General features: G+C 53.0%; 2 protein-coding genes across 3 annotated transcripts in view; one reads left to right on the top strand and one right to left on the bottom strand.

The window, feature by feature from the left end:
* LOC144674971 (uncharacterized) overlaps positions 1–12,619 on the top strand; it is a 12,703-nt gene extending 84 nt beyond the window's left edge. The window contains exons 2-5 of one of the 2 annotated variants that reach the window (XM_078536061.1): positions 6,545–7,110; positions 10,195–10,290; positions 11,579–11,689; positions 12,581–12,615. In XM_078536061.1, the coding sequence (XP_078392187.1) occupies positions 6,545–7,110; positions 10,195–10,290; positions 11,579–11,689; positions 12,581–12,592 (785 nt within the window). In that variant the 3' untranslated portion in view covers positions 12,593–12,615. Of the gene's footprint in view, positions 1–6,544; positions 7,111–10,194; positions 10,291–11,578; positions 11,690–12,580 lie in introns of both variants that reach the window. The other variant, XM_078536062.1, reaches the window with a different exon arrangement.
* An 11,783-nt stretch (positions 12,620–24,402) lies between these two features.
* On the bottom strand, positions 24,403–39,015 carry LOC144674972 (phospholipid scramblase 1-like). Its single transcript, XM_078536063.1, has 6 exons — positions 38,827–39,015; positions 37,245–37,287; positions 35,544–35,764; positions 32,781–32,942; positions 28,071–28,232; positions 24,403–24,889 (listed from the first exon to the last, which is right to left on the bottom strand). The coding sequence occupies exons 1-6, from the start codon at positions 38,869–38,871 to the stop codon at positions 24,830–24,832; spliced, it is 693 nt and encodes a 230-aa protein (XP_078392189.1). The 5' UTR covers positions 38,872–39,015; the 3' UTR covers positions 24,403–24,829.
* Positions 39,016–72,089: the final 33,074 nt, after the last annotated feature.

The following is a 72,089-nucleotide window of genomic DNA, read 5'->3' as shown; positions in this document are numbered from 1 at the left end:
GGACTGGCGTGACGCGGGCTGGCATGACGCGGACTGGCGTGACGCAGGCTGGCATGACGCGGACTGGCGTGACGCAGGCTGGCATGACACGGACTGGCGTGACGCAGGCTGGCATGACGCGGGCTGGCGTGACACGGACTGGCGTGACGCGGGCTGGCGTGACAGGGCAGGCGTGACAGGGCAGGCGTGACGCGGACTGGCGTGACGCGGACTGGCATGACGCGGACTGGCGTGACGCAGACTGGCGTGACACGGGCTGGCGTGACGCGGACTGGCGTGACACGGACTGGCATGACGCGGACTGGCGTGACGCGGGCTGGCATGACACGGGCTGGCGTGACGCGGACTGGCGTGACGCGGACTGGCATGACACGGACTGGCGTGACGCGGGCTGGCATGACACGGGCTGGCATGACGCGGACTGGCATGACGCGGGCTGGCGTGACGCGGACTGGCGTGACGCGGGCTGGCGTGACGCGGGCTGGCGTGACGCGGGCTGGCGTGACACGGACTGGCGTGACACGGACTGGCGTGACGCGTGCTGGCGTGACGCGGACTGGCGTGACGCGGGCTGGCGTGACGCGGGCTGGCGTGACACGGGCTGGCGTGACGCGGGCTGGCGTGACGCGGACTGGCGTGACGCGGGCTGGCGTGACGCGGGCTGGCGTGACACGGGCTGGCGTGACGCGGGCTGGCGTGACGCGGGCTGGCGTGACGCGGACTGGCGTGACGCGGGCTGGCGTGACGCGGGCTGGCGTGACGCGGGCTGGCGTGACGCGGGCTGGCGTGACGCGGGCTGGCGTGACGCGGGCTGGCGTGACGCGGGCTGGCGTGACGCGGGCTGGCGTGACGCGGGCTGGCGTGACGCGTGCTGGCATGACGCGGACTGGCGTGACAGGGCAGGCGTGACGCGGGCTGGCGTGACGCGGGCTGGCGTGACACGGACTGGCGTGACGCGGGCTGGCGTGACGCGGGCTGGCGTGACAGGGCAGGCGTGACCAGACCTAGATTGACAAGGCTGAATAAAGGCACCAGTGTTACAGGGGCCTGGTGAATAATCAAACCGGTGAGAATGTTGCACAATCCCCCAAACTGCAGAGTCACCGAGTCATAGAGTCTACAGCACAGGAAAAGGCCCTTCGGCCCATCGAGTCTGCGCCGGTCAAACAAGTTCCTAATGATTCTAATCCCATTTTCCAGCACTGGGCCCATAGCCCTGTAAACCCCAACATCGCAAGCGCACATCCAAGACAGAGAATAACTTAGCCTTGAATATATTCAGCGACCCGGCTTCAACTCCAACAGGTTCAGGCCTCAACTGCTCAACCTTCATTTTGAACAACTTTAAAAACAATTGACGATGTTTGAATTCAAACTCCACCATGGTGGGATTCGAACCCAGGTTCAACCAGGTTCTTACCCGGGGTCTCAGTGGATTACCGGTCCAGCGCCTATACCACTGCGCCATCGCCTCCCCCCGTTGCCGCGGGACTGGAGTCACATATGGGCCCGGGCTGGGTAAAGACGCCAGGTTCCAATCCCCGAGAGGACAAATGAGCCTTTTGTCGTGGCTCGGCCATCGGACACAGCCCCCTTTTCACCGCTCCCAACTCTTTTAAACCAGACTCGGCTGCTCTCCGGGCGCTTGACCAGAGAAGCAATGGAGAGACGAGCGGAAAATTTTTCACGCAGCGAGCGGTTAGGATGTGGAATGCGCCGCCTGAGAGAGTGGAGAGGGGGAGGTGGGGGGGTGTGGGTGCGGGTAGGGGGGAGCGGGGTGGGGAGGCAGGGTCGATCGAGGCATTCAAGAGGGAGTCGGGTTGTTATCGGGAAAGGCAGAATGTGCAGGGAGATGAGGGGGAGTGGGGTGGGTGGCGGGTAGTGGCCCATTCAGAGAGCCAGCAGAGACGCGATGGGCCGATTGGCCTCCTCCCGCGCCGCGAACGGTCGGTGATTCTACCAACGACGGCGTTGGCCTTAAGGTCCGAATGGGAAGGAGACCTGCTGGAGTCGCCCAGCAGGGTCAGGTGGCACCCGCGGAGAGGAGGAGCAGAGTGAACCTTCCGGGTCAACCTCCCATTGGGAACTGGGGAACGCCGGAGGTTTCGAGCAAGCGGAGGAGGGGAGGGTGGAAAAAGAGCCTGAGGAATAGGAGCAGGAGTAGGCCATTCGGCCCCTCGAGCCCGCACCGCCAGTCCACGCGATCACGGCTGATCTGCCCCAGGCCTCGACTCCCTCTTTCGTGCCAGCTCCTCACGGCCCCTCAACGAAGGGAGTCAGGCAGAAGACGGGAGGGGTTCAATGAGGAGAGAGTTGTTCGGGTGCGGACCCGAAGGAGGGGTAACACGGCAAGGCAAGGAAACACGGGGTGAGTCTGGAGGAGGTGTGATTGACAGATTTATGAGCAGCAGGTAACTGGGACAAAAGGGACACTTGCCTTTATCAATCGAGGCGTAGATTACAAGAGTAGGGAGGTCATGATGGAGTTGTATAGAACCTCGGTGAGGCCACAGCTGGAGTACTGTGTGCAGTTCTGGTCGCCACATTATAGGAAGGATGTGATTGCGCTGGAGGGGGTGCAGAGGAGATTCACCAGGATGTTGCCTGGGATGAAACATTTAAGTTGTGAAGAGAGGTTGGATAGACTTGGGTTGTTTTGGTTGGAACAGAGAAGACTGAGGGGCGACCTGATCGAGGTGTCCAAGATTATGAGGGGCATGGACAGGGTGGATAGGGAGCAGCTGTTCCCCTTTAGTTGAAGGGTCACATGGGGGCATAAGTTCAAGGTGAGGGGCAGGAGGTTTAGTGGGGGGATGTGAGGAAAAGCTTTTTTACCCAGAGGGTGGTGAGGGTCTGGAATGCGCTGCCTGGGAGGGTGGTGGAGGCGGGTTAGCCTCACATCCTTTAAAAAGTACCTGGATGAGCACTTGGCACGTCATAACATTCAAGGCTATGGGGCCAAGTGCTGGTCAATGGGGTTAGGTAGGTAGGTCAGGTGTTTCTCACGTGTGGGTGCAGACTCGATGGGCCGAAGGGCCTCTTCTGCACTGTGAGATTCTGTGACTGTATGAAGAAGAAAAGAAAAGCAACAGTGAGGTCCAAACCTGCGAAGAGAAGGAAACGAGCTATGGTTGTCCACGTTTCCTTTTGTCATTTCATTTCCCCCTTTTACATCTCTAACTTTCCCCAGTTCTGATGAAGGTCACACAGAGCTGAAGCGTTTAAACACACCCCACCCCCGTCTCTCTCTCTCCACAAAGGTAGGGCACTGAGGAGTGCGGAGGAACAAAGGGATCTGGGAGTTCAGATACATAATTCCCTGAAAGTGACGTCACAGGTAGACAAGAAAGCTTTTGGCAAACTGGCCTTCATAAATCAAAGTATTGAGTATAGGAGCTGGGATGTTATGGTGAGGTTGTATAAGACATTGGTGAGGCCAACTTTGGAGTATTGTGTGCAGTTCTGGTCGCCTAACTACAGGAAGGATATCAGTAAGATTGAGAGAGCGCAGAGAAGATTTACTAGGAGGTTGCCGGGTCTTCAGGAGTTGAGTTACAGGCAAAGATTAAACAGGTTAGGACTTTATTCCTTGGAGCATAGAAGAATGAGGGGAGATTTGATAGAAGTTTACAAGATTGCGAGGGGTATAGACAGAGTAAATGCGAGTAGGCTCTTTCCACTTAGATTAGGAGAGATAAACACGAGAGGACATGGCTTTAGGGTGAAAGGGGAAAGGTTTAGGGGGAACTTCTTCACTCAGAGAGTGGTGAGAGTGTGGAACGAGCTACCATCTGACGTGGTAAATGCGGGCTCACTCTTAAGTTTTAAGAATAAATTGGATAGATACATGGATGGGAGAAGTCTGGAGGGCTATGGACTGGGTGCAGGTCAATGGGACTAGCCGAATAATATTTCGGCACAGACTAGAAGGGCCAAATGGCCTGTTTTTCTGTGCTGTAGTGTTCTATGGTTCCAGCCGTGGGTGCCCCTACGCCGCGGGGACTACAGCGGTTTCAAGAGGACGGCTCACCCCCCACCTTCCTCGAGGGGCAATTAGGGACGGGGGGGCGACAAACACTGGGCCCGGCCAGCGACGCCCACATCCCCGTGAAAGAATCAAAATAAAACCCTAAACGGTTCCACTCAACGCCCTTGAGGAAAGTGAGCTTCACGACACAAGACGGGTCCTCAATACCCGCCCCCCCACCGCCAACCAAGGGCAACTAGGGATGGGCAATAAATGCTGTCCCTCCTATCCCAAGATGTGAAAGGGGCAATCGTTTGGATGCCAGTGGATGACGCTCTTGCCTTCTGAGCCAGGAGGTGGAGTGTTCAAGTCTCCAGGGACTTGGTCATAAGGTCCATGTCAATGCTCCCACCGAGGGAGTGCTGCACTGTCACAGGAGATGTTAAGCTGAGGCTGGCGTAGCGGACCCCACCACTGTCTCAAAGCAGAGCCCCCTCAGCTGGGGCTGGTGGATTTACCCCTTGACGGGTATCACGGAAGACAGATGAACGTGGCCATTGTGGGGTTAAGAGGGGCAGGAGCGATGGGCATGTGGGATTGGCTGAGTGACAGGAAACAGGGGTGGGGCGGAGAGAACTTTGTCCCTGTCGGGCGGACCGGGCGCGGAGCCAATCGGCTGCACGCCGCCATCTTGTGTGGGTGGGCCAATGAAGGCCGGCTCAGCGCTACCTGTGCGGGCGGGAGGGGGTGGGGGAGGTGGGGGAGGAGGGAGAGTCGGGACTTGCTTATCGGGCGCAGGCGTGTGACAGAGCGCAGAGACCTCCGCGTGAGGGAGATTCATTTAAGAATCGAGCATTGTAAAGAAAAAAATTATTCAGACACGTCCCCGTCGTGTGACAGTGTCACACGGGCTGGGACAGGTTGGTGTATTTTAATAAAACAGTTTGATTTCATTTATAAACCCTCCGCGAAACCTCGTCCCGCCCGTGGGTGAGGTTTAATGAGAAATGCGAAGGCCGCCTGGGCTCTTCGCCTGGCCGCCCTGCCGACCTTAAGGTTGGACGGACATCCCAGACAATCAGTTTAACGAGGTGGTTATTGGCCTGGACAGGCCTTTGACAGTCCGGTAAGAGCGTGGCCGACTCTGGCGCACGCCCGCTGAACTGAAGGCCGGAATGACGCACGCACGATTTCCCCGCCCATCCTTTTACGCGTCAGGGTGCGTCCCCGCTCGCCGACCAGAACGTTCAGGCCCTAGAGCAGGGGCTAACGGACGGTATTCAGGCTGGAGGAGGTTTGTCGTGGAGTTCCCCCAGAGGGGTCAGCTCTGGGACCCCCTGCTCTTCCTGACATAGATCAATGACCTGGGGTGCAGGGGACGAATTTCAAAGTTTGCGGACGGTACGAAACTTGGGAGTGTTGCGAACTGTGAGGAGGACAGTGCAGAACTTCAGAAGGACGTGGACAAGTTGGTGGAGTGGGCAGAGAGGTGGCAGATGAAGTCTAATGCAGAGAAGTGTGAGGTGATGCATTTTGGCAGGAAGACCATGAAGAGACAATGTAAAATAAAGAGCTGCAACTTTAAAGAGGGTGCGGGAGTAGAGGGACCAGGGGGATGCACAATTCATTGAAGGTGGTGGGACAGGTTGAGACAGTGGTTAATAAAGTATACAGCAAACTAGGCTTTATTAATAGGGGCATGGAGTACAAGAGCAAATGGGGTTATGTTGAACTTTGTATAAAACACCAGTTCATCCTCAACTAAAGGATTGTGCCCAGTCCTGGGCGCGGTGCTTTAGGGAGGGTATGAAGACGTTAGAGAGGGTGCAGAAAAGATTCACGAGAATGGCTGAGGAACTTCGGTTACAAAGACAGGTTGGAGAAGTTGGGGCTGTTTTCTTTGGAGAAGAGAAGGCCGAGAGGAGATTCGATCGAGGCGTTCAAAACCACGAGGGGTCTGGACAGAGCGGACGGGGAGAAACTGTTCCCCGTTGGCGGAAGGATCGAGGAACCGGAGGGCACAGGTTTTAGGGTGATTGGCAAAAGAGGCAACGGAGACGCGAGGAGAAACTTTTTCACGCAGCGAGCGGTTAGGGTCTGGGATGCGCTGCCTGAGGGTGTGAGGGGGGCGGGGGTGGGGGTGGAGGCAGAGTCAATCGAGGGATTCGGGAGAGAATTGGATTATTACCTGAAAAGGAAGAATAGGCAGGGGGAGTGGCACTAGGCGCATTGCTCATTCGGAGAGCTGGCAGAGACTCGATGGGCCGAATGGCCTCCTTCTGTGCTGTAACAACCCTGTGATTATACGTCCTTGCAGTTTGTGGGGGAGCTTGCTGTGGGCAAATTGGCTGTCGCCATTCCTAAATTGCACTTATAGTGGCTACACTTCAAAAGCCCTTCCATTGGCCATAAAGCGCCTCGGGACATTTTAAGTACCGTGAACGGCGCTATAGAAATGCAAGTCTGTCTTAATACCGACCTAAGGGGCTAGTGGTGTCACCGACAAGTTCTCTTCGCTGTAGGCTACAATGTTCTGACTAGGCCCCGGCCTGTGTGTGTGTGTGTTTGGATCCTCAGGCCTGTCCCGAAGTCTGGACTCGAACGTTGACAACGAGGAGGTGTTGGCTGAGAGCGCCCAAGGCCCGGAGCCTACCTCGAAGGCCGCCTCCAAGGAGCGCTCCCGTCAGATCAGCGAGGAGGCCATGGCTTTCCGGAACGCCAGGGGGCGGGGGAAAGGGAGGCCGGGGAAGGAGCCCAGGGAGGGGCGGCGCTGGGCCGCCGAGGCCGAAGACGCCGTGGGCAAGCTGCGGCTGAGGCCATCCCAGCCCAGGCCCAACTGCTGGTCCGTGGACTGGCCCCAGCCGCCGGACTTCCAGGCGCCTGGCGGCACCCGGCAGGAGCAGGAGGCTGCCGGGCGGCTGGGGCTGGAGGCCCAGCCCAGGCCGGCCGCCCCTCAGCAGAGCCACGCCGAGCAGAAGAAGGACTCCAGGGCCCCGAGGCCCAGCCAGCCGCAAGGTAGGCCCCGAGGGGCCAGGGGCAATTACCTCCACAAGAGCACGCCTGAGGAGACACGAGCAGCTCGGCCGGAGGCAGGGGTCAACCGGCAGGGCAGCGGCCCTAGCCTACAGGACAAAATTAACCGTGTACGTTTTCACTGAGAGAACCTAGCTGATCTCCATGGCAACCCTCACATCTGTAGCCTCGGGGACAACAGGCGTGGTCCCTTTAAGGCAACTCTGAGGCGCTAATGATGAGCGGACGGGAGTCGGTTGGTGTGGGGTGGCGGATGGGGGCTAGTGGTCTTTCAAAGGGCTGGCACAGGCACCCGGGGGCCGAATTGCCTCCTCCCCGCTGGATTGTTCTACGCTCAAGGCCCAGCGGCTACTTTGGCCAGGGGGATTTTTGGAAAATTAGTGGCTGCTGGTGGAAAGTTCGGCCTTTGGAAATAGGCCGTGGTCCTGAAGGACAGCAGAGGCCGGACGTCCAGATATGGGGGCGAAGGAAGGGGGGAGGTTTTTATTCTCAGTCCGGCCTACCCAGGCCTCCGGCTGGCCTGAGGCCTCATCGTCCAGTTCTAGCCCTTATGGTACCCAGAATGCCGGTGGAGCAGGGAAAGGGGCTGGAGATTGGGGGAGTGGGGGAGGGGCTGGAGAGTGGGGGAGTGGGGGAGGGGCTGGAGAGTGGGGGAGTGGGGGAGGGGCTGGATGGGGAGAGTGGGGGAGGGGCTGGATGGGGAGAGTGGGGGAGGGGCTGGATGGGGAGAGTGGGGGAGGGGCTGGATGTTGGGAGAGTGGGGGAGGGGCTGGATGTTGGGAGAGTGGGGGAGGGGCTGGATGTTGGGAGAGTGGGGGAGGGGCTGGATGTTGGGAGAGTGGGGGAGGGGCTGGATGTTGGGAGGTTGGGGGTGGGTCTATATGTGGGAGAGTGGATGGGGCATGGACTGGGGAGAGCTCTGGAGGGGCTGAATGGCGGCAGATATCCCCCCCAGCAGTCAACACAAAACAACTTCCATTCCCTCAGTACCCCACCTCCTCTCAGTACCCCACCTCCTCTCAGTACTCCCCCTTCCCTCAGTACCCCACCTCCTCTCAGTACCCCACCTCCTCTCAGTACTCCCCCTTCCCTCAGTACCCCACCTCCTCTCAGTACCCCACCTCCTCTCAGTACTCCCCCTTCCCTCAGTACCCCACCTCCTCTCAGTACTCCCCCTTCCCTCAGTACTACCCCTTCCCTCAGTACTACCCCTTCCCTCAGTACTACCCCTTCCCTCAGTTCTCCCCTTCCCTCAGTACTACCCCTTCCCTCAGTACTACCCCTTCCCTCAGTACTCCCCCTTCCCTCAGTACTACACCTTCCCTCAGTCACCCACCTCCTCTCAACTCCCCCTTCCCTCAGTTCTCCCCCTTCCCTCAATTCTCCCCTTCCCTCAGTTCTCCCCTTCCCTCAGTTCTCCCCTTCCCTCAGTTCTCCCCTTCCCTCAGTTCTCCCCTTCCCTCAGTTCTCCCCTTCCCTCAGTTCTCCCATTCCCTCAGTTCTCCCATTCCCTCTGTAGTCCACCTTCCCTCAGTGCTGCTGTGCTGTTTGCTAATGGTGAGGGTTTTATGTGGTAAATAATGTGGTCAATATTCCCACCCCTGATAAACACACACAAACTGAGTCTGTGAAACTCACACTCATACTCACATACATACACTCCCACATGCTCGCACTCCCACTCAGAGTGTTACACACACACTCTCACACACACTCATACTCACACACATACACAGTCACACATCCTCATACTCACACACATACACAGTCACACATCCTCATACTCACACACACACAGTCATACACACTCATACTCACATACACACACTCCCACATGCTCGTACTCCCACTCGTACTGTCACACACACACACTCTCACACACACCTATACTCACACACACACCAGTCACACACACACACAAACACACACACAGTCACACACTTATGCTCACAAACACACAGTCATACACACTCATACTCACACACTCTCTCACAGACTCTCACACGCTCACTCTCAAACACACATGCACGCTCAATCTCACTCTCACACTCACTCACACTCATTCACACTCATACACATTCTCATTCTCACGCTCAGACAGTCACAAATTCTAACACACTCATACTCTCTCACACAACTCACTCTCAGACTCGCACTCTCACTCACTCACGCTCTGACACTCAATCACACACTTTCATTCACACTCTCGCTCATACACACTCTCACACGCAATCTCTCACACACTATCTCACACACTCTCCCTCTCCCTAACACACACACTCTCTCTCTGTCACACACTCTCTCCCTCACACACTCTCTCTCCCTCACATACTCTCCCTCACACGCACTCTCTCTCTCTCACACACACACTCTCTCTCTCTCACACACACACTCTCTCTCTGTCACACACACTCTCTCTCTGTCACACACGCTCTCCCTCACACACTCTCCCTCACACACACTCTCTCTCTCTTACACACACGCTCACTCTCTCTCACACACACACACTCTCTCTCTCACACACACACTCTCTCTCTGTCACACACACACTCTCTCTGTCACACTCTCTCCCTCACACACTCTCCCTCACACTCTCTCCCTCACATGCACTCTCTCTTACACACACACTCTCTCCCTCACACACACTCTCTCTCTCACACTCACTCTCTCTCTCTCACACGCACTCTCTCTCACACACACACTCTCTCTCACACACACACTCTCTCACACACACACTATCTCCCTCACACACTCTCTCTCCCTCACACACTCTCCCTCACATGCACTCTCTCTCTCTTACACACACTCTCCCTCCCTCACACACACTCTTTCTCTCACACACACACTCTCTCTCTCACATACAGACTCTATCTCTCTCACACACACACTCTCACACACGCACGCACTCTCTCTCTCACAATCTCTCCCACACTCTCTCTCTCACACTCTCTCTCTCACACACTCTCTCACACAAACTCTCTCTCACATACACACACTCTCTCTCCCACACTCTCTCTCTCACACTCTCTCTCTCACACTCTCTCTCACGCACTCTCTCTCTCTCACACACACACGCCACCTACTCACACTCTGTCACTCACACACACACACACACACACAGACACACACAGTCTCACCCTCACACACACACGCTCATAGTAAATAACTCTGGAAATGTTAATGCTGCTTGTTAGGTACAAGAGGCTGTACATGGAGTTACCACAGAGGAATGTCGAGGAGCCTTAGAAATCACCAACTTTGACATACAGAAGGCGATCCAACATTTAAAGGTAGGAGCTGGAGAGGGGCCTTGGGTAGTTGAGGGGAATATCAGGCTGGTGAGGGGGGCATTGGCATGGGCATGGGTGTAGTAAGATAGGTAAGAGAGTAGGCAGACAGGCGAGAGGGTGTCAGGCGTTTGAGGGAGTACAGGCTAGATGTGGGCGTACTTAGGAGAGTGAGGGGATAGTGGGGAGCGGGAGAGGTGGTGGTGCGGGCGGGTGGGGTTAATAGGGTGGGCGAGGGTGGCACAATGCAGGCAGGGAGGGTATGAGGCGAGTTTAGAGGCAGCAGGGCAGGCGAGGGGGTATTGGAGGGAGTGCTAGAAGTCGCAGAGCAGAGATTAGTGTACAGAGGGAGCTGCTGTCTGGTACAAGGCTGGGCAGAGAGGAGGTGAAGTTTTTGACTGTGTTAAAACGACCAATAAGAGCAACTCTGAGGATGAACAGATTTGGTCCCCTTATCTAAGGAAAGATATCCAGGCATTGGAGGCCAGTCCAGAGAAGGTTCACTAGGTTGATCCTGGGGATGGAGGGATTTTCTTATGAGGAGAGGTTGAGTGGGTTGGGCCTGTACTCATTGGAGTTGAGAAGAATGAGAGGCGACCTTATTGAAACATTAAAGATTCATAGGGGGCTTGACAGGGTAGATGCTGAGAGGTTGTTTCCCCTTGTGGGAGAGTCTAGGACCAGAGGGCATAACCTCAGAGTAAGGGGGCGTTCATTTAAAACAGAGTTGAGGAGGAGTTTCTTCTCTCAGAGGGTAGTGAATCTGTGGAATTCTTTACCGCAGAGGCTGGGTCACTAAGTATATTCAAGGCTGAGATACATTTTTAATCTTTAAGGGAATCAAGGGTTATGGGGGAAAAGGCAGGAAAGTGGAGTTGAGGATTATCAGGTCAGCCATGATCTCATTGAATGGCGGAGCAGACTCGATGGGCCGAATGGCCTACTCCTGCCCCTATGTCTTATAGGGGAGAGATTGATGGCGGCGAGAACCTTGAGGTACAGGACGTGAGAAGGTTGGAGACGTGACTTGTGGTGAGGGCGCTTGCCCGGGCTGAACGTCTCCCACTGGGGCCTCCAGTTGACAAAGGCCTCCATCACTGGGGTCTTGCCTCTCCTCCCGTTTGGCTCTTGCTGGACCTGTCCACACGGACCAACCACCCCAGGACCATCGGGCCTGGAGGGGGGTGTGCGCGAGACGGACCGAGGTCTTTACTACTGCCTCACAACTCCGATCCCCCCCACCACTCCAGCCACCGCTGACGCTACACTCCTTTCACTTCCCTGCCATTAGGTCCAACTACTTTACAACATGAGTCAGAAATCCCAAGAGGAATGCCAACATATCCTGCAGGATTTCAACTGGAGCCTGGAGAATGCCAGTCAGTACGTGCTGAGGAAGAAGGTGGGTACAGTGGTGGGAATAAGTCAGCAACTCCCACCCCGCCCCCCCCTCACCAATGTGGGATTGAGCCACACACGATGTCCCACGGTTAGCTCTTGGGATGCCCGACGTTACCTCATCTACAGGGGGGCGCCGGAGGTGGGTATTCGGGTAGGGCTGTTTCTCAGGATCACCCGCTCCCAATCGCCATCCGGTAACCCCTGAGGCCAAGAGCGAGGGTCAGGAGGTCGAGGGTCAGGAGCAGCAGGGTGGAATGGCTGGGATTGGCAGACATGCCCTCATCAAGAGGGGTCACGTGACGTGCCAGGGTGCAGATGAATGCCCCTTCCTGACACCATCGGGAGGACAGGACGTCACCAGGGTGAGAGGGAGCTTTAATTTACAGCTGAATATAATCCTGTGCTGTACCTGTCCTGGGAGTGTTTGATGGGGACGGTGTAGAGGGAGCTTTACTCTGTATCTAACCCCGTGCTGTCCCTGCCCTGGGAGTGTTTGATGGGGACGGTGTAGAGGGAGCTTTACTCTGTATCTAACCCCGTGCTGTACCTGCCCTGGGAGTGTTTGATGGGGACGGTGTAGAGGGAGCTTTACTCTGTATCTAACCCCGTGCTGTACCTGTCCTGGGAGTGTTTGATGGGGACGGTGTAGAGGGAGCTTTACTCTGTATCTAACCCCGTGCTGTACCTGTCCTGGGAGTGTTTGATGGGGACGGTGTAGAGGGAGCTTTACTCTGTATCTAACCCCGTGCTGTACCTGTCCTGGGAGTGTTTGATGGGGACAGTGTAGAGGAAGCTTAACTCTGTATCTAACCCCGTGCTGGATCTGGGACTAATGCAGTCATACAAACCAAACCTGTTTCTGTGAATAAAAGCCATTGTTTTCTCCTTTCAGTTGAAACCCTGACCATCCCGTGCGGAATCGAAGGAACTTTGCAGGAATCCTGATTCAATGGGTGCAACGGAGACCAGAATTTTGAGGACATTTTTTGGGGTGGATGGTTGTCCAAGTTTGAGCAGCGATTGTAGAGTTGTGCGGGGGGAGCTGAGAGACGCTGTTTTCTTGTAGAAACCTACGTGCTGGTTGGTTGGATCCTATGCAATGACCTTCAGTGTTTGGTAGCGGACTCACACCAGCTGTGTCGGGGGGTAAATGACCCCCCTCATCCCCTTTTACCCCAACTCCACCAAACTGTTGGAATTCAGCCTCAACCATGCGAAGATTTTGGACTCAGTTCCTGCGATGTGATCAGTCTGGACTTATTCGGGGTCAGAGGAGGCGGGAATGTGATTGCTACCTGTTCGTCTGACCCAGTCACATGATCTAGGAAGTCACCTGATTCGAAGGGGAAAGGCCATGAACAGAACAGCTTCACTTCCCCATGGATTGGAGCATCTGGATGCAGTGGGATGGGGAATATGAATTGGGATCGCCCTCTGTCTGGGCCATGTGCCAAGAACCCTCATACCCATCCCTCAATAAAATCTTCCTCCAACCAAATCCCCAACTTTGACTCGAATTTACAGCACTGAACCAGACCACTCGGCCCATCCGCTCCATGCTCATGTTTATGCTCAATACCAGACCCCTCCTCTTCATCTCACCTCATCACCATATCCCTCTATTCCCTTCTCCCTCATGTGTTTATCCAGCTTCCCCTTAAATGTATCTACCAGGGTCAAAATCTTGGAACTCCCTCCCTAACAGCACTGTGGGTGTACCTACACCACGTGGACTGCAGTGATTCAAGAAGGCAGCTCACCCACCACCTTCTCAAGGGGCAATTAGGGATGGGCAACAAATGCTGGCCAACCCACATCCATAAATTAATTTTAAAAAACTATTGACCTTGTCCACTAGCAAGTTCCACATTCTCCCCACTCTCTGGATAAAGAAGCTTCTCCTGAATTCCCCATTGAATTTTTCATTGACTGCCTCAGAGAACCTTATTCCTCGACTAATACCTGGAACGGGTGGGTTGTCTTATGAGGAAAGGTTGGACAGACTGGACTTGTATCCGCTGGAGTTTAGAAGAGTGAGAGGCGACTTGATTGAAACACATAAGATCCTGAGGGGCCTGGACAGGGTGGGATGTGGAGAGGATGTTTGTGGGAGAATCTAGAACGAGGGGGGGGTCACTGTTTAAAAATAAGGGGTCGCCCATTTAGGACAGAGATGAGGAGGAATTTTTTCTCCCAGTGAATCTTCAGAACTCTCTTCCTCAAAAGGCAGTGGAAGCAGAGTCTTCGAATGTTTTTAAGGCCGAGATATATAGAGTCTTGATTAACAAGGGGGGTGAAAGGTTATCGGGGGTGGGCAGGAATGTGGGGTTGAAGTTACAATCAGATCGGCCTTGTTCTTATTGAATGGCGGAGCAGGCTCGAGGGGCCGAGTGGCCTCACTCCTGCTCCTAATTCATATGTTGGTATCAGGCCTAGTCCTGCTCTTAGTTCATGTGTTCGAATTTATGGCTCCGAAGGTTTAACCTCTCTCCACAAATGGACAAAAGGAACCTCTCTACGTCTACCCTACCCAACCCCCTTTCATAACCTTAAAGACCCCCATCCGGTCACCCCTCAGTCTTCTCTTCTCTAGAGATAAAGAGTCCCAGCCGGATCAGCCTTACCTGGTGGAACCTCTCAGTTCCGGCCTCTTCCTTGTCAATCTATGTCGGAGCTTCTCCAAGTATCTCCGGTTTGCTGATTGGCCCCCGGGGATTTCGCCAGTTCATCCCTGACATTCTCGCACTTTGCGTAAATCAGTTAAATTCAAACCGAGCGTCTGAAGTTTGAAGCATCACCAACCCCCCAACTTCTGTGAAAAACAGGGCTTGCATTCCTATAGCCCCTTTCGTGGCTACGGGGTGTCCCAGAGTGCTTCGCAGCCAATGCAGTCCTTTGTTGAAGTGTTGTCACCGCTGGAAGGTAGGAAACACAGCAGTCAATTTGCACACAGCAAGATCCCGCAATTTTTTTTGCTTCCTTTCGTGGGACGTGGGCGTCGCTGGCCAGGCCAGCGTTTGTTGCCCGTCCCTAATTGCCCTCGAACTAGTGTTATCGTTACTGGACTGCTAATCCCGAGGGCCAGGAGTGTTGCCGAGGGGACCCAGGTTTGAATCCCATCATGTTTCGGTGGTGAAATTAGAATCCAACAGAAACCTGGGGTTAAAAGCCTGATGAAACCATTGCCAATTGTGGTTCAAAACCCACCTGGTTCACTAATGCCCCTTTCGGGAAGGAAGCCTGGCCTACGTGTGACTCCAGACCCACAGCAGGGGTGGTTCCTTAAATGCCCTCTGAGCAAGGGCAATTAGGGATGGGCAATAAATGCTGGCCCAGGCAGCAGTGCCCACACGAATGAATAAAAATAATGTAGGCCGGACCAGGTAAGGTTGGCAGATTTCCAGTCCAGTGGCATTACTAGGCCACCATCTCCCCATATAATCTTGTGTTATTAAGCATTGGATGAAGTATTGGCTCAGAGCACGAGGGAGAGCTCCCCCTGCCGTCCGTCCAATAGTGCCTGTGGATCTTTTCCACGCAATAGGCCTCAGGTTAGAAAGACAGCACCTACGGCAGCTCAGCACTCCCTCAGTATTGCACTGGGAGAGGCAGCCTGGATTAGGATTACCATCAAAAGGTTTAGCATTGGGTCTTTAACTCACGACCAATGCAAGATGGTCACAGTGACCCACAGCCACAACTATAAAAGGACCTGTTACCCTGTTAACACCATTTCAGATCTCGGGTTCTTACACAATCGCAACTCAAGCCTTCCCTTTCTCATTATCCTGCCCGCCCTCATAATAGGGTGTGGGCATCGCTGGCATCCCCTTTGAGAAGGTGGTGGTGAGCTGCCTTCTTGAGCCGCTGCAGTCCCTGTGGTGTAGGTACACCCACAGCGCTGTTAGGGAGGGAGTTCCAGGGTTTTGACCCAGCGACAGTGAAGGAACGGCCGATATATTTCCAAGTCAGGATGGTGAGTGGCTTGGAGAGGGATTTCCAGGTGGTGGTGTTCCCCATCTATCTGCTGCTCTTGTCCTTCTAGATGGTAGTGGTCGTGGGTTTGGAAGGTGCTGTCTAAGGAGCCTTGGTGAGTTGCTGCAGTGCATCTTGTAGATGGTACACACACTGCTGCTACTGTGCGTCGGTGGTGGAGGGAGTGAATGTTGGTGGATGGGGTGCCAATCAAGCGGGGCTGCTTTGTCCTGGACGGTGTCGAGCTTCTCGAGTGGTTGTGGGAGCTGCGCTCGTCCAGGCAAGCGGTGGTGCTCCCATACGCCCGCCGCCCTTGTCATTCCAGCTGGTAGAGGCTGCCGGCCTCTGGGTCACCCTCCTGAGGTTTGCGTTCTATCCCTCTGACAGTATAACCTCTCTCTCTCTCTCTCCGACCTGCCACCATTGGGTTTATCCTGCCATTGTTTTATTATGCTCTTCTTCAGTGTCCCCTGATCGCGGGCAGGTCCCACCCGCGGCGCCAGGACCTCCCCCACGAGGGGGCGGGCGCTGAATCTGCCCCCAGCCGGAACAAGGATCAATGGCGCTAACCTGATTGATCAATCAGGCGGTCCAGGTTGCCGTGGTAACGTGCGTTTTTACATGCATGTTGCAGCCTGGGCCGTGAAGGCAGAGGCTCCGACTTTCTTTCCCTGGGGCGAGCGCCGGAAGGATTTGCAAGTCGATACTCGACCTGTCTGGGCCGCTTTAAGAACGCGCCCCCTCCCCAGGCCGAAGAGCCCTGGAGCGGGACTCGAACCCTGGCTCAGAGGCAGGGAGACTGCCCCAGTGCCTCAAAAGCACCCCCCGTCCGTTATATCCTTATTTCTTTCCCCACCGGGAACAAACAGAACTCCGTAATCGTTTGGCTGGAATTCTCTGTGTTCGGCGCCTCACCGTCCGCCATGTTTGGCGGCCATCTTCTTGTGCCACCTCCTCTTTGCCTGGTGGGTCCGAAGCCTGCGCCAGGATTCGGCGCTGGTTCTTCATCAGGCTCGGAGGGGCTGCCGGCAATAAAAGGGGTGGCGTAGGCCACGGCCAAAAGGGGACCAAAGGGAACAAGAGGAGGCCATTCAGCCCCCTCGGGCCTGCTCCGTCACTCAACGAGATCGTGGCTGACCTGTATCTTTAAATTCCATTCACCCGCCTTGGTGTCCTAACCCTTATCGGTCGGGGTGGGGGCCAGTTAGCTCAGCTGGCTAACGTGCGATGCCAAAAGTACGGGTTCAATCCCTCTACCAGCTATGGTGATTCACGGAGGACTTGCCCCCAACGCTAGCAGAGCGGGTGACCCTCAATCGACGAGTAGCCACAAATGCCTCTCTCTAAGGGAGAGAGACGCCAATGGTCCTTTTGGACGATGACTAGATGACAACCCTATTCCAATCTATTAAATCCCTGCTTTGAAATGCCCAATTGACCCCCAACCTCAGCGGCTTTTTGCAGGGGGGCGGGGGTGAGAGAGGGGGTAGAGTTCCAGATTACCCCTCCCCTGCATGTGATGAAGTTCTTCCTGACATCACCCCTGAACCTCCCGGCTCCAATCTGAAAGGATTTGCCCCCTTGTCCCCTTGTCCTGGCTCCTCCCCCAACCTCTATCGATCAATTGGATCACCCCCCCACCCCTCCCCAATTTACTTTGTAACGTGTTGTGACTCTTAATCTTCTATACTGGAGGGCCTAAGCCACCTCTTCCTCATGGTTTAACCCCTCTCCTGAGCTCCCCCTTTGGCTCCACAACGCCCATCAGTTGGCCGCCCCCCTCTGAGGACCCTTTGGGTTGGGCCTGCCTAGCGCCCGAAGGAACTGACCAGCAGCGAGGTGGGTGGGGTGGGGTGGGCCACTTGCCCAGGCTTCAGGCCTCACCCAGGCCTTGCACACGGAGCAGGCCCCTGTAGCGCCCCCCCCCAGGGAGCCAAGAGCAGCGTCGCTGACGTTCCTGTGCCGGCTGCCATTTTGGATCCCTTCCAGGCGCCCTGAGGAAACGGGCGGCCACCAGATTCCCGATTTGAGGGGCGGCTGGGGGGCACGGGCGGTAGGGGAGCTGGGGCCCCTGTGACGCCCCCGACGGAAACGTCTCCCACAGTCGGGGCCTTCGTTAACTTACACAGAAACTAAAGCAGAAAGAAAGTGGCTTCACTGACCCCAGGCAGGAAACTCGGGGGTTTCCCCTCCCCCCCCCCCCTCAACCTTCGCCCTCCTCCAATCAGGTCAGATTGCGGGACAGGGAGAAGTAAAACTTTGAAGCCCGTGGACGTGAAGGGCGCTAGACCAACGCAAGTCTTTCTTTTCTCTTCCGAAGTCCGCTGTTGTCGTCGGATGCGTGGCGGCCAACGCGCGCACAGCAAGATCCCACGAGCAGCAGGGAAGACGATGATCGATCTGTTTTTGCGATGCTGATTCAGGGGGTAAATATGGGTCCCGGGGACGGGTAGGGAGGGCCAGTCGAGGGGGGTAGGGGGGGCCAGTCCGGCGGGGTGGGTAGGGAGGGCCAGTCGAGGGGGGGTAGGGAGGGCCAGTCGAGGGGGGGTAGGGAGGGCCAGTCAGTGGGGGGTAGGGAGGGCCAGTCGTGGGGGGGTAGGGAGGGCCAGTCGGGGGGGTGGTAGGGAGGATGTGCAGGGCCTCAGTTCAACCTCTCGCCCGAGAGGTGGCACCTCCGGCAGTGCAGCACCCCCCCACCCCCTCAGTGCTGCTCTCAAGAGTGTCGGGTGCATTTTTGGGGCTCAGGCCTCCGGCGTGTTGACTCAAACCCCTCGGCTTTCGGCCTCGAGGGAGGCGAGGGCGTTGCCCACCTGAGCCACGACTGGCCGAGAGGGCGGCGCCCCTGAATCGGTCAGTTGCTGAAGTGGTGCCAGGCTCCAGGACTCGCCGAGATGACCAGAGTGGCAGGATCATTACAGCGGAGAGGGGAGGAGGCCATTCAGCCCATCACGTCTGCACCCGCTCTCCGAACGAGCAATTCACTTCGTGCCATCTCCCCCTAACCCCGCACGTTCTTCCCTTTCAGATAATGGTCCAACTCCCTCTCGGACGCCTCGATCGAATCTGCCTCCCCCACACTCTCAGGCGGCGCATCCCAGACCCTAACCACTCGCCGCGTGAAAAAGTTTCTCCTCCTGTCTCCCGATTTGCCAATCACCTTAAACCTGTGCCCTCTGGTTCCTCGATCCTTCCACCGACGGGAACGGTCTCTCCCTCCCTACTCCCTCCAGGCCCCCTCACGGTTTTGAACACCTCGATCAAATCTCCTCTCGACCTTCTCTTCTCCGAGGAGAACGGTCCCAGCTCCTCCAACCTGTCTACCTCACTGAAGTCCCTCATCCCCTGGGGACCATTCTCGTGAATCTTTTCCGCTCTCCCTCCGAAGCCATCCAGAAAAAAAAAACCAGCTCTCGAAGCTTTTCGATCAAAGGGTCGCTTTTCAAAATAGGCCCACAGCCTCGTTTAAAGTCATCGTTTTATTTATTGGATTTGAACGTGGCTGGTAAGACTGGTATTTTTACCTCACCCCTAGCTACCCTTGAGAAGACAATTGAGTGCCTTACTTGGCCACCTCAGAGCCAACCACATACCCATAGGCTCAGGAGTCACATGTAGGCCAGACCAGGTAAGGTTGGCAGATTCCCATCTCTGAAGGGGCCACACTGAACCAGATGGGTGTTTTATAACAACGCACTCACTATTGATTTAGATTTACCTTAATTAGGTTTAAATTTCCCTCAGCGGCGATGGTGGTATTTGAATTCATGCTGTTGGGTCATGGGTCGAGGCCTACAGGGTTACTTGTCCAGTTGCCTAACCGCTACGCTACCATAGCGCATGGAACCCTGCTCGCGTGAATGTGCTCCATGTAAAGGGTGTTTTAGTAATGCTTTTAGGACATTTTTAAATTGTGTGTGCGTCTCTAAGAGGGCGCCGGCAGTCAGAGGGCTGCCGGAGACCAGGACGATGCTCAGTCGAAGGCAGATGATGGGCCTCTGGATTCGTCCATTAGGCGGCAGGTGCTGGATGTCCAGCGGGATGTGCGGGAGGATCTGGCGGAGATCCATGAGGGTCTGCGTGCCGTGGTCTCCATTATGGAGGAGTCCATGTGGAGCGTGAGCACTGCGTTGACCCTCATGGCCGAGCGCACTGTCTCCTCCATTGAGAGAGTGGCGTCTCTCATGGAGAGGCAGCTCCAGGGACAGAATCAGGGGCTCCTGGGGTTGCGCTGGGACCTGCAAACCCTCACACAGGCACTGAACTCCGGTGGTCAGTGTCCATGTGGGAGATGGAGGCACCCAGTATCCCAACTAGGTGCCCATCCGTCAATGGTGAGCAGGGAGGCCCAGAGTGACCTCACGTTGGCACACGAGCTGCCTGTCGTCTCTGCGGGCACCTCTCAGGGCACTCCGGATGAGGGCAGCAGCTCCTGCGCCCCTCTGCCAGTGACCGTGGCATCCAATGAGGCTGCGATGACTGGGGAGGTGCCGGGCATTGCATTGCACCTCTTCCTCCGATATAGTAGGTGGCAGTAATCCACCAAAGAGGTGTGGATTGGCCAGGAACCATTAAAAAAAAGGAGTTTACAGGTTTTCAAGATGGCGTAGCTGTTGCCTCCGAGACAAAGGGTTTTGGCGGGCTCCACAAAATGGCGATGGTGCCGTTCTCTGCCTCAGAAAGGGTAAACTCGCCATCGAGGGAGTGCAGCGAAGGTTCACCAGGCTGATATCGGGGGTGGCAGGTGTCGTATGTGGAGAGATTGGTTCGGACTAGGCCTGGATTCACTAGAGTTTAGAAGAATGAGAGGGGATCTGATTGAAACATATAAAATTCTAACAGGGCCGGACAGACTGGATGCAGGGAGGATGTTTCCCCTGGTTGGGGGGAGTCTAGAACCAGGGGCCACAGTCTCAGGATACGGGGTAGGCCATTCAGGACTGAGATGAGGAAAAATCTCTTCACCCGGAGGGTGGTCAACCTGTGGAATTCTCTACCACAGAGACTGCGGGGGCTAAGTCACTGGGTATAGTCGAGAAAGGAATTGATAAATTTTTGGACGTTAGGGGCATGGAGGGGTATGGGGAGAGGGCGGGAGTACGGCGTTGAGATAGAGGATCAGCCATGATCATATTGAATGGTGGAGCAGGCTCGAAGGGCCGAATGGACTACTCCTGCTCCTAGTTTCTCTGTTCCTCTGCCATTTTTCTGAATTCATTCACGGGACCCCAGGTCTATACTCGATGGAGTTTAGAAGGATGAGGGGGGATCTGATTGAAACTTACAGAATACTGAAAGGCCTGGACAGAGTGGACGTGGGGAAGATGTTTCCATTAGTAGGAGAGACTAGGACCCGAGGGCACAGCCTCAGAGTCAAGGGAAGACCTTTTAGAACAGAGATGAGGAGAAACTTCTTCAGCCAGAGAGTGGTGAATCTATGGAATTCATTGCCACAGAAGGCTGTGGAGGCCAGGTCATTGAGTGTATTTAAGACCGAGATAGATAGGTTCTTGATTGGTAAGGGGATCAAAGGTTACGGGGAGAAGGCGGGAGAATGGGATTGAGAAACTTATCAGCCATGATTGAATGGCGGAGCAGACTCGATGGGCCGAATGGCCTAATTTCTGCTCCTATGTCTTATGTGGGTGTCGTGGGCCGGGCCGGCATTTATTGCCCCCCGAGGAGGTGGTGGCGAGATGCCTTCTCGAGCCGCTGCAGTCCGTGCGGCGTGGGTACACCCACCGTGCCATGAGTCTGGAAGAAGTGCCCTTTCCTCGCCACGGGTTGGGAGACGTTGCACTGACAGAACCTTCCCGCTGCTCCCCGGCACCCCCGGACCCCGGTTTGAGAAGGGTCACCGAGGCCAAGAACGAAACCCTCATCCCCAGGCCACCGGCGCCGAGCGCAAGAAACCACAAAAGAGGCACTCAGACGAGGTCGTGCGTAAATATTGCTCTTTGAACTCTTCGGTTTTATTAGTCGCAAAGGTATCGAAAAACAGGGTTAGAAAAGGCTGTTTAAACGCGCGGTGAGTCAGGCAGTGCAGAGTCCAGTTACCCGTGTTGGGGGGAGATGGGCCTCCGTTAGGCTGGGGGCGGGGGGGGTGACCGATGGCCGGAGTTTGTGGTGCGGACACGGGCGGGCGTTTGAGGTGGGTAGTCGTGGTGGGCAAAACCTCCAGGAACGCGCTGAGCCAGAGTTGGCAAAACCCACCCCCAAATCACGCTGGCCCCTTCATGAAGCCTCTCCCAAGCCTTCCGGCCCACTGGGTTCGGACAGACGCCTGGCTGCAGGTCAAAGTTCATTGCAATCCCGCTTATTGTCCCATGTAGCATTTGGGGCCATATTCCAGAGGGTGTAGCGCCCAAGATATTCCAGCAAAAGAACAATATATGCAAGCGAAAAATTAAAAAAAAAGGCCTCCTAAGCTTTGGTGTCCAATATGTTTTGGCTGATCGAGCGCAGTCACACGAGTGATTCCACAATGACATTTCCCCACCCCCACCCCCTCCCCCTCCCCGGAGTTTGACCGAACCCAATTTTATCATCTCCAGGCCTCACTCCCAGCGCAGGCCAAGCCAGAGAGGGTGTTGGAACATCGGAATTCCCAGCCCCTGGCTCTTGCGAATCAGAATCGGGCCTTTCTCAGGAGATGATTGGCTGGGAGGTCGATCCGATCCGTTGGGAAATGCAGCGCCCGTCGCCTCTCGAGCACACTCCAGAGTCACACAACAACGTCCCAGCTGGTTGATAAAATCTCCTTTTCTCTTGATTCTCTTTGTCCCTAAACTTCCCCCCTTCCCCTCGCTCTCTTCTCTTCTCATGCTTTTTCCTTCCCTCTCTCTCTCCACCAACTTTCTCTCCCTCTCCCCCACTCTCCTGCCTCCCTTTCATTCTCTCCCTGTCCCTCACATAGTCTCCCTCTCCCCGCTTTCCCCCCTCCCCTCACTCGCTCTCTCTCCCTCCCTCCACCCCACACTCTCTCCCTCCCTCTCCCCACTCTCCTCCCTCCCTTCGCTCGCTCTCTCTCCCTCCCTCCACCCCACACTCTCTCCCTCTCCCCGCTCTCCCCCCCTCCCTTCACTCTCTCTCTCTCCCTCCCTCCACCCCACACTCTCTCCCTCCCCGCTCTCCCCCCTCCCTTCGCTCGCTCTCTCTCTCTCCCTCCCTCCACCCCACACTCACTCCCTCTCCCCGCTCTCCCCCCCTCCCTTCACTCTCTCTCTCTCCCTCCCTCCACCCCACATTCTCTCCCTCTCCCCGCTCTCCCACATTAGAGGAGGTGTTGGCATAGTGGTATTGTCAGTTAACCAATAATTCAGAGACCCCCAGGGCAGTGGTCTGGGGACCTGGGTTCAAATCCCACCACAGCAGATGTGAATTCAATAAAAACCAGGAATTGGAAATCTGATGGTGACCTCGAAACCATTGCCGACTTTCATAAAAACCCACCTGGTTCACTAATGCCCCTTTAGGGAGGGAAATCTGCTGTCCTTACCTGGTCTGGCCTATATGTGACTCCAGACCCACACAGTAATGTGGTTGGCTCTTAAATGCTCTAGGAACAAGGGCAATTAGGGATGGGCAATAAATGCTGGCTTAGCCCACATCCCAGGAAAGAAAAAAAAACTCCCCCTGTCCCTTTGCTCTGTCTCTCCCTGTCCCCCACCCTACCACCTTTCCCTCACTCTCTCCCCTTCTCCCCTATTTTAACCCCTTCCCCTTCCACCTCTCTCTCTCTCTCCAGCAGTAATCCATTTCTCCTGCATCTCCCTCCTACCCTGTCTTGCATCATCACTTTCATCCTATAGCCTGGTTTTGTTAAACCTTATTGGGGACACTGTAATAGGCAATTCTTCAAACTCAACCTGCTAAATAAACAGTGACTCTGTACAGTTCCACAGAGTAATCCTTACCCTACTGAATAAAGTGACTCTGTACAGTTACACAGTGAGTAACCCTTACCCTGCTGAATAAACAGTGACTCTGTACAGTTCCACAGAGTAATCCTTACCCTACTGAATAAAGTGACTCTGTACAGTTCCACAGAGTAATCCTTACCCTGCTGAATAAACAGTGACTCTGTACAGTTCCACAGTGAGTAACCCTTACCCTGCTGAATAAACAGTGACTCTGTACAGTTCCACAGTGAGTAACCCTTACCCTGCTGAATAAACAGTGACTCTGTACAGTTCCACAGTGAGTAACCCTTACCCTGCTGAATAAACAGTGACTCTGTACAGTTCCACAGTGAGTAACCCTTACCCTGCTGAATAAACAGTGACTCTGTACAGTTCCACAGAGTAATCCTTACCCTGCTGAATAAACAGTGACTCTGTACATGCCCACAGCAATTATCCCCTCACAGATTCTGGTCCAAGCAACTGATTTTTTACTCTCCAATCGGAAGTTGCCTTTTCCCCAAAATCATTGATTGGATCATGCAGATTAAGGGAGCGGGTCCATGGATCATGTCGGTTGGACGTTGGTTGCTCAATCCTTAAAGTTTGTTCCCCGGTGGGGGGTCTCAGTTTTAATAAAGAACCAAAGCATTGGAGTGGGTGGGGAAGGGGGAAGGGGGGGTGGGGTGGATGGGGGTCAACGGTGGGTGAAAGTGTGGGGGTGAAGAGAATACATCTTTGGTTTACGGTTTTCCGCAAGGGTACATTTTGTTCCCCATTTGCACCCTTCCACGTCCAGTTCAGCTCATGGACACTCGGGAGAGAAGCTGTTGGAGTTACTGATGGTCTTCAGGGCAGTCTTCTGCTCCAATGGACGCGAGGAAATATTGTACCTTCTGGTGACGGCTGCAGACAGAGGTCAGGATACTGGATGTGTCGGGGGCTTGGTTTTAAAAAACGGAAGGGGATCTGTGCCACTCACGAGCACGTTGGGTATGCCCGAGAGGGGCTACTTCTGTTTCTGATCCCCCAGTAACAGCCCCTCCCACCCAAACTGCCTCATCCCTCCCAGTGAGGGCGACGTCGGTCCAAGATGGGAGGAACCTCAGGTCTCGTGTAAACTGGCCTCGGCCATAGGGTGATGATAATCTGCTCCTTTTCCCGTGTCTCCAAGTCTTTAGCGATGGGGCGTCAGAATCTCTTTTGAAGGCTGCAAAATTTGGTCACCTGCTCTTCACCTCGTTGGCCAATGGTTGGCGGCGCCAGCCCTATTGCCACACTCCATCTCGCTGCTGGTGGCTTTTCCCTCTTTCGAAGAACATGAAATCCTGAGGAAAGATCGAACAGAATTAGTCGGGGAATACCAACTCTGCAGGGAACAACAATTCGTACTGCATGGGAAGAGAGTGCTGTTTGGTAGGCTGGTTGGTAGAAACGTGGTCACGGAGAATGCACCAGGGAACGTTTAACTGCCAGGGCTTTGTTTAAATTCAAACTCCTCTGATTGGTCAAGGCATTGCCATGGGGAATGAACCAGGGAATGGCTGTGCCCCCAAGATTTTGTTCAGTTGAAAAAGGTGCAACGCGTGGACGTGCTCTTTCTGTCAGCAGAGGACAGTGTGTGTGAATATATGTAGCTTCTAGCATGTGTAAGTGAGCCACACTGCGAGTTTGACTGGTAATCTTAAATAGGTTATTAGTGTCATTCTTAGCGCAATCAGGATTGTTCAGTAAGTGCTGTCCAATCGCGGAATCACGTCTAATGTTGGACACTAGTTTTGCAAGCACGGGCTGGTTGGGGGCAGTCGGTATTTTGAATTTGCCACGGGGGTAGACTGAAGTAGCCCAGGTTCTGCTTAGAGCAGAGAAGGCTAAGAGGAGGTTCAATAGAGGCATTCAAGGGGGTTTTGATGGGGTAAGTGAGGATGGACTGTTTCCAATGGCTGAAGGATTGATAAAAAGGAAGCAGATTGAAGGTGATTGGCTAACGAACCAGAGGCAATAGGAGGAAAAAGTGGTTTGCGCAGTGAGTGGTTAGGGTCTGGACTGTGCTGCCTGAAGGGGTGGTGGAGACAGAGTCAATCGGGGCTCCATGTGTCGAATAGACTCTTCCGGCCATGAATTCCTCTAATTCCAGGATTGGCGCGCTGTTTTTACTCCTGGTCCCAGAGACCAGAGGAACATACAGCAGGGCAGGAGGCCCATCAGGTCTCCGGCAGCGGATGGATGTGTGTGTGTTTGGGACCAGGAACACTGTGCCAGGTCTAGATGGGCCTCAGTGCATCTCAGAATGGACGGTGGGCTAAGGAAGATGAAACAGCTGCTCCTTGTATTCCCGTTGGGTATGGATGGTATACATGTCCTGTATTTTCTGTAATACATTCACGGGATGTGGGCGTCTCAGGCTGGGCCAGCATTTATTGTCCATTTGTAATTGCCCCTTGAGAAGGTGGTGGTGAGCTGTCTTCTTGAACCGCTGTAGTCCGTGTGGTGTAGGTACAGCCATAGTGCTGTTAGAGAGAGAGTTCCAGGATTTTGACCCAGCAACAGTGAAGGAACGGCCGATATATTTCCAAGTCAGGATGGTGAGTGACTTGGAGGGGAACTTCCAGGTGGTGGTGTCCCCATGTGTCTGCTGCCCTTGTCCTTCTAGATGGTAGTGGTCGTGGAAGGTGCTGTCTAAGGAGCCTTGGTGAGTGTCTGCAGTGCATCTTGTAGATGGTACACACACTGCTGCTACTGTGCGTCGGTGGTGGAGGGAGTGAATGTTTGTGGATGGCCCATCAAGCGGGGCTGCTTTGTCCTGGATGGTGTCAAGCTTCTTGAGTGTTGTGGGAGCTGCACTCATCCAGGCAAGTGGAGAGTATTCCATCACACTCCTGACTTGTGCCTTGTAGATGGTGGACAGGCTTTGGGGAGTCAGGAAGTGAGTTACTCGCTGCAGGATTCCCAGCCTCTGACCTGCTCTTGTAGCCACAGGATTTATATGGCTGGTCCCAGTTCAGTTGATGGTGGGAGGTTCAGTGATAAGAACATAAGAACTAGGAGCAGGAGTAAGAGATTCAGTCCCTCGAGCCTGCCCGGCCATTCAATACGATCATGGCTGATCCCATTTTGGCCTCAACTCCAATTTCCCGCCCTCTCCCCATAACCTTTCAACCCGTTACTCATTAAAAATCTGTCTATCTCCTCCTTAAATTTATTCAGCGTCCCGGCATCCACTGCACTCTGAGGTAGTGAATTCCACAGATTCACGACCCTTTGAGAAAAGTAATTCCTCCTCATCTCTGATTTAAATCTACCGCCCCTTAGCCTAAAACTATGGCCTCTCGTTCTAGAATGCCCCACAAGGGGAAACATCCGCTCCACGTCTACTTTGTCTATTCCCTTTAGCATCTTATATACCTCAATTAGATCTCCTCTCATCCTTCTAAACTCTAGTGAGTATAGGCCTAAACTGCTCAATCTCTCCTCATAAGACAAGCCCCGCATCTCTGGAATCAATCTAGTGAACCTCCTCTGAACCGCCTCCAGTGTAACTACATCCTTCCTCAAGTAAGGAGACCAAAACTGTGCACAGTACTCCAGGTGCAGTCTCACCAATACCTTGTACAGTTGCAACAACACTTCCCTATTTTTATACTCTATTCCTTTAGCAAAAAATGCCAAAATTCCATTTGCCTTCCTTATTACCTGCTGTACCTGCATACTAGCTTTCAGCAATTCATGCACGAGGACACCCAGATCCCTCTGCACTGAAGCATTCTGAAGTTTCTCTCCATTTAAATAATAAGTCACCTTTTTATTCTTCCGACCAAAATGGATAATCTCACACTTATTCACGTTACACTCCATCTGCCCATTCACCTAACCTGTCCATGTCCATTTGTACATTTCTTATTTCTTTATTGCAACTTACTTTCCCGCCTGTTTTGGTGTCATCTGCAAATTTAGCTATAGTACCTTCTATCCCTGAATCCAAGTCATTAATATAGATTGTAAATAGTTGGGACCCCAAGGACCAAACCCTGTGGCACCCCGCTAGTTACAGCTTGCCATTCAGAAAAGGACCCATTTATCCCGACTCTGCTTTCTGTTGGTTAGCCAATCCTCTATCCACATTAATATATTACCACTAACTCCGTATGATCTTATCGTGTGTATTAATCTTTGGTGATGTTAATGCCATTGAATGTCATGGGGCGATGGTTGGATTCCCTCTTGCTGGAGATGGTCATTTCCTGGCACTTGTGTGGCGCGAATGTTACTGGCCACTTGTCAGCCCAAGCCTGGATATTGTCCAGGTCTTGCTGCATTTGGACATGGGCTGCTTCAGTATCTGAGGAGTCGCGAATGGTGCTGAACATTGTGCAATCGTCAGCGGAGTCAGGTTAAGTTACGTGACGAGGCTTTAGATGAAATGTGGTTGTGGGGGAACATTAAATTGCCCATGACATTGCCAGTGTGGCAGTGGACAGGCTGAGCGGTCACTGGGCGTCTGGTACTTACGATGAGAAAACAGGCTCCGATCAGAATCGCCTTGACCTTCACATCGAGGTCCATGGGGAATTGTACTCCGAAATTATCAGCGTCCGTCAGCACCTCCTTCAGTAAACCACTCCACTGCTTACTGATCCGGCCAATACTCCTCGACTCATTTGGAGGCTTCACCTGCAACAGACACACACACTGATATAATCCGCACCCCTCACTGTAAAACCCTGATATAATCCGCACCCCTCACTGTAAAACCCAGATATAACCCACACCCCTCACTATAAAACCCAGTATAACACACACCCCTCACTGTAAAACCCAGATATAATCCGCACCCCTCACTGTAAAACCCAGATATAATCCACACCCCTCACTGTAAAACCCAGATATAATCCACACCCCTCACTGTAAACCCTGATATAATCCGCACCCCTCACTGTAAAACCCCGATATAAACCACACCCCTCACTGTAAAACCCAGATATAATCCACACCCCTCACTGTAAAAACCCGATATAATCTACACACCTCACTGTAAAACCCAGATATAATCCACACCCCTCACTGTAAAAACCCGATATAAACCACACCCCTCACTGTAAAACCCAGTATAACACACACCCCTCACTGTAAAACCCAGATATAATCCGCACCCCTCACTGTAAAACCCAGATATAATCCACACCCCTCACTGTAAAACCCAGATATAATCCACACCCCTCACTGTAAACCCTGATATAATCCGCACCCCTCACTGTAAAACCCCGATATAAACCACACCCCTCACTGTAAAACCCAGATATAATCCACACCCCTCACTGTAAAAACCCGATATAATCTACACACCTCACTGTAAAACCCAGATATAATCCACACCCCTCACTGTAAAAACCCGATATAAACCACACCCCTCACTGTAAAACCCAGATATAAACCACACCCCTCACTGTAAAACCCAGATATAATCCACACCCCTCACTGTAAACCCTGATATAATCCACACCCCTCACTGTAAACACTGATATAATCCGCACCCCTCACTGTAAACCCTGATATAATCCACACCCCTCACTGTAACACCCCGATATAATCCACACCCCTCGCAGTGAAACCCCGATATAATCCGCACCCCTCACTGTGAAACCCGATATAATCCACACCCCTCACTGTAAAACCCTGATATAATCCGCACCCCTCACTGTGAAACCCGATATAATCCACACCCCTCACTGTAAAACCCTGATATAATCCGCACCCCTCACTGTAAACCCTGATATAATTCACACCCCTCACTGTAAAACCCTGATATAATCCGCACCCCTCACTGTAAAACCCTGATATAATCCACACCCCTCACTGTAAAACCCTGATATAATCCGCACCCCTCACTGTAAAACGCTGATATAAACCACACCCCTCACTGTAAAACGCTGATATAATCCACACCCCTCACTGTAAAACGTTGATATAAACCACACCCTTCACTGTAAAACGCTGATATAATCCACACCCCTCACTGTAAAACGCTGATATAATCCACACCCCTCACTGTAAAACGCTGATATAATCCACACCCCTCACTGTAAACCCTGATATAAACCACACCCCTCACTGTAAAACGCTGATATAATCCACACCCCTCACTGTAAACCCTGATATAAACCACACCCCTCACTGTAAAACGCTGATATAATCCACACCCCTCAATGTAAAACCCTGATATAAACCACACCCCTCACTGTAAAACGCTGATATAATCCACACCCCTCACTGTAAAACCCTGATATATTCCGCACCCCTCACTGTAAAACCTTGATATAATCCGCACCCCTCACAGTAAAACCCCGATATAATCCACATCCCACACTGTAAATCCCTGATATAATCCGCACCCCTCACTGTAACACTCTCTGATATACCCCACACGCCTCACTGTAACACTGATATACCCCACACCCCTCACTGTAACACTCTCTGATATACCCCACACCCCTCACTGTAACACTCTCTGATATACCCCACACCCCTCACTGTAACACTCTCTGATATACCCCACACCCCTCACTGTAACACTCTCTGATATACCCCACACCCCTCACTGTAACACTCTCTGATATACCCCACACCCCTCACTGTAACACTCGCTGATATACCCCACACCCCTCACTGTAACACTCTCTGATATACCCCACACCCCTCACTGTAACACTCTCTGATATACCCCACACCCCTCACTTTAACACTCTCCGATATACCCCACACCCCTCACTGTAACACTCTCTGATATACCCCACACCCCTCACTGTAACACTCTGATATACCCCACACCCCTCACTTTAACACTCTGATATACCCCACACCCTTCACTGTAACACTCTGATATACCCCACACCCCTCACTGTAACACTCTCCGAAATACCCGACACCCCTCACTGTAACACTCTCTGATATACCCCACACCCCTCACTGTAACACTCTGATATACCCCACACCCCTCACTGTAACACTCTCTGATATACCCCACACCCCTCACTGTAACATTCTCTGATATACCCTACACTCCTCACTGTAACACCCTCTGATATACCCCACACCCCTCACTGTAACTCTTTCCCTCAGCGTCACTGTGCTGCTTGGTCTGGGATGGCTGAGTTTTTGACCAAGCCTGAATTCTTCACTACCAGCCTTGGCAGTCACAGACACTGGAAGATATTCCTTATCCTGTCTCATGTGGAGAGGAAAGATTGGGACAGAATTGAGTGCGTGTCCGTAGCTAGAGGGGGCGAAATCAGTAAGGGGAAGCCCTATTGGTCTAGAGTTGTCCAAAGTCTGTAAAGCTCTTTGTATCAAGGATGGAGGCATAGAACAGATGGTTCCCAGGCTCATCATGAGGCAATAAGTTAATGTTTTATCCAGACCTTGTCTGGCCCCTCGGGTTGACCTAGGTAGAAGATCCATTGGGATAGAATGGCAGGTGTCCTTTTCCTAGTGTCCTTGACGAAATATTTATCACTCATCCCACAGCTCACACAAACAGATCACCTGGGACATGGTCACTTTGCTCCGACGATCGACCCCACTGACACCCACGATGGTGACCGCTGAGGAAGGCCACTTCCCTTCAGACAGTCCCATGGGCCACGTAGCGTCCACTCGAACAGGCCCTTGACCCAATCATAACCAGATCCCAATGGCACCGATTTGAAGGATTGCAGCGGCTGGTGTGCTCATTGGCTGAAAGGATCATACAGCACAAAATGGGGCCATGTGACCCCCTCGGACCTCTCTTGCCTCAGAGCTATCCACTTAAATTCCACCACCAGCCAGCCCCCGCCAACCTCCCCAGTGTGGGAACGGGAATTCAGCCATCGCTGAGCGCCTAGCCCCCTTGCCTCTGCGTTGAGTGGGTTCTGGGCTCAAGTTCCCCCTCCAGCGCTTGACGTTCCAGTGCAAGTGCTGAGGGAGTTCTGCAGCGTCAGCGGCACTGTTGTTTGGATCATGAGATGTCTGTGGGATCTTGCTGTGCTTAAACTGGTGTTTCCTGCTTTACAGCAGTGACGAGGCTTCAAAACAGGCCCCGCAGCATATTCTCAGCTCATGGAAATGCAGTGTTAAAACCCGATGCTCATTCTGTCTGCCCACAACCCCCCTTCACCTTCCCCTGCCCCCCATCGCCCCTCCTCCCACCAACCCCTCTCCTGCCAACTCTCACCTCTACCCTCTGACCTCCCACCCCCCCACTGTCAACCCTCACCTCTACCCTCTGACCTCCCACCTCACCCCCACTGTCAACCCTCACCTCTACCCTCTGACCTCCCACCTCACCCCCACTGCCAACCCTCACCTCTACCCTCTGACCTCCCACCCCCCCACTGTCAACCCTCACCTCTACCCTCTGACCTCCCACCGCCCCCACTGTCAACCCTCACCTCTACCCTCTGACCTCCCACCCCCCCACTGTCAACCCTCACCTCTACCCTCTGACCTCCCACCTCACCCCCACTGTCAACCCTCACCTCTACCCTCTGACCTCCCACCTCACCCCCACTGCCAACCCTCACCTCTACCCTCTGACCTCCCATCTCACACCCACTGCCAACCCTCACCTCTACCCTCTGACCTCCCACCGCCCCCACTGTCAACCCTCACCTCTACCCTCTGACCTCCCATCTCACACCCACTGCCAACCCTCACCTCTACCCTCTGACCTCCCACCGCCCCCACTGTCAACCCTCACCTCTACCCTCTGACCTCCCACCCCCCCCCACTGTCAACCCTCACCTCTACCCTCTGCCCTCTCACCCCCCCACTGCCAACCCTCACCTCTACACTCCCACCACCCCACTACCAACCCTCACCTCTACCCTCTGACCTCCCACCTCACCCCCACTGCCAACCCTCACGTCTACCCTCTGCCCTCTCGCCACCCCCCCACTGTCAACCTTCACCTCTACCCTCTGCCCTCTCACCCCCCACTGCCAACCCTCACCTCTACCCTCTGCCCTCTCACCACCCCACTGCCAACCCTCACCTCTACCCTCTGCCCTAACCCCCTCCACTGCCAACCCTCATCTCTACCCTCTTCCCTCCCACACTTTTGTTCCACCACCCCCTCTCCTCCAACAACCCCCACCTCCACTACCACACCAGACCCCTCCACCTCCCTCCCCCTCCCCCGCCGCCCCCCCTCACCCCAGCCCCCACCCCCCTGCCCGGACTTACTTCGAAATTGATGTCACCGCAGCAGTTGCAGGCAAAGCAGGGCCCCACGATCCTCAGGACCGTCTCCCTCTCCACGTTTTGGACGGAGAACTTGGGCAGGCAGGGGTGCCAAGTCTGCTTCACGTAGCCGATGGTGGTCCCGGGCGGTGACTGCACCTCCAGCTGCGGGGACGAGAACGGGGCAGTTACCAACGCGCCGTGGCCGAGGGCGGCTTTGCTGGCGTCCAGTGCGGCACACCACCCTCCCTCCCTCATTGGCCTCAGGACCACAGGTCACCCTGTCTGGGTGGCACGCACCTGTTGGGGGGTCAAACCCTGTTGTGATGCCAAACCCTGTTGTGACACCCCACCCAGTCAAATGGCCCCACTGACACCGGCGATGGTGGCCGCTGAGGGAGGCCACTTTTCTTCAAAGAGCCCCACTGGGTACGTCAGGCCCTCGACTCAACCCTAAAAAGCTCCCTGGGCATTAATTTGAAGGATTGCAGGGGCTGGTGTGGTCATTGGATGATAGAATCACAGAAGGAGGCCAGGTGGCCCATCTAACCCTTCCTAGCTCAGAGCTATCCAATTAAGTTCTTCCCCGTTACCCGCGCTACCCCACCACCACCTCGACGCGGGGAGCAGGGAGTCGGCCATGGCTCTCTTGCCTCTGCGTCAGAAGGCTCCCAGTTCAAGTCCCACTCCGGGGGGGGGCCTTGGGCGCGAAAATCAAGGCTGTCCCTCGCAGTGACCGGCGCCGAGGGAGTGCCGCACTGTCAGCGGCACTGCTGTTTGGATCGTGGGCCGTTAAAACGCAGTCTGCTCCCTTCAGGTTGACGTGAAAGTGCCACAGTCGCTCTTTTGAAGAAGCCGTGGGCAACATTGATCCCCCACAACCAACGTCAGACGATTGCCTCACGATTCACATTGCGAGTGGCGGGATCGTGCTGTGCATAAATTGGCTGGCCCGGTTTCCCACCTCACGACACATCAAAAAAAAAGCGCATCATTGGCTGTTAAGTGCTTAATTGGGGTGGGGTAAGGTGCTATATCAATGCAAGCCTGTTTTCTTTATTCTGCTCTCTCTTCCCCCTTGCCTGGCCTCTGGAAAATTTCCCTCCCTCCCCCTTCAAATATTTATCCCCCTTTGGAAAGTTCCTGTTGAATCCGCTTCCTCCACCCTCTCAGGCAGCGCCCTCCAACTCGCTGTGTGTGTATAAAAAAATAAATAAATCTCCTCACCTTCCCCTGTGGCTCTTTTTACCAAATGATCTTAAATCTCTGCCCCGCTCATCAACCCCCTTTCTAGAAACCACGTTCGAATCAGTTTCCCCCCCGCCCCACCCAGCCCTCACCTACCCCATCAAAAGCCCCTCATGGTTTTCCAAGGCCTGGATTAAACCTTCTCCGCACTTAGGAGAACCCAAGGCCTGGGCCTCATCTCTCCAAGCCGCATCTGCACGACAGGTTTACTGGGCCGACTACCTGGGGAGCCGTACACCCCCCCCGCCCCCCCCACCGCAGTGAGTCAGGACCAGGCCCCAAACAAGCTACTCCCGGCCGGCCTACCTCCGAGGAAACCAGGGCTCCCCTCGGTGGTCGGGGGGCTGAGGAGTGCGTCTCAGCAGTCTCGGGCCTACATCAGGGTCGGGGGGAGGGTCTCACCCCTGCCCCCCACCCCTCTCCCCATGCTCAGTTCCAAGGCAGAGGAGAGAGGAGGGGGTTAGTCGGGGGGTTTACTGACACACTAAGGGAGGAGCTGGGATCGAGAGGATGAGTCACTCCGCGTAGGCCTCGCCTAGTAACCGGTTTGGAAACGGTGGGCTTGAAGAGGGGGTGGGGGCGGTGGGGGAGGTTTTGACCGCCCGGAATCTCAATTCCGCTCGCCTGTGGCTATGCGGCGATCGGATGGGAGAGGATCCACGTTGGAGGGTGTTCACCGCAGCTCAGTGGTGGGGAGCGCTCGCGCCACCCAAGGCCGTGGGTTCAAGCCCCACTCCGGGCCGCAGAATCTACTCCGACGCCTCCGGTGCAGACTCGAGGGAGTGCACGGCGCAGTCGGGAGTCTTTGTCAGGAGGCGTTAGGGTGAGGCCCCCTGCTCAAGCCTGTTCCCCAGGCGCCCCTTATAACCGATCTCTCACGGGACCGAGCTCTCGGTTCCCCTGCCCTCCTGACGTGGTTCGGTGTCAAATTTCGTCTGATAAATCCCACTGCGAGGTCATTTGTCCCACGTCAAAGGCGCTACGTGAATGCAAGTTCGCTGTTGGTGTTCGCAACTGCCTATGTAAACATGTCACGCTGTAATTACATCCTCCCCAGCAGTGGTGGCGCCGCAAGTGCTCGGGAGTTCAGGCGAATGGGTGGATCCTTTGCCACTGACCCGAGTCCGAGGCCTGGCAGCGAGACCCGCCCGGAGGTGGTGGTGTTGTCGCTGGACGAATGATCCAGAGACCCGGGGTAATTCTCTGGGGGGAACCAGGGTTCAAATCCCACCACGGCAGATGGTGAACTTTGAATCCAATAAAACAAAATATGGAATTAAAAGTCTAAGGATGACCGTGAAACCGCTGCCTGGCTCACTATTGCCCCCTTTAGGGAAGGAAATCTGCCCGTCCTTACCCGGTCTGGCCTACATGTGATTCCAGGCCCACAGCAAATGTGGGTTGACTCTCAAACGCCCTTTGAACTGGCGTGAGTTCAAGGGGAAACTAGGGAATGGGGAACAAATGCGGGCCTAGCCAGCGACGCCCCCAGCCCACGAACAAATAAAAGCAACACACCTCCTGGAGGCAGCAAGGGAACCAGCAACTGACACACTTGAAGGGCCGCACCAGGTGGATGACCTCTCTGTCCATGTTGTCCATCAGCTTCATGTCGAAATAGCGCAGGGAACCACAGCAATTCCTGGTGCAGCAGTCACTCTTCTCCTTGGCAGTGTAGATCTTCTGGCCCAGGCTGTTCTTGATCACATATTTGTTCTTGGTCTCAAAACTGAAGATAGCTGGAAAAGTACAGGTCGGAGCCATTAAAGGGACCCTGTCTTCTCACCTTAAATAAAGGTGCCCTGAAACCCCGGATCTCCCCCACCTCCCCCCACCTCCACCCCAGCTGTCCAACGTCATCATTAACCTGTCTCAAGGATCTTTAGCAATGGGCCTTGATCCCAGGACCTATCATTAAACTCAAAAAAAGGAGCAGGAGTAGGCCATTCGGCCCCTCGGGCCTGCTCCGCCATTCGATGCGATCAATGCCTGATCTGACTGTGGCCTCAACTCCACTTTCCTGCCTGTTCCCCCATAACCTTCGACCCCCTCGTCCACCAAAAGGTCGGTCAAACTCGGCCTTGAGCATAGTCAGTGACCCGGCCTCCACTGCTCTCCGGGGGGTGGGGGAGAGAGTTCCACAGACTGACCGACCCTCTGAGACAAAACAATTCTCCTCACCTCCACCTTACACGGGAGGCCCCTAATTTTTAAATTTGGCCCCTAGTTCTTGATTGACCCCGCGAGGGGTCAGCATCCGACCTCTCACCTCCCCTCAGAATCTGATATGTTTCAATAAGGTCGCCTCCTGTTTTCCTAAACTCCGATGGGTACAGGCCCCAACCTTTCCTCACGGGATAAACCCCTTCACCCCAGGAATCAGCCAAGTGAACCCTCTCCGAGCTGCTTCCGATGTAAGTATATCCTTTATAGAAATAAGGGCCCATGATTTCACCCTGTCATGAAAGGACACTCCCCCCAACGACCTGATACCATCCTTAAAGGGACCCTGCACCCCCCGCCCCCCTCAGGGTCTCATCCCATCATTAAAGGGCCTTGCCCCCAATGGTCCCACCGCATCGTGAAAAGGGCCCAACCCTTTGGGTGGGCACTACCCCCTTTCCCCACTGCCTCACGTGGTTATTAAAGGGCCATGCCAAGGCAGGTTCGGCCCATAGCGACAGGTCAACGTAACAAAGCTTTGAGTCGTCAGTGGCGCCGTGAGGGGTCTTAAGGAGGTCGGGGGGAATGAAGCTGACCCTAACTCCCACTGCAAAGCGCTGATGGGGTGAGTGGTTTCCCCCACCCCCCCACCCCTGCTCCTTTGGTGGGCACAGAGGTTGACTCCAAAACGCACCGAGGAGGAACCCTTCCTGCGAACCCGTGGGGGTCAAACGTGTCACAAGACCAGCAACAGGGTGAGGCACTGGGTCGCTGCCCCCTGCCTCCCCCATTCTCCCCCAATTCTGGCTAGCCTATCAGATGGCAAGGTTCTCCCCACCCCACCACCTTCCTGGTTCACTCCCCTCCAATCGAGAGGGCGTTCAGAGAGACACCGGGAGAGGCCAAGGTCGGGAGAGCCAGGGGACCACCCGCCATGTCGCGGGCACTAAGGGGCGGGCGATCAGTGCTGGCCTAGCCAGCGACGCCCACATCTCATAGACGAACAGAGAAAGTAAAAGACCCAGTGGCCCGGATCGCTTGAGTAGGTCACCTTACCTTCCACTACCTCCACCTTCTGATGGATGAGCACTTGGTCGATCTGCAGACAAACACAGACCACAGCTGAACACGGCGCCTCGCAAAGGAGAATACTCGGGAGGGTGTGCCCACCCGCCTCACAACCAAGCAGGTTCAGCCATTCCGCGCCCCCTCCCCCACTCCGAGCTCGTTCTGCCCCATCAATAAGATCAAAGGTGATCTTCCACCTCAACTCCGCTTTACAGCGCTACCCACCACCCTCCCCACCCCACCCCACCCAGTAGCAATCAATCCCCTTAAGTATCCAAGAATCTATCGACCTCAGTCTCGAATAGACTGCAACGGCTGAGAATCCACAGCCCCCTGGGGGAGAGAATTTGCAAAGATTCACAACCCCCTGAATGAAGACATTTCTCCTCCTCTCAGTCCAAAAAGGGGCAGGCACCCCCCAATCCTGCAGCTGCAACCTCCAGTTGCAAACGTTCGAGCCCCTCAACATCTACACCGTCGAAGGAGAATTTATGTATTATTAAAAATGATTCTTTCATGGACGCGGGCATCACTGGCAATGGTGAGATCACCTCGATCGCGTTCTTCCTAACCCTTGATAGAATATCGGCCCATTCGACTCAATCTCTCCTCATCGGACACCCCCAGTAGCATTGGAACAAGGCCTCATCGTTGTAAAATGACGGCTTCTGGTACCAATCAAGAACAGGGGGAGGCAGTGGCGTAGTGGTACTGTCACTAGCTCGGTGACCCAAAGTAATTCTCTGGGGACCTGGGTTCAAATCCTACTAAGGCCGATGGTGAAATTTGAATCCAATAAAAATCTCATGTTCAAAACTCAGCAGGTTTGGCAGAGAAGAGTATCACCGATGTATTGAGGGTCATGAGGACTCGAAACGTCAACTGTGCTCCTCTCCGCCGATGCTGCCAGACCTGCTGAGTTTTTCCAGGGATTTCTGTTTCTGTCTTGGATTTCCAGCATCTGCAGTTTTTTTGTTTTTATCATAAAAACTTCACTGATGCCCCCCTTTGAGGGAAGGGAAATCTGCCCTCCTTACCCGGTCTGGCCTACACATGACTCCAGACCCACACAGCGAATGTGGTTGGCTCTTAACTACACCCCCTCTCTGAGCAGGTCAATTAGGGATGGGCAGCCAATGCTGGTCTAGCCAGCGATGTCCATGTCCCATGAATGAATATTTACCAAAAAAAAAGCTAAATCTTCTCTGCACCCCACCCCTTGCCGACGGGCCATATTAAAGTGTCTGGGGGCCTAACTGCACCGAGTGCCGAGGCCAGACCAGTGTATAAAGCTTCAGCAGGACGTGCTGATGTCTTTCTGGGTCAAGGGACCCAAAAGCTTTTACTTTAAGCCGTTCGCATAAACTTGTCCGTCCAGTTGGCCCTCCCCCCAATTTAAAATTCAGGGAATGTCGGCTTGTTCACACTAACCCCACGCCCATTGCCAAAACCCCCTCCCACCCACCCACCCCAAACCGTCCACGCCTCTCCTCATCCCCTCCTCCCCAAATTGAATCTTTGCGCCGAGTTAAGATGCCCACTGCCCATTCGGGCAATGGCGGAAGCTTACCTGTGCCAGGTACTCCAGACAAGAGGGTCCGCCGGTGACCCCCATCAAGGGGGCTTGGACGATGCCAGGGTCCTCTTCGTGGCGCCCGTGGGGAGGGCCCGATGGCGGGGTGTGGATGCCCGGGCCGCTGTAGTGGCCGCCCTGGGGGGTGAGGGGGTTGCCGGGGGGCGCAGACGGGTAAGGCAGGAAACCGGGTGGCGGGAGGGGCTGGGGAGCCTCGTGGGGGGGGAAGCTGGGCTGTGGCGGTCCGGCGACGGGAGCGAAGCCGTAGTGAGGTACGGGGTACGCGGTGGGCTGGGCAGGGGGGTAAGGGGTAGGTCCAGTCGGATACCCTGGAAGAGAAACAGAAACAGAGAGAGGCTCTCAGCATCGTCAGCATCGGGAGACAGGGCACCACAGCGAGATCGGGGAGGGGATGGTAACGCAGACTGGAACTGTGTCCAACACACTGACCTTACACCTGCAGCCTGTAGGAGACACACTGACCTTACATCTGCAGCCTGTGGGATACACACTGACCTTACACCGGCAGCCTGTAGGTTACACACTGACCATACACCTGCAGCCTGTGGGATACACACTGACCTTACATCTGCAGCCTGTGGGATACACACTGACCTTACACCTGCAGCCTGTGGGATACACACTGACCTTACACCTGCAGCCTGTAGGAGACACACTGACCTTACATCTGCAGCCTGTGGGATACACACTGACCTTACATCTGCAGCCTGTGGGATACACACTGACCTTACATCTGCAGCCTGTGGGATACACACTGACCTTACATCTGCAGCCTGTGGGATACACACTGACCTTACATCTGCAGCCTGTGGGATACACACTGACCTTACATCTGCAGCCTGTGGGATACACACTGACCTTACACCTGCAGCCTGTGGGATACACACTGACCTTACACCTGCAGCCTGTAGGAGACACACTGACCTTACATCTGCAGCCTGTGGGATACACACTGACCTTACATCTGCAGCCTGTGGGATACACACTGACCTTACATCTGCAGCCTGTGGGATACACACTGACCTTACATCTGCAGCCTGTGGGATACACACTGACCTTACACCTGCAGCCTGTGGGATACACACTGACCTTACACCTGCAGCCTGTGGGATACACACTGACCTTACACCTGCAGCCTGTGGGATACACACTGACCTTACACCTGCAGCCTGTGGGATACACACTGACCTTACACCTGCAGCCTGTGGGATACACACTGACCTTACACCTGCAGCCTGTGGGATACACACTGACCTTACACCTGCAGCCTGTGGGATAAACACTGACCTTACACGTGCAGCCTGTAGGTTACACACTGACCTTACACCAGCAGCCTGTAGGATACAAACTGACCTTACACCTGCAGCCGGTGGGATACACACTGAACTTACACCTGCAGCCTGACCGATACACACTGACTTACACATGCAGCCGGTGGGATACATACTGACCTTACACGTGCAGCCTGTAGGTTACACACTGACCTTACACCAGCAGCCTGTAGGATACAAACTGACCTTACACATGCAGCCGGTGGGATACATACTGACCTTACACCTGCAGCCTGTGAGATACACATTGACCTTACACCTGCAGCCTGTGGGATACATACTGACCTTACGCATGCAGCCTGTGGGATACACACTGACTTTACGCCTGCAGCCTGTGCGATACACACTGACCTTACACCTGCAGCGTGTGGGATACATACTGACCATACATCTGCAGCCTATGGGATACACACTGACCTTACTCCAGCAACCTGTGGGATACACACTGACCGTACACCTGCAACCTGTGAGATACACACTGACCTTACACCTGCAGCCTGTAGGACACACACTGACCTTACACCTGCAGCCTGTGCGATACACAGTGACCTTACCCCTGCAGCCTGTGCGATACACACTGACCATACCCCTGCCGCCTGTGCGTTACACACTGACCGTACACATGCAGCCTGCAGGATACACACTGACCATACACCTGCAGCCTGTGCGATACACACTGACCTTACACCTGCAGCCTGGGGGCTACACACTGGCATTAAACCTGCAGCCTGTAGGATACACACTGACCTTACACCTGCAGCCTGTGAGACGCACACTGACCTTACCCCTGCAGCCTGTGCGATACACACTGACCTTACCCCTGCCACCTGTGCGTTACAAACTGACCATACACCTGCAGCCTGGGCGATACACGCTGAACTTACATCTGCAGCATGTGCAATACACACTGACCTTACACCTGCAACCTGTGGGATACACACTGACCTTACACCTGCAGCCTGTGAGATACACACTGACCTTACTCCTGCCGCCTGTGCGATACACACTGACCTTACGCCTACAGACTGTAGGATACACACTGACCTTACACCTACACCCTTTGGGATACACACTGAACTTACACCTGCAGCTTGTGGGATACACACTGATTTTACACCTGCAACCTGTGCGATACACACTGACCTTACACCAGCAGCGTCTGCGATACACACTGACCTTACACCTGTAGCCTGTAGGATACACACTGACCTTACAGCTGCAGCTTGTGGGATACACACTGACCTTACACCTGCATCCTGTGGGATACACACTGACCTTACACTTGCAGCCTGTGGGATAATCACTGGCCTTACACCTGCCGCCTGTGGGATACACACTGACCTTGCACCTGCCGCCTGTGGGAAACAAACTGAACTTACACCTGCAGCCTTTGGGATACACACTGACCTTACACCTGCCACCTGTGCGATACACACTGAACTTACAACTGCAGCCTGTGGGATACACACTGACCTTACACCTGCAGTCTGTGCAATACAAACTGACCTTACACCTGCAGCCTGTGGGATAAACACTGACCTTACAACTGATGCCTCCGCAATACGCAATGACATTGCACCTGCAGCTTGTAGTTACACACTGACCTTACACCTGTAGCCTGTAGATACACACTGACCTTACACCGCCTGTAGATACAAACTGACCTTACAACTGCAGCCTGTAGATACACACTGACCTTACACCTGCAGCCTGTGGGATACACACTGACCTTACACCCGCAGCCTGTGGGATACACACTGACCTTACACCCGCAGCCTGTAGGATACACACTGACCATACACCCGCAACCAGTAGGATACACACTGACCTTACACCTGCAGCCTGTGAGATACACACCGAACTTGCACCTCCAACCTGTGGGATACACGGTGACCTTACATCTGCAGCCTGTGAGATACACACCGAACTTGCACCTCCAACCTGTGGGATACACGGTGACCATACCCCTGCAGCCTGTGCGATACACACTGACCTGACACCTGCAAACTGTGCGATACAGACTGACCATACACCTGCAGCCTGTGCGATACACACTGATCTTACACCTACAGCCTGTGCGATGCACCCTGACCTTACACCTGCAGCCTGTGCGATACACCCTGACCTTACACCTGCAGCCTGTGCGATACACACTGACCTTACACATCCAGCCTGTAGGATACACATAGACTTTACACCTGCAGCCTGTAGGATACACACTGACCTTACACCTGCAGCCTGTAGGATACACACTGAACTTACACCTGCAGCCAATAGGATAAACACTGACCTTACACGTGCAGCCTGTAGGATACACACTGACCATACACCTGCAGCCTGTAGGATACACACTGACCTTACACATGCAGCCTGTAGGATACACGCTGACCTTACACCCGCAGCCTGTAAGATACAGAATGACCTTATACCTGCGGCCTGTTGGATACACACTGACCTTAAACCTGCAACCTGTGCGATACACACTGACCTTACACCTGCAGTCTGTGCGATACACACTGATCTTACACCTGCCGCCTGTAGATACACACTGACCTTACACCTGCAGCCTGTGGGATACACACTGACCTTACACCTGCAGCCTGTAGGATACACACTGACCTTACACCTGCAAACTATGCGATACACGCTGACCTTACACCTGCAGCCTCTAGGATACACACTGACCATACACCTGCAGCCTGTAAGATACACACTGACCTTACACCTGCAGCCTGTAGGATACGTACTGACCTTACACCTGCAGATTGTAGGATACACACTGACCTTACACCTTCACCCTGAGCGATACACACTGACCATACATCTGCAGCCTGTGCGATACACACTGACCTTAGACCTTCAACATGTGGGATACACACTGACATTACATCTGCAGCCTGTGGGATAATCACTGGCTTTACACCTGCAGCCTCTGCGATACACACTAACCTTACACCTGCAGCCTGTGAGATACACACTGACCTTAAACCTGCATCCTGTGTGATACACACTGACCTTACAACTGCAGGCTTTGGGATAATCACTGGCCTTACACCTGCAGCCAGTGGAAGACAAAAGGCCTTACACCTGCCGCCTATGGGAAACACACTGACCTTACACCTGCAGCCTGTGGGATAGACACTGACCTTACATCTGCAGCCTGTGCGATACACACTGACCTTACACCTGCAACCTGTGGGATAGACACTGACCTTACATCTGCAGCCTGTGCGATACACACTGACCTTACACCTGCAGCCTGTGCGATATACACTGACCTTACACCTGCCGCCTGTGCGATACACACTGACCTTACACCTGCAACCTGTGGGATACACACTGACCTTACTCCTACAGCCTGTAGGATACACACTGACCTTACACCTAAACCCTGTGGGATACACACTGACCTTACACCTGCAGCCTGTGGGATACACTCTGACCTTACACCTGCTGCCTGTGGGATAAACACTCACCTTACACCTGCAGCCTGTGGGATACACACTGACCTTACACCTGCAGCCTGTGCGATACACACTGACCTTACACCTGCAGCCTGTAGGAGACACACTGACCTTACACCTGCAGACTGTGGGATACACACTGACCTTACACCTGCAGCCTGTGCGATACACACTGACCTTACACCTGCAGCCTGTGGGATACACACTGACCTTACACCTGCAGACTGTGGTATACACACTGACCTTACACCTGCAACCGGTGCGATATACAAAGACCTTACAGCTGCAGCCGGTGCGATACACACTGACCTTACACCTGCAGCCTGTGCGATACACACTGACCTTACACCAGCAGCCTGTGGGATACCCACTGACCTTACTCCTGCAGCCTGTGCAATACACAATGACCTTACAGCTGCAGCCTGTAGATACACACTGACCTTACACCTGCAGCCTGTAGATCCACAATGACCTTACACCTGCAGCCTGTAGATAGACACTGAACTTACACCTGCAGCCTGTAGATACACACTGACATTACACCTGCCACCTGTGGGATACACACTGACCGTACACCTGCAGCCGGTGGGATACACACTGACCTTACACCTGCAGCCTGTTGGCTACACGCTGACCTTATACCTACAGCCTGTGCGATACACACTGAACTTACGCCTGCAGCCTATGCGATACTCACTGACCTTATACCTGCAGCCTGTGCGATACACACTGACCTATCACCTGCAGCCTATACATTCACACTGACCTTACACCTGCAGCCTGTGCGATACACACTGATCTTACACCTGCAGCGTGTAGGATACACACTGACCATACACCTGCATCCTGTACGATACACACTGACCTTACACCTGAAGCCTGTAGGATACACAATGACCTTACACCTGCAGCCTGTAGGCTACACACTGACCTTACACCTACATCCTGTGGGCGACACACTGACCTTATACTGCAGCCTGTGCGATACACACGGACCTTACATCTGCAGCCTGTGCGATACACACTGACCTTACACCTGCAGCCTGTGGGATACACACTGACCTTACACCTGTAGTCTGTGGGCTACACACTGACCTTACACTTACACCCTGTAAGATACACACTGACCTTACACCTGCAGCCTGTGCAATAAACAATAACCTTACACCTGCAGCCTGCAGATAAACACTGACCTTACACCTGCAGCCTGTAGATATACACTGACCTTACACCTGCAGCCTGTAGATACACACTGAACTTACACCTGCAGCCTGTAGATACACACTGACCTTACATCTGCCGCCTGTGGGATATACACTGACCGTACAACTGCAGCCGGTGGGATACACACTGACTTTACACCTGCAGGCTGTGGGCTACACACTGACCTTACACTTACAGCCTGTGCGATACACACTGAACTTACACCTGCAGCTTGTGGAATACACACTGACCTTTCATCTGCAACCTGTGGGATAAACACTGACCTTACACCTGCAGCCTGTGAGATACAAACTGACCTTACACCTGTAACCTGTGTGATACACACTGAGCTTACACCTGTAACCTGTGTGATACACACTGACCTTACACGTGTAAACTGTGGGATACACACTGACATTACACGAACACCCTGTGCGATACACACTGACCTTACACCTGCAGCCTGTGGGCTACACACTGACCTTACAACTGCAGCCTGTGCGACACACACTGATCTTACAGATGCAGCCTGTAGATACACACTGACCTTACAACTGCAGCCTGTAGATACACACTGACCTTACGCCTGCAGCCTGTAGATACACACTGACCTTACACCTGCAGCCTGTGGGATACACACTGACCTTACACCTGCAGCCTGTGCGATACACACTGACCTTACACCTGCAGCCTGTAGGAGACACACTGACCTTACACCTGCAGACTGTGGGATACACACTGACCTTACACCTGCAGCCTGTGCGATACACACTGACCTTACACCTGCAGCCTGTGGGATACACACTGACCTTACACCTGCAGACTGTGGTATACACACTGACCTTACACCTGCAACCGGTGCGATATACAAAGACCTTACAGCTGCAGCCGGTGCGATACACACTGACCTTACACCTGCAGCCTGTGCGATACACACTGACCTTACACCAGCAGCCTGTGGGATACCCACTGACCTTACTCCTGCAGCCTGTGCAATACACAATGACCTTACAGCTGCAGCCTGTAGATACACACTGACCTTACACCTGCAGCCTGTAGATCCACAATGACCTTACACCTGCAGCCTGTAGATAGACACTGAACTTACACCTGCAGCCTGTAGATACACACTGACATTACACCTGCCACCTGTGGGATACACACTGACCGTACACCTGCAGCCGGTGGGATACACACTGACCTTACACCTGCAGCCTGTTGGCTACACGCTGACCTTATACCTACAGCCTGTGCGATACACACTGAACTTACGCCTGCAGCCTATGCGATACTCACTGACCTTATACCTGCAGCCTGTGCGATACACACTGACCTATCACCTGCAGCCTATACATTCACACTGACCTTACACCTGCAGCCTGTGCGATACACACTGATCTTACACCTGCAGCGTGTAGGATACACACTGACCATACACCTGCATCCTGTACGATACACACTGACCTTACACCTGAAGCCTGTAGGATACACAATGACCTTACACCTGCAGCCTGTAGGCTACACACTGACCTTACACCTACATCCTGTGGGCGACACACTGACCTTATACTGCAGCCTGTGCGATACACACGGACCTTACATCTGCAGCCTGTGCGATACACACTGACCTTACACCTGCAGCCTGTGGGATACACACTGACCTTACACCTGTAGTCTGTGGGCTACACACTGACCTTACACTTACACCCTGTAAGATACACACTGACCTTACACCTGCAGCCTGTGCAATAAACAATAACCTTACACCTGCAGCCTGCAGATAAACACTGACCTTACACCTGCAGCCTGTAGATATACACTGACCTTACACCTGCAGCCTGTAGATACACACTGAACTTACACCTGCAGCCTGTAGATACACACTGACCTTACATCTGCCGCCTGTGGGATATACACTGACCGTACAACTGCAGCCGGTGGGATACACACTGACTTTACACCTGCAGGCTGTGGGCTACACACTGACCTTACACTTACAGCCTGTGCGATACACACTGAACTTACACCTGCAGCTTGTGGAATACACACTGACCTTTCATCTGCAACCTGTGGGATAAACACTGACCTTACACCTGAAGCCTGTGAGATACAAACTGACCTTACACCTGTAACCTGTGTGATACACACTGAGCTTACACCTGTAACCTGTGTGATACACACTGACCTTACACGTGTAAACTGTGGGATACACACTGACATTACACGAACACCCTGTGCGATACACACTGACCTTACACCTGCAGCCTGTGGGCTACACACTGACCTTACAACTGCAGCCTGTGCGACACACACTGATCTTACAGATGCAGCCTGTAGATACACACTGACCTTACAACTGCAGCCTGTAGATACACACTGACCTTACGCCTGCAGCCTGTAGATACACACTGACCTTACACCTGCAGCCTGTGGGATACACACTGACCTTACACCTGCAAACTGTGCGATACACACTGACCTTACACCTGTAGCCTGTAGATTCACACTGACCTTAAACCTGCAGCCTGTGGGATACACACTGACCTTACACCTGCAACCAGTGGGCTACACACTGACCTTACACCTGCAACCTGTGGGATACACACTGACCTTACACATGTAACCTGTGGGATACACACTGACCTTACAACTGCAGTCTGTGCGATACACACTGACCTTACACCTGCAGCCTGTAGGATACACACTGACCTTACACCTGCAGCCTGTGGGATACACACTGACCTTATACCTGCAGCCTGTAGGATACACACTGACCTTACACATGCAGCCGGTGGGATACACACTGACCTTACACGTGCAACCTGTGGGCTACACACTGACCTTAGACCTACAGCCTGTGCGATACACATTGACCTTACACCTGAAGCCTGTGGGATACACACTGACCTCACACCTGCAACCTGTGGGATACACACTGACCTTACACCTGCAGCCTGAGATACACACTGACCTTACACATGTAACCTGTGGGCTACACACTGACCTTACACCTGCAACCTGTGGGATACACACTGATCTTACACCTGTAAACTGTGGGATACACACTAACCTTAGACATGCAACCTGTGTGAAACACACTGACCTTACACCTGTAACCTGTGGGATACACACTGACCTTACACCTGCAGCCTGTGCGATACACACTGACCTTACACCTGCAACCTGTGCAATAGACACTGACCTTACACCTGTAACCTGTGGGATACACACTGACCTTACACCTAGGCCCTGTGCGATACACACTGCCCTTGCACCTGCAGCCTGTGGGCTACACAGTGACCTTACACCTGCAGCCTGTGCGATACAGACTGACCTTACAAATGCAGCCTGTAGATACACACTGATCTTACAACTGCAGTCTGTAGATACACACTGACCTTACACCTGCAGCCTGTAGATACAGACTGACCTTACACCTGCAGCCTGTGGGATACACACTGACCTTACACCTGCAGCCTGTGCGATGCACACTGACCTTACACCTGCAGCCTGTAGGATACACACTGACCTTACAGTTGCAGCCTGTAGATACACACTGACCTTACACCTGCAGCCTGTGCGATACACACTGACCTTACACCTGCAGCCTGTAGGATACACACTGACCTTACAGTTGCAGCCTGTAGATACACACTGACCTTACACCTGCAGTCTGTGCGATACACACTGACCTTACACCTGCAGCCTGTAGGATACACACTGACCTTACACCTGCAGCCGGTGGGATACACACTGACCTTACACGTGCAGCCTGTGGGCTACACACTGACCTTAGACCTACAGCCTGTGCGATACACACTGACCTTACACCTGAAGCCTGTGGGATACACACTGACCTCACACCTGCAACCTGTGGGATACACACTGACCTTACAGCTGCAGCCTGTGAGATACACACTGACCTTACACATGTAACCTGTGGGCTACACATTGACCTTACACCTGCAACCTGTGGGATACACACTGATCTTACACCTGTAACCTGTGGGATACACACTAACCTTAGACATGCAACCTGTGCGAAACACACTGACCTTACACCTGTAACCTGTGGGATACACACTGACCTTACACCTGTAGCCTGTGCGATACACACTGACCTTACACCTGCAACCTGTGCGATACACACTGACCTTACACCTGTAACCTGTGGGATACACACTGACCTTACACCTGCAGCCAGTGCGATACACACTGACCTTACACCTGCCGCCTGTGGGATACACACTGACCTTACACCTACCACCTGTGGAAACAAACTGATCTTACACCTGCAGCCTGTGCGATACACACTGACCTTACAGCTGCAGCCTGTGGGATACACACTGACCTTACACCTGCAGCCTGTGCGATAAACACTGACCTATCACCTGCAACCTGTACATTCACACTGACCTTACACCTGCAGCCTGTGCGATACACACTGATCGTACACCTGCAGCCTGTAGGATACACACTGACCATACACCTGCATGCTGTACGATACACACTGACCGTACACCTGAAGACTGTAGGATACACACTGACCTTACACATACATCCTGTGGGCTACACACTGACCTTACACTGCAGCCTGTGCGATACACACTGACCTTACATCTGCAGCCTGTGCGATACACACTGACCTATCACCTGCAGCCTGTACATTCACACTGACCTTACACCTGCAGCCTGTGCGATACACACTGATCTTACACCTGCAGCCTGTAGGATACACACTGACCATACACCTGCATGCTGTACGATACACACTGACCGTACAGCTGAAGCCTGTAGGATACACACTGACCTTACACCTACATCCTGTGGGCTACACACTGACCTTACACTGCAGCCTGTGCGATACACACTGACCTTACATCTGCAGCCTGTGCGATACACACTGATCTTACACCTGCAGCCTGTGGGATACACACTGACCTTACACCTGTAACCTGTGGGCTACACACTGACCTTACACCTGCAGCCGGTGGGATAGACACTGACCTTACACCTGCAGCTGGTGGGCTACACACTGACCTTATACTTACACCCTGTGGGATAGACACTGACCTCACACCTGCAGCCGGTTTGGATACACACTGACCTTACCCCTGTAACCTGTGGGCTACACACTGACCTTACACTTACACCCTGTGGGATACACACTGACCTTACACCTGCAGCCGGTGGGATACACACTGACCTTACACCTGCAGCCTGTGCAATACACAATGACCTTACACCTGCAGCCTGTAGATAAACACTGACCTAACACCTGCAGCCTGTAGATATACACTGACCTTACATCTGCAGCCTGTAGATACACACTGAACTTACACCTGCAGCCTGTGCGATACACACTGAACTTACACCTGCAGCCTGTGCGATATACACTGACCTTACACCTGCCGCCTGTGCGATACACACTGACCTTACACCTGCAACCTGTGGGATACACACTGACCTTACTCCTACAGCCTGTAGGATACACACTGACCTTACACCTACACCCTGTGGGATACACACTGACCTTACACCTGCAGCCTGTGGGATACACTCTGACCTTACACCTGCAGCCGGTGCGATACACACTGACCTTACACCTGCTGCCTGTGGGATAAACACTCACCTTACACCTGCAGACTGTGGGATACACACTGACCTTACACCTGCAGCCTGTGCGATACACACTGACCTTACACCTGCAGCCTGTAGGAGACACACTGACCTTATAGCTGCAGCCTGTGGTATACACACTGACCTTACACCTGCAACCGGTGCGATACACAAAGACCTTACAGCTGCACGCGGTGCGATACACACTGACCTTACACCTGCAGCCTGTGCGATACACACTGACCTTACACCTGCAGCCTGTGCGATACACACTGACCTTACACCAGCAGCCTGTGGGATACACACTGACCTTACTCCTGCAGCCTGTGCAATACACAATGACCTTACAGCTGCAGCCTGTAGATACACACTGACCTTACACCTGCAGCCTGTAGATCCACAATGACCTTACACCTGCAGCCTGTAGATAGACACTGAACTTACACCTGCAGCCTGTAGATACACACTGACATTACACCTGCCACCTGTGGGATACACACTGACCGTACACCTGCAGCCGGTGGGATACACACTGACCTTACACCTGCAGCCTGTTGGCTACACGCTGACCTTATACCTACAGCCTGTGCGATACACACTGAACTTACGCCTGCAGCCTATGCGATACTCACTGACCTTATACCTGCAGCCTGTGCGATACACACTGACCTATCACCTGCAGCCTGTACATTCACACTGACCTTACACCTGCAGCCTGTGCGATACACACTGATCTTACACCTGCAGCGTGCAGGATACACACTGACCATACACCTGCATCCTGTACGATAAACACTGACCTTACACCTGAAGCCTGTAGGATACACAATGACCTTACACCTGCAGCCTGTAGGCTACACGCTGACCTTACACCTACATCCTGTGGGCGACACACTGACCTTATACTGCAGCCTGTGCGATACACACGGACCTTACATCTGCAGCCTGTGCGATACACACTGACCTTACACCTGCAGCCTGTGGGATACACACTGACCTTACACCTGCAGCCTGTGGAATACACACTGACCTTACACCTGTAGCCTGTGGGCTACACACTGACCTTACACTTACACCCTGTGGGATACACACTGACCTTACACCTGCAGCCGGTGGGATAGACACTGACCTTACACCTGCAGCCGGTTTGGATACACACTGACCTTACACCTGTAACCTGTGGGCTACACACTGACCTTACACTTACACCCTGTAAGATACACACTGACCTTACAACTGCAGCCGGTGGGATACACACTGACCTTACACCTGCAGCCTGCAGATAAACACTGACCTTACACCTGCAGCCTGTAGATATACACTGACCTTACACCTGCAGCCTGTAGATACACACTGAACTTACACCTGCAGCCTGTAGATACACACTGACCTTACATCTGCCGCCTGTGGGATATACACTGACCGTACAACTGCAGCCGGTGGGATACACACTGACTTTACACCTGCAGGCTGTGGGCTACACACTGACCTTACACTTACAGCCTGTGCGATACACACTGAACTTACACCTGCAGCTTGTGAGATACAAACTGACCTTACACCTGTAACCTGTGTGATACACACTGAGCTTACACCTGTAACCTGTGTGATACACACTGACCTTACACGTGTAAACTGTGGGATACACACTGACATTACACGAACACCCTGTGCGATACACACTGACCTTACACCTGCAGCCTGTGCGATACACACTGACCTTACACCTGCAACCTGTGCAATACACACTGACCTTACACCTGTAACCTGTGGGATACACACTGACCTTACACCTAGGCCCTGTGCGATACACACTGCCCTTGCACCTGCAGCCTGTGGGCTACACAGTGACCTTACACCTGCAGCCTGTGCGATACAGACTGACCTTACAAATGCAGCCTGTAGATACACACCGATCTTACAACTGCAGTCTGTAGATACACACTGACCTTACACCTGCAGCCTGTAGATACAGACTGACCTTACACCTGCAGCCTGTGGGATACACACTGACCTTACACCTGCAGCCTGTGCGATGCACACTGACCTTACACCTGCAGCCTGTAGGATACACACTGACCTTACAGTTGCAGCCTGTAGATACACACTGACCTTACACCTGCAGCCTGTGCGATACACACTGACCTTACACCTGCAGCCTGTAGGATACACACTGACCTTACAGTTGCAGCCTGTAGATACACACTGACCTTACACCTGCAGTCTGTGCGATACACACTGACCTTACACCTGCAGCCTGTAGGATACACACTGACCTTACACCTGCAGCCGGTGGGATACACACTGACCTTACACGTGCAGCCTGTGGGCTACACACTGACCTTAGACCTACAGCCTGTGCGATACACACTGACCTTACACCTGAAGCCTGTGGGATACACACTGACCTCACACCTGCAACCTGTGGGATACACACTGACCTTACAGCTGCAGCCTGTGAGATACACACTGACCTTACACATGTAACCTGTGGGCTACACATTGACCTTACACCTGCAACCTGTGGGATACACACTGATCTTACACCTGTAACCTGTGGGATACACACGAACCTTAGACATGCAACCTGTGCGAAACACACTGACCTTACACCTGTAACCTGTGGGATACACACTGACCTTACACCTGTAGCCTGTGCGATACACACTGACCTTACACCTGCAACCTGTGCGATACACACTGACCTTACACCTGTAACCTGTGGGATACACACTGACCTTACACCTGCAGCCTGTGCGATACACACTGACCTTACACCTGCAGCCAGTGCGATACACACTGACCTTACACCTGCCGCCTGTGGGATACACACTGACCTTACACCTACCACCTGTGGAAACAAACTGATCTTACACCTGCAGCCTGTGCGATACACACTGACCTTACAGCTGCAGCCTGTGGGATACACACTGACCTTACACCTGCAGCATGTGCGATACACACTGACCTATCACCTGCAGCCTGTACATTCACACTGGCCTTACACCTGCAGCCTTTGCGATACACACTGATCGTACACCTGCAGCCTGTAGGATACACACTGACCATACACCTGCATGCTGTACGATACACACTGACCATACACCTGAAGACTGTAGGATACACACTGACCTTACACCTACATCCTGTGGGCTACACACTGACCTTACACTGCAGCCTGTGCGATACACACTGACCTTACATCTGCAGCCTGTGCGATACACACTGACCTATCACCTGCAGCCTGTACATTCACACTGACCTTACACCTGCAGCCTGTGCGATACACACTGATCTTACACCTGCAGCCTGCAGGATACACACTGACCATACACCTGCATGCTGTACGATACACACTGACCGTACACCTGAAGCCTGTAGGATACACACTGACCTTACACCTACATCCTGTGGGCTACACACTGACCTTACACTGCAGCCTGTGCGATACACACTGACCTTACATCTGCAGCCTGTGCGATACACACTGACCTTACACCTGTAACCTGTGGGCTACACACTGACCTTACACCTGCAGCCGGTGGGATAGACACTGACCTTACACCTGCAGCTGGTGGGCTACACACTGACCTTATACTTACACCCTGTGGGATAGACACTGACCTCACACCTGCAGCCGGTTTGGATACACACTGACCTTACCCCTGTAACCTGTGGGCTACACACTGACCTTACACTTACACCCTGTGGGATACACACTGACCATACACCTGCAGCCGGTGGGATACACACTGACCTTACACCTGCAGCCTGTAGATAAACACTGACCTAACACCTGCAGCCTGTAGATATACACTGACCTTACATCTGCAGCCTGTAGATACACACTGAACTTACACCTGCAGCCTGTAGATACACACTGACCTTACACCTGCCGCCTGTGGGATACACACTGACCGTACAACTGCAGCCGGTGGGATACACACTGACCTTACACTTGCAAGCTGTGGGCTACACACTGACCTTACACCTACAGCCTGTGCGATACACACTGAACTTACACCTGCAGCTTGTGGGATACAAACTGACCTTACACCTGTAACCTGTGCGATTCACGCTGAGCTTACACCTGCAACCTGTGTGATACACACTGATCTTACACCTGTAAACTGTAGGATACACACTGACATTACACCTACACCCTGTGCGATACACACTGACCTTACACCTGCAGCCTGTGGGCTACACACTGACCATACACCTGCAGCCTGTGCGATACACACTGACCTAACACCTGCAGCCTGTGAGATACACACTGAACTTACTCCTGCCGCCTGTGCGATACACACTGACCTTACGCCTACAGACTGTAGGTTACACACTGACTTAACACCTGCAGCCTGTGTGATACACACTGACCATACACCTGCAATCTGTGCGATACACATTGACCTTACACGTGCAGCCTGTGGGATACACAATGACCTTACACCTGCAGCCTGTGGGATACACACTGACCTTACAACTGCAGCCTGTAGGATACACACTGACCTTACACCTGCAGCCGGTGGGATACACACTGACATTAAACTTACACCCTGTGGGATACACACTGACCATACACCTGCAGCCTGTGGGATACACACTTACCTTAGACCTGCAGCCTGTGGGGTACACACTGACCTTACACCTGCAGCCGGTGGGATCCACACTGAAATTACACCTGCAGCCTCAGCGATACACACTGACCTTACACCTGCAGCCTGTGGGATACACACTGACCTTACACCTGCAGCCTCTGCGATACACACTGACCTTACACCTGCAGCCTGTGGGATACACACTGACCTTACACATGCAGCCTGTGGGATACACACTGACCTTACACATGTAAGTTGTGGGCTACACACTGACCTTACACCTGCAACCAGTGGGATACACACTGACCTTACACCTGCAACCTGTGCGATACACACTGACATTACACCTGTAACCTGTGGGATACACAATGACCTTACACCTACAACCTGTGCAATACACACTGACATTGCACGTGCAGCCTGTGGGATACACACTTACCTTAGACCTGCAGCGTGTGGGATATACACTGACCTTACACCTGCAGCCTTTGGGATACACACTGAGCTTAGACCTGCAACCTTTGAGAAATACACTGACCTTACACATGTAACCTGTGGGATACACACTGACCTTACACCTGCAGCCTGTGCGATACACACTGACCTTACACCTGCAACCTGTGCGATACACACTGACCTTACAAATGCAGCATGTAGATAAACACTGACCTTACAACTGCAGTCTGTAGATACACACTGACCTTACATCTGCAGCCTGTAGATACACACTGACCTTACACCTGCAGCCTGTGGGATACACACTGACCTTACACCTGCAGCCTGTGCGATGCACACTGACCTTACAACTACAGCCTGTAGATACACACTGACCTTACACCTGCAGCCTGTGCGATACACACTGACCATACACCTGCAGCCTGTAGGATACACACTGACCATACAGATGCAGCCTGTAGGATACACACTGACCTTACACCTGCAGCCGGTGGGATACACACTGACATTAAACTTACAACCTGTGGGATACACACTGACCTTACACCTGCAGCCTGTGGGATACACATTGACCTTACACCTGCAGCCTGTGGGATACACACTGACCTTACACTTACACCCTTTGTGATACACACTGACCTTACACCTGCAGCCTGTGGGATACACACTGACCTTACAACTGCAGCTTGTGCGATACACACTGACCTTACACCTTCAGCCTGTGGGATACACACTGACCTTACACCTGCAGCCTGTGCGATACCCACCGACCTTACACCTTCAGCCTGTGGGATACACACTGAACTTACACCTGCAGCCTGTGGGATACACACTGACCTTACACCTGCAGCCTGTGAGATACAAACTGACCTTACACCTATACCCTGTGGGATACACACTGACCTTATACCTGCAGCCTGTGAGATACACACTGACCTTACACCTATACCCTGTGCGATACACACTGACCCTACACCTGCAGCCTTTGCGATACACACTGACTTTACACCTGCAGCCTGTGCGATACGCACTGACCTTACACCTGCAATCTGTACGATACACACTGACCTTACACCTGCAGCCTGTAGGTTACACACTGACCTTACACCCGCAGCCTGTATGATACACACTGACCTTACACCTGCAGCCTGAGCGATACACACTGACCTTACACCCGCAGCCTGTAGGATACACACTGACCTTACACCAACATCCTGTGGGATGCACACTGACCTTACACCTGCAACCTGTGGGATACACACTGAACTTACACCTGTAACCTGTGGGATACACACTGACCTTACATCTGCAACCTTTGCGATACACACTGACCTTACACCTGTAACCTGTGGGATACACACTGACCTTACACCTGCAGCCTGTGCGATACACACTGACCATACACCTGCAACCTGTGCGATACACACTGAACTTACACCTGTAACCAGTGGGATAGACACTGACCTTACACTTACACCCTGTGCGATACACACTGACCTTACACCTGCAGCCTGTGGGATACACACTGACCTTACACCTGCAGCCTGTGGGGTACACACTGACCTTACACCTGCAGCCTGTGGGATACACACTGAAATTACACCTGCAGCCTCAGCATACACACTGACCTTACACCTGCAGCCTGTGGGATACACACTGACCTTACACCTGCAGCCTCTGCGATACACACTGACCATACACCTGCAGCCTGTGGGATACACACTGACCTTACACATGCAGCCTGTGGGATACACACTGACCTTACACATGTAACCTGTGGGCTACACACTGACATTACACCTGCAACCAGTGGGATACACACTGACCTTACACCTGCAACCTGTGCGATACATACTGAGCTTAAACCTACAGCCTGTGCGATACACCCTGACCTTACACCTGCAGCCTGTGCGATACACACTGACCTAACACCTACAGCCTGTGCGATACACCCTGACCGTACAACTGCAGCCTGTGCGATACACACTGACCTTACACCTACAGCCTGTTGGATACACATAGACTTTACACCTGCAGCCTGTAGGATACACACTGACCTTACACCTGCAGCCTGTAGGATACACACTGAACTTACACCTGCAGCCAATAGGATAAAAACTGACCTTACACCTGCAGCCTGAAGGATACACACTAACCATACACCTGCAGACTGTAGGATACACACTGACCTTACACATGCAGCCTGAAGGATACACACTGACCTTACACCTGCAGTCTGTGCGATACACACTGATCTTACACCTACAGCCTGTGCGATACACCCTGTCGTTACACCTGCAGCCTGTGCGATACACACTGACCTTACACCTGCCGCATGTGGGATACAAACTGACCTCATGCCTGCAGCCTGTGTGATACACACTGACCTTACACCTGCAGCCTGTGCGATACACACTGACTTTACACCTGCAGCCTCTAGGGTACACACTGACCTTACACCTGCAGCCTGTGAGATACACACTGACCTTACACCTGCAGCCTGTGCGATACACACTGACCTTACACCTGCAGCCTGTGGCATACACACTGACCTTACACCTGCAACCAGTGCGATACACACTGACCGTACACCTGCAGCCTGTAGGAGACACACTGACCTTACACCTGCAGCCTGTGCGAAACACACTGACCTTACACCTGCAACCAGTGCGATACACACTGACCGTACACCTGCAGCCTGTAGGAGACACACTGACCTTACACCTGCAGCCTGTGCGATACACACTGACCATACACCTGCAGCCAGTGCGATACACACTGACCTTACACCTGCCGCCTGTGTGATACACACTGATCTTCCACCTGCAGCATGTGCGATACACACTGACCATACACCGGCAGCCTGTGGGATACACATTGACCTTACACCTGCAGCCTGTGGGATACACACTGACCTTACACTTACACCCTTTGGGATACACACTGACCTTACACCTGCAGCCTGTGGGATACACACTGACCTTACACCTGCAGCTTGTGCGCTACACACTGACCTTACACCTGCAGCCTGTGGGAAACACACTGACCTTACACCTGCAGCCTGTGCGATACACACTGACCTTACACGTGCAGCCTGTGGGAAACACACTGACCTTACACCTGCAGCCTGTGCGAAAGCCACTGACCTTACACCTGCAGCCTGTGCGATACACACTGACTTTACACCTGCAGCCTGTGCGATACACATTGACCTTACACCTGCAGCCTGTGGGCTACACAATGACCTTACACCTGCAGCCTGTGGGATACACACTGACCTTACAACTGCAGCCTGTAGGATACACACTGACCTTACACCTGCAGCCAGTGGGATAAACACTGACATTAAACTTACACCCTGTGGGATACACACTGACCATACACCTGCAGCCTGTGGGATACACACTTACCTTAGACCTGCAGCCTGTGGGATACACACTGAAATTACACCTGCAGCCTCAGCGATACACACTGACCTTACACCTGCAGCCTCTGCGATACACACTGACCTTACACCTGCAGCCTGTGGGATACACATTGACCTTACACCTGCAGCCTGTGAGATACACACTGACCTTATACCTGTAACCTGTGCGATACACGCTGAGCTTACACCTGCAACCTGTGTGATACACACTGATCTTACACCTGTAAACTGTAGGATACACACTGACATTACACCTACACCCTGTGCGATACACACTGACCTTACACCTGCAGCCTGTGGGCTACACACTGACCTTACACCTGCAGCCTGTGCGATACACACTGATCTTACAGATGCAGCCTGAGATACACACTGACCTTACAACTGCAGCCTGTAAACACACACTGATCTTACACCTGCAGCCTGTAGATTCACACTGACCTTACACCTGCAGCCTGTGGGATACACACTGACCTTACACCTGCAACCAGTGGGCTACACACTGACCTTACCCCTGCAACCTGTGGGATACACACTGACCTTACACCTGTAACCTGTGGGATACACACTGACCTTACACCTGCAGTCTGTGCGATACACACTGACCTTACACCTGCAGCCTGTAGGATACACACTGACCTTACACCTGCAACCTGTGGGCTACACACTGACTTTACACCTGCAACCTGTGGGATACACACTGACCTTACACCTGTAACCTGTGGGATATACACTGACCTTACACCTGCAACCTGTGCGATACACACTGACCTTACACCTGCAACCTGAGCGATTTACAATGACCTTACACCTGTAGCCGGTGGGATTCACACTGACCTTACACCTGCAGCCTGTGGGCTACACCCTGACCTTACACCAACAGCCTGTGCGATACACACTGTCCTTACACCTGCAGCCTGTGCGATACACATTGACCATAAACCTGCAGCCTGTAGGATACACACTGACCTTACACCTGCAGCCGGTGGGATACACACTGACCATACACGTGCAGCCTGTGGGCTACACACTGACCTTAGACCTACAGCCTGTGGGATACACACTGACCTTACACATGAGGCCTGTGGGATACACACTGACCTCACACCTGCAACCTGTGCGATACACACTGACCTTACACCTGAAGCCTCTGGGATACACACTGACCTCATACCTGCAACCTGTGGGATACAGACTGACCATACACCTGCAGCCTGTGAGATACACACTGACCTTACACATGTAACCAGTGGTCTACACACTGACCTTACACCTGCAACCTGTGCGATACACACTGGTCTTACACCTGTAACCTGTGGGATACACACTAACCTTAGACATGCAACCTGTGCGAAACACACTGACCTTACACCTGTAACCTGTGGGATACACACTAAACTTAGACATGCAACCTGTGCGAAACACACTGACCTTACACCTGTAACCTGTGGGATACACACTGACCTTACACCTACACCCTGTGCAATACACACTGACCTTGCACCTGCAGCCTGTGGGCTACACACTGACCTTTCACCTGCAGCCTGTAGATACACACTGACGTTACAACTGCATTCTTTAGATACACACTGACCTTACACCTGCAGCCAGTAGATACACACTGACCTTACACCAGCAGCCTGTGGGATACACACTGACCTTACACCTGCAGCCTGTGCGATGCACACTGACCTTACAACTACAGCCTGTAGATACACACTGATCTTACACCTGCAGCCTGTGCGATACACACTGACCTTACACCTGCAGCCTGTAGGATACACACTGACCTTACAGTTGCAGTCTGTAGGATACACACTAGCCTAACACCTGCAGCCGGTGGGATACACACTGACATTAAACTTACACCCTGTGGGATACACACTGACCTTACACCTGCAGCCTGTGGGATACACATTGACCTTACACCTGCAGCCTGTGGGATACACACTGACCTTACACTTACACCCTTTGGGATACACACTGACCTTACACCTGCAGCCTGTGGGATACACACTGACCTTACACCTGCAGCCTGTGAGATACAAACTGACCTTACACCTATACCCTGTGGTATACACATTGACCTTATACCTGCAGCCTGCAAGATATACACTGACCTTACACCTATACCCTGTGGGATACACACTGACCTTACACCTGCAGCCTGTGCGATACACACTGATCTTACACCTGCAATCTGTGCGATACACACTGACCTTACACCTGCAGCCTGTAGGTTACACACTGACCTTACACCTGCAGCCTGTGTGATACACACTGACCATACACCTGCAATCTTTGCGATACACATTGACCTTACACGTGCAGCCTGTGGGATACATAATGACCTTACACCTGCAGCCTGTGGGATACACACTGACCTTACAACTGCAGCCTGTAGGATACACACTGACCTTACACCTGCAGCCGGTGGGATAAACACTGACATTAAACTTACACCCTGTGGGATACACACTGACCATACACCTGCAGCCTGTGGGATACACACTTACCTTTGACCTGCAGCCTGTGGGGTACACAATGACCTTACACCTGCAGCCTGTGGGATACACACTGAAATTACACCTGCAGCCTCAGCGATACACACTGACCTTACACCTGCAGCCTGTGGGATACACACTGACCTTACACCTGCAGCCTCTGCGATACACACTGACCTTACACCTGCAGCCTGTGGGATACACACTGACCTTACACATGCAGCCTGTGGGATACACACTGACCTTACACATGTAACCTGTGGGCTACACACTGACCTTACACCTGCAACCTGTGCGATACACACTGACATTACACCTGTAACCTGTGGGATACACACTGACCTTACACCTACACGCTGTGCGATACACACTGACATTGCACCTGCAGCCTGTGGGATACACACTTACCTTAGACCTGCAGCGTGTGGGATATACACTGACCTTAAACCTGCAGCCTTTGGGATACACACTGACCTTAGACCTGCAACCTTTGCGAAACACACTGACCTTACACCTGTAACCTGTGGGATACACACTGACCTTACACCTGCAGCCTGTGCGATACACACTGACCTTACACCTGCAACCTGTGCGATACACACTGACCTTACAAATGCAGCCTGTAGATACACACTGACCTTACAACTGCAGTCTGTAGATACACACTGACCTTACATCTGCAGCCTGTAGGTACACACTGACCTTACACCTGCAGCCTGTGGGATACACACAGACCTTACACCTGCAGCCTGTGCGATGCACAATGACCTTACAACTACAGCCTGTAGATACACACTGACCTTACACCTGCAGCCTGTGCTATACGCACTGACCATACACCTGCAGCCTGTAGGATACACACTGACCATACAGATGCAGCCTGTAGGATACACACTGACCTTACACCTGCAGCCGGTGGGATACACACTGACATTACACTTACAACCTGTGGGATACACACTGACCTTACACCTGCAGCCTGTGGGATACACATTGACCTTACACCTGCAGCCTGTGGGATACACACTGACCTTACACTTACACCCTTTGGGATACACACTGACCTTACACCTGCAGCTTGTGCGATACACACTGACCTTACACCTGCAGCCTGTGCGATACCCACCGACCTTACACCTTCAGCCTGTGGGATACACACTGACCTTACACCTGCAGCCTGTGGGATACACACTGACCTTACACCTGCAGCCTGTGAGATACAAACTGACCTTACAACTATACCCTGTGGGATACACACTGACCTTATACCTGCAGCCTGTGAGATACACACTGACCTTACACCTGCAGCCTGTGAGATACACACTGACCTTACACCTATACCCTGTGGGATACACACTGACCTTATACCTGCAGCCTGTGAGATACACACTGACCTTACACCTATACCCTGTGGGATACACACTGACCTTACACCTGCAGCCTATGCGATACACACTGACCCTACACCTGCAGCCTTTGCGATACACACTGACTTTACACCTGCAGCCTGTGCGATACGCACTGACCTTACACCTGCAATCTGTGCGATACACACTGACCTTACACCTGCAGCCTGTAGGTTACACACTGACCTTACACATGCAGCCTGTGTGATACACACTGACCATACACCTGCAATCTGTGCGATACACACTGACCTTACACCTGCAGCCTGTGCGATAAACACTGACCTTACACCTGCAGCCTGTGGGATACACACTGTCCTTACATTAGCAGACAGTGGGATACACAATGACCTTACACCTGCAGACTGTAGGATACACACTGACCTTACACCTGGAACCTGTGGGATACACACTGACCTTACATTAGCAGACAGTGGGATACACACTAACCTTACACCTGCAGCCTGTGGTATTCACACTGACCTTACACCCGCAGCCTGTATGATACACACTGACCTTACACCTGCAGCCTGTGCGATACACACTGACCTTACACCCGCAGCCTGAAGGATACACACTGACCTTACACCAACATCCTGTGGGATGCACACTGTCCTTACACCTGTAAGCTGTGGGATACACACTGACCTTACACCTGCAACCTTTGCGATACACACTGACCTTACACCTGTAACCTGTGGGATACACACTGACCTTACACCTGCAGCCTGTGCGATACACACTGACCACACACCTTCAACCTGTGCGATACACACTGAACTTACACCTGTAACCAGTGGGATACACCCTGACCTTACACTTACACCCTGTGCGATACACACTGACCTTACACCTGCAGCCTGTGGGATACACACTGACCTTACACCTGCAGCTTGTGCGATACAAAATGACCATACACCTGCAGCCTGTGCGATACACACTGACCTTACACCTGCAGCCTGTGGGAAACACACTGACCTTACAGCTGCAGCCTGTGCGATAGCCACCGACCTTACACCTTCAGCCTGTGGGATACACACTGGCCTTACACATGCAGCCTGAAGGATACACACTGACCTTATACCCACAGCCTGTAAGATACACACTGACCTTATACCTGCGGCCTGTTGGATACACACTGACCTTACACCTGCAACCTGTGCGATACACACTGACCTTACACCTGCAGTCTGTGCGATACACACTGATCTTACACCTACAGCCTGTGCGATACACCCTGTCCTTACACCTGCAGCCTGTGCGATACACACTGACCTTACACCTGCCGCCTGTGGGACACACACTGACCTTACGCCTGCAGCCTGTGGGATACACACTGACCTTACACCTGCAGCCTGTGCGATACACACTGACTTTACACCTGCAGCCTCTAGGGTACACACTGACCTTACACCTGCAGCCTGTGAGATACACACTGACCTTACACCTGCAGCCTTTAGGATACACACTGACCTTACACCTGCAGATTGTAGTTTACACACTGACATTACACCTTCACCCTGTGCGATACACACTGACCATACATCTGCAGCCTGTGCGATACTCACTGACCTTACATCTGCAGCCTGTGGGATAATCATTGGCTTTACACCTGCAGACCGTGCGATACACACTGACCTTACACCTGTAACCTGTGGGATACACACTGACCTTACACCTGCAGCCTGTGCGATACACACTGACCATACACCTGCAACCTGTGCGATACACACTGACCTTACACCTGTGACCTGTGGGATACACACTGACCTTACACCTACACCCTGTGCAATACACACTGACCGTGCACCTGCAGCCTGTGCGATACACACTGACCTTACAAAATCCAGCCTGTATATACACACTGACCTTACAACTGTAGTCTGTAGATACACACTGACCTTACATCTGCAGCCTGTGGGATACACACTGACCTTACACCCGCAGCCTGTAGGATACACGCTGACATTACACCTGCAGCCTGTGCGATACACACTGACCTTACACCTGCAGCCTCTGCGACACACACTGAGCTTAAACCTACAGCCTGTGCGATACACCCTGACCTTACACCTACAGCCTTTGCGATACACACTGACCTAACACCTACAACCTGTGCGATACACCCTGACCTTACAACTGCAGCCTGTGCGATACACACTGACCTTACACCTACAGCCTGATGGATACACATAGACTTTACACCTGCAGCCTGTAGGATACACACTGACCTTACACCTGCAGCCTGTAGGATACACACTGAACTTACACCTGCAGCCAATAGGATAAACACTGACCTTACACCTGCAGCCTGTAGGATACACACTAACCATACACCTGCAGACTGTAGGATACACACTGACCTTACACATGCAGCCTGAAGGATACACACTGACCTTATACCCGCAGCCTGTAAGATACAGGCTGACCTTATACCTGTGGCCTGTTGGATACACACTGACCTTACACCTGCAACCTGTGCGATACACACTGACGTTACACCTGCAGTCTGTGCGATACACACTGATCTTACACCTACAGCCTGTGCGATAAAGCCTGTCCTTACAACTGCAGCCTGTGCGATATACACTGAACTTACACCTGCCGCCTGTGGGATACACACTGACCTTACGCCTGCAGCCTGTGGGATACACACTGACATTACACCTGCAGCCTGTGCGATACACACTGACCTTACACCTGCAAACTGTGCGATACACGCTGACCTTACACCTGCAGCCTGTGGGATACACACTGACCTTACACCTGCAGCCTTTAGGATACAGACTGACCTTACACCTGCAGATTGTAGGATACACACTGACATTACACCTTCACCCTGTGCGATACACACTGACCATACATCTGCAGCCTGTGCGATACACACTGACCTTACAACTGCAGGCTTTTGGATAATCACTGGCCTTACAACTGCAGCCTGTGGGATACAAAAGGCCTTACACCTGCCGCCTCTGGGAAACACACTGATCTTACACCTGCAGCCTGTGGGATACACACTGACCTTACACCTGCCGCCTGTGTGATACACACTGATCTTCCACCTGCAGCATGTGCGATACACACTGACCTTACACCTGCAGCCTGTGGGATACACATTGACCTTACACCTGCAGCCTGTGGGATACACACTGACCTTACACCTGCAGCTTGTGCTCTACACACTGACCTTACACCTGCAGCCTGTGCGATACACACTGACCTTACACCTGCAGCCTGTGGGATACACACTGACCTTACACCTGCAGCTTGTGCTCTACACACTGACCTTACACCTGCAGCCTGTGCGATACACACTGACCTTACACCTGCAGCCTGTGCGATACACACTGACCTTACACCTGCAGCCTGTGCGATACACACTGACCTTACACCTTCAGCCTGTGGGATACACACTGACCTTACACCTGCAGCCTGTGAGATACAAACTGACCTTACACCTATACCCTGTGGGATACACACTGACCTTACACCTGCAGCCTGTGCGATACACACTGAACTTACACCTGCAGCCTGTGTGATACACACTGACTTTACACCTGCAGCCTGTGCGCTACACAATGACCTTACACCTGCAGCCTGTGGGATACACACTGACCTTACACCTGCAGCCTGTGAGATACACACTGACCTTACACATGTAACCTGTGGGCTACACACTGACCTTACACCTGCAGCCTGTGCGATACACACTGACCTTACACCTGCAGCCTGTGGGATACACACTGACCTTACACCTGCAGCCGGTGGGATACACACTGACCTTACACGTGCAGCCTGTGGGCTACACACTGACCTTAGACCTACAGCCTGTGCGATACACACTGACCTTACACATGAAGCCTGTGGGATACACACTGACATCACACCTGCAACCTGTGCGATACACACTGACCTTACACCTGAAGCCTGTGGGATACACACTGACCTCACACCTGCAACCTGTGGGATACACACTGACCATACACCTGCAGCCTGTGAGATACACACTGACCTTACACAGGTAACCAGTGGTCTACACACTGACCTTAAACCTGCAACCTGTGGGATACACACTGATCTTACAGCTGTAACCTGTGGGATACACACTAACCTTAGACATGCAACCTGTGCGAAACACACTGACCTTACACCTGTAACCTGTGGGATACACACTGACCTTACACCTACACCCTGTGTAATACACACTGACCTTGCACCTGCAGCCTGTGGGCTACACACTGACCTTTCACCTGCAGCCTGTGCGATATACACTGACCTTACAAATGCAGCCTGTAGATACACACTGACCTTACAACTGCAGTCTTTAGATACACACTGATCTTACACCTGCAGCCTGTAGATACACACTGACCTTACACCAGCAGCCTGTGGGATACACACTGACCTTACAGTTGCAGTCTGTAGGATACACACTAGCCTTACACCTGCAGCCGGTGGGATACACACTGACATTACACTTACACCCTTTGGGATACACACTGACCTTACACCTGCAGCCTGTGGGATACACAATGACCTTACACCTGCAGCCTGTGCGATACACACTGACCTTACACCTGCAGCCTGTGGGAAACAAACTGACCTTACACCTGCAGCCTGTGAGATACAAACTGACCTTACACCTATACCCTGTGGTATACACATTGACCTTATACCTGCAGACTGTAAGATATACACTGACCTTACACCTATACCCTGTGGGATAAACACTGACCTTACACCTGCAGCCTGTGCGATACACAGTGACTTTACACCTGCAGCCTGTGAGATACACACTGATCTTACACCTGCAATCTGTGCGATACTCACTGACCTTACACCTGCAGCCTGTAGGTTACACACTGACTTAACACCTGCAGCCTGTGTGATACACACTGACCATACACCTGCAATCTGTGCGATACACATTGACCTTACACGTGCAGCCTGTGGGATACACAATGACCTTACACCTGCAGCCTGTGGGATACACACTGACCTTACAACTGCAGCCTGTAGGATACACACTTACCTTAGACTTGCAGCCTGTGGGGTACACACTGACCTTACACCTGCAGCCTGTGGGATACACACTGAAATTACACCTGCAGCCTCAGCGATACACAATGACCTTACAACTGCAGCCTGTGGGATACACACTGACCTTACACCTGCAGCCTCTGCGATACACACTGACCTTACACCTGTAACCTGTGGGATACACACTGACCTTACACATGCAGCCTGTGCGATACACACTGACCTTACATCTGTTACCTGTGGGATACACACTGACCTTACACCTACACCGTGTGCAATACACACTGACATTGCACCTGCAGCCTGTGGGATACACAATTACCTTAGACCTGCAGCCTGTGGGATACACGTTGACCTTACACCTGCAGCCTGTGGGATACACACTGACCTTAGACCTGCAACCTGTGCGAAACACACTGACCTTACACCTGTAACCTGTGGGATACAAACTGACCTTACACCTGCAGCCTGTGAGATACACACTGACCTTACACCTGCAGCCTTTAGGATACAGACTGACCTTACACCTGCAGATTGTAAGATACACACTGACATTACACCTTCACCCTGTGCGATACACACTGACCATACATCTGCAACCTGTGGGATACACACTGACCTTACATCTGCAGCCTGTGGGATACACACTGACCTTACACCTGCAGCCTGTGAGATACACACTGGCCTTACAACTGCAGGCTTTTGGATAATCACTGGCCTTACACCTGCAGCCTGTGGGATACAAAAGGCCTTACACCTGCCGCCTCTGGGAAACACACTGATCTTACACCTGCAGCCTGTGAGATACACACTGACCTTACACCTGCAGCCTGTGGGATACACACTGACCTTACACCTGCAGCCAGTGCGATACACACTGACCGTACACCTGCAGCCTGTAGGAGACACACTGACCTTACACCTGCAGCCTGTGCGATACACACTGACCTTACACCTGCCGCCTGTGTGATACACACTGACCTTACACCTGCAGCCTGTGGGATACACACTGACCTTACACCTGCAGCCTGTGGGATACACACTGACCTTACACCTGCAGCCAGTGCGATACACACTGACCGTACACCTGCAGCCTGTAGGAGACACACTGACCTTACACCTGCAGCCTGTGCGATACACACTGACCATACTCCTGCAGCCAGTGCGATACACACTGACCTTACACCTGCCGCCTGTGTGATACACACTGATCTTCCACCTGCAGCATGTGCGATACACACTGACCATACACCTGCAGCCTGTGGGATACACATTGACCTTACACCTGCAGCCTGTGGGATACACACTGACCTTACACTTACACCCTTTGGGATACACACTGACCTTACACCTGCAGCCTGTGGGATACACACTGACCTTACACCTGCAGCTTGTGCGCTACACACTGACCTTACACCTGCAGCCTGTGGGATACACACTGACCTTACACCTGCAGCTTGTGGGATACACACTGACCTTACACCTGCAGCTTGTGCGCTACACACTGACCTTACACCTGCAGCCTGTGCGATACACACTGACCTTACACCCGCAGCCTGTGGGAAACACACTGACCTTACACCTGCAGCCTGTGGGAAACACACTGACCTTACACCTTCAGCCTGTGGGCTACACACTGACCTTACACCTGCAGCCTGTGCGATACACACTGACCTTACACCTGCAGCCTGTGGGAAAAACACTGACCTTACACCTGCAGCCTGTGGGAAACACACTGACCTTACACCTTCAGCCTGTGGGATACACACTGACCTTACACCTGCAGCCTGTGAGATACAAACTGACCTTACACCTATACCCTGTGGTATACACACTGATCTTATACCTGCAGCCTGTAAGATATACACTGACCTTACACCTATACCCTGTGGGATACACACTGACCTTACACCTGCAGCCTGTGCGATACACACTGACTTTACACCTGCAGCCTGTGGGATACACATTGACCTTACACCTGCAGCCTGTGCGCTACACAATGACCTTACACCTGCAGCCTGTGGGATACACACTGACCTTACACCTGCAGCCTGTGAGATACACACTGACCTTACACATGTAACCTGTGGGCTACACACTGACCTTACATCTGCAGCCTGTGGGATACACACTGACCTTACACTTACACCCTTTGGGATACACACTGACCTTACACCTGCAGCCTGTGGGATACACACTGACCTTACACCTGCAGCTTGTGCGCTACACACTGACCTTACACCTGCAGCCTGTGCGATACACACTGACCTTACACCTGCAGCCTGTGGGAAACACACTGACCTTACACCTGCAGCCTGTGAGATACAAACTGACCATACACCTATACCCTGTGGGATACAAAATGACCTTATACCTGCAGCCTGTAAGATATACACTGACCTTACACCTATACCCTGTGGGATACACACTGACCTTACACCTGCAGCCTGTGGGATACACACTGACCTTACACCTGCAGCCTGTGCGATACACACTGACCTTACACCTGCAATCTGTGGGATAGACACTGACCTTACACCTGCAGCCTGTGCGATACACACTGACCATACACCTGCAGCCTGTGCGATACACATTGACCTTACACCTGCAGCCTGTGCGCTACACAATGACCTTACACCTGCAGCCTGTGGGATACACACTGACCTTACACCTGCAGCCTGTGAGATACACACTGACCTTACACATGTAACCTGTGGGCTACACACTGACCTTACACCTGCAGCCTGTGCGATACACACTGACCTTACACCTGCAGCCTGTGGGATACACACTGACCTTGCACCTGCAGCCTGTGGGATACACACTGACCTTACACCTGCAGCCGGTGGGATACACACTGACCTTACACCTGCAGCCTGTGGGATACACACTGACCTTACACCTGCAGCCGGTGGGATACACACTGACCTTACACGTGCAGCCTGTGGGCTACACACTGACCTTAGACCTACAGCCTGTGTGATACACACTGACCTTACACATGAAGCCTGTGGGATACACACTGACATCACACCTGCAACCTGTGCGATACACACTGACCTTACACCTGAAGCCTGTGGGATACACACTGACCTCACACCTGCAACCTGTGGGATACACACTGACCATACACCTGCAGCCTGTGAGATACACACTGACCTTACACATGTAACCAGTGGTCTACACACTGACCTTACACCTGCAACCTGTGGGATACACACTGATCTTACACCTGTAACCTGTGGGATACACACTAACCTTAGACATGCAACATGTGCGAAACACACTGACCTTACACCTGTAACCTGTGGGATACACACTGACCTTACACCTACACCCTGTGTAATACACACTGACCTTGCACCTGCAGCCTGTGGGCTACACACTGACCTTTCACCTGCAGCCTGTGCGATATACACTGACCTTACAAATGCAGCCTGTAGATACACACTGACCTTTCACCTGCAGCCTGTGCGATATACACTGACCTTACAACTGCAGTCTTTAGATACACACTGACCTTACACCTGCAGCCTGTAGATACACACTGACCTTACACCACCAGCCTGTGGGATACACACTGACCTTACACCTGCAGCCTGTGCGATGCACACTGACCTTACAACTACAGCCTGTAGATACACACTGACCATACACCTGCAGCCTGTGCGATACACACTGACCTTACACCTGCAGCCTGTAGGATACACACTGACCTTACACCTGCAGCCTGTGGGAAACAAACTGACATTACACCTGCAGCCTGTGAGATACAAACTGACCTTACACCTATACCCTGTGGTATACACATTGACCTTATACCTGCAGACTGTAAGATATACACTGACCTTACACCTATACCCGGTGGGATAAACACTGACCTTACACCTGCAGCCTGTGCGATACACACTGAACTTACACCTGCAGCCTGTGCGATACACACTGACTTTACACCTGCAGCCTGTGAGATACACACTGATCTTACACCTGCAGCCTGTGCGATACTCACTGAGCTTACACCTGCAGCCTGTAGGTTACACACTGACTTAACACCTGCAGCCTGTGTGATACACACTGACCATACACCTGCAATCTGTGCGATACACATTGACCTTACACGTGCAGCCTGTGGGATACACAATGACCTTACACCTGCAGCCTGTGGGATACACACTGACCTTACAACTG

The sequence above is a fragment of the Cetorhinus maximus genome, unplaced genomic scaffold, assembly GCF_964194155.1.
Source record: "Cetorhinus maximus unplaced genomic scaffold, sCetMax3.hap1.1 HAP1_SCAFFOLD_875, whole genome shotgun sequence".
NCBI classification, from domain to species: Eukaryota; Metazoa; Chordata; class Chondrichthyes; order Lamniformes; family Cetorhinidae; genus Cetorhinus; species Cetorhinus maximus.
The sequence above is the reverse complement of the archived record's forward strand: the minus strand, read 5'-3'. Positions and strand labels throughout refer to the sequence as shown.

Excerpts from the sequence above, each read along its gene's own strand:
- LOC144674972 (XM_078536063.1), bottom strand. The coding sequence starts at position 38,871 with ATGGGGGTCACCGGCGGACCCTCTTGTCTGGAGTACCTGGCACAG. Across the intron at positions 37,288-38,826 it reads GTCTGGAGTACCTGGCACAG|ATCGACCAAGTGCTCATCCA; the intron begins GTAAGCTTCCGC and ends GTTTGTCTGCAG. Across the intron at positions 32,943-35,543 it reads TCCCTTGCTGCCTCCAGGAG|CTGGAGGTGCAGTCACCGCC; the intron begins GTGTGTTGCTTT and ends TCGTCCCCGCAG.